Source organism: Varanus komodoensis, unplaced genomic scaffold (assembly GCF_004798865.1).
Source record: "Varanus komodoensis strain SLA01 unplaced genomic scaffold, ASM479886v1 scaffold4, whole genome shotgun sequence".
Lineage (NCBI taxonomy): Eukaryota > Metazoa > Chordata > Lepidosauria > Squamata > Varanidae > Varanus > Varanus komodoensis.
This window is the reverse complement of record NW_025335941.1, coordinates 19,537,477-19,609,565: the sequence shown is the minus strand read 5'-3', so window position 1 is coordinate 19,609,565 and position 72,089 is coordinate 19,537,477.

Sequence of the window (72,089 nt, the reverse complement as noted above, 5' to 3'; positions counted from 1 at the left end):
TTCGCCTGGCGCCGAAAAACAAATAACGACGGCGCCAGGCGGACCTCTCTGGGGAGCGCATTCCATAGATTGGGCACCACCGCAGAGAAAGCCCTCCTCCGAGTACCTACCCTCCTAATTTCTTTCATGGAGGGTTCCCGAAGAAGGGCCTCTCCCGCAGATCTCAAGGGGCGGGCGGCCGGGCTTATATGGAAGTAAGCGCTCCTTCAGGTAACCAGGACCCAAGCCGTTTAGGGATTTATAGGTCATCACCAACACCTTGAATTGGGCCCGGACTTCAATGGGAAGCCAGTGAAGCTGATGGAGGACTGAAGTCATGTGAACATAACACCCAGTCCACGTCAGCAGCATGGCAGCTCTATTTTGCACCAATTGAAATATTCATATATACTCTTTGAATCTTTGAAGGTATCTGCAGTCAATGGTTGTTGGGCAGTGTGAGAAGAATTAGGATCTAAATGTTCAACAACGGTACTTTTTATCATTCTTCAGGGCCTTTCAGACAGCTTAGCTTCTTTCAGTCCTAACGCTTGGTAAATGAAAAATTCAGCACTCGAGGGAACATATCAAGCTGTCTCAATTGATGTCATAAATGGTATCATTTGCAAAGCCCTGGATGAAGAATAATATCATTCGTGATACATTGTGACAACAGGATGAGGTGCAATAAGGACATAGTTTCACCCTAATTGAATTCCCTTGCTTATGTTGAATTAACTCAGACTTGTAATGTTACTTAACATAATTTATTGCCATTTAATACCTGTGAGTCAATCGACTTATGGCACATTTTCTGGTTTCTTTAAAAAAAATCAGTATGAGCAATTCTCGTCTTTTCATTATACATTATACATTCACCCATGGCTGACTTTAATTGAAAATGTCATGCTTGGTACTGTACAAGACTATAAAACAATTGTTTTATTCTCAGAAATTGAAATTGTACACTGGATCAAATTTTTACAACTTTGAATGAAATGATAATGAGAAGGGTTTGAGTGATAGGTACAGGGCTTTTCTGTTTGTTTTTTGTAAGCCAGAAAATGGAGGAACTGTTTATATGCAGAACACATGCACACACGTCCTCCCAAAATCTAGCAATATGCAGTCCACAGATTTGTATTGCTATGAAGGCTTTGCTGTACAAATTCTATTACTAGATGCTTGTTTTGACATGTTGTCCTAGGAGTTCCAGTGCACAAAAGGAACATAGGGTGCCATCCAGTTTTCAGAACTTGAAGTATTACAGTAAATTAATTAATTAATTAATTACAGGCAATTGATTGAGCATAAGAGGAATGTGAAGGCAAAAGGCATAGATGGGCAATACTGGGGCAGAAGGAAAATCACTTGAATATTGCTGCTCCTTCCACAGTGCTGCCTAGGAGATTCCCTCAGGCAAGTGAGAGGGGCAGCACAGGGCAAATCTGCTGAGTCTGAACTTCACTCATATACTTATGGAAGGGACATGGCTTCTTCCTGCAGCTTTGCTCAACTGATGCTCCTCCCTATTCTTGGAGTGTTGATTGAATACCTTCATTTCTGCTCACATGGTTCTCCCTAGAGCAGGAGGTGAAGAAGCCTGTCCAGCTCCTTGTCCTCTCTGCTGCACTTCAGTCCATGAGCTCTGGTTGCACAGCAGAGCCCTCTTGACTGCTGCAGTGAACTGAACTTGCAATGGCAGCTGGGAAGAGCCTTAGCCTTCCCTCAGTACCACCTAGAAAAACCACCTGGAGAACTGAGAGGAAAGAAAATGGTAGAAGGTTACCATGATAAGCTGGATCATCTTTCAGGCACATCCCTGCAAAAAATCTGCATGGTGCAAACTATGCAGGGTTGCTTGTCACAACATGTGAACTCAGTCAGTACATAGCTATGCTCTTGCACAGCTTTAGGTATGATGGTGGAAAGGAGATTCTGCTTTAGTATTTCATTCACCACAAATAGGATTAGGAATATTAGTACATAGTCTGGGTATATGTTAGAGAACACAAGTGATCATCCTCCCAGGCAGCGAATGTTAGAAACTTCATGAAAATATTTTGACTCAGTCCCTTACTAGGCTTCATGGTAGTGATGAACATCAAACTCCCTGAAGATACCTTAGGAGATGTGAATGGAAAGTGACAGGATCAAGGTATATACTGGTGCAGTCATCCTAAACACCAGTCTTCAATACACATAAATATGACAGGAGCATTGTAGCTCAGACAATATAGTATTATCCCTTTACTGAAAATTATATGTTGCACTGGTTTAACTTTGATTGGAAGAGGACATTTCTGCAGAGTTAGGGGAATGCAGGCTAAATGCCCAGAATTATACTTGTGCCACTGCAGTCTCCAGAAGCAAATCCAATGGTTTAAGGTGGTGTTGGAGACATATCCAATTTCCCATTTAGAATAAATAACTAGGTAGAAGTTGACTGATCAATAACAAAATCTTCATTGTGCCTGAAGGTCTTTTAAAGAATGTCACTTTCAGACTCAGAACTCTGATTCTGTTTAAAGCTATTAAAAGAGCTAATGTGGGGATTAAAAGTGAGGTAATGGTGCCATTAAGATAAATGATGGTCACAGAATAAATGATAATTTAGCAGGGATATAAATTACCCTGAGTTGATTAAGTTAATGAAGCCTGTAAGGAAAGAATCAGATAGAAATTCTCAATATCTGAATAAAGTTTTCGAAGAACTAGTATAAGAATAAATGTTTAGCTTGTCTTACACAATTGCACTTCCTCGTACTTCAAAATATGGTATTTCTATATCATGTTGTGTATTTAATTTGGCATTATAGCTATAAAGGAAGTGTCAGCTTCATCACGTAACACATCAATGCAATTTTCTAAAATGTTGGAAGAAACTAAGAAAAGCTTCTCAAGAGAATGGTAGGGGTCCCTTGAGGGTAAGTGGAGCTGCTTATTGACTTATAGTGTTAGGTCTTCCTGAGTTTGGTACTACAATATTCAACAATAGCACCTTCAATCTAAAAATCTGTTTATAAAATATTTGTTCTGATAAAATTGATGTCAGGCCACAGGTTGATTTAACATGGATAAAACTGTGTGTTTACATTAAGCTACCTGCATATTTATAGTGCTGAATGTTGACTTTCATATACGAGTAAAATGAAAAGCTGGTAGGTTCTCTCAAGAAAGAATCAATTAAAAGGCTTTATGTAGTAAGAATAGCTTAAAATGTGTATTCAGAATAACTTTGACACACAATTTGACATTTGTTGTCCTATATTTAATGTTGAAATAGTAACTAGCTCACTAAAGAATACTTTAGTTAACAGGATTCAGCATCATAGAGAATCAGCCTAATACAGGGTAGTTGTTGTGAGGATAAAATGAAAGAGGGAAAAACCTTGTGAGCCATTTTAGGTTCCTTAAGAGGAAGAGATGGGGGTATAAATACAATGATGATGATGGTATATTGCAGAGATCTTAGATTGCTAAGAAACAAGAACAGATGATGGATAACAATACATTGCACAATGGAGACCTTTTGCTTGTTTTTTAGTCTAGTCCACCATCAGGCACCAAGTTTCTTGGTGAGTGTTGGGCAATAGGTGTAGGACTCTGAGCTTGTAGACTAGTTCAGTCTCAAACAGCAAATGCAGTTACTTTTTCCATCATACCACTGAAGCACAAACCATTGCCCGGCAAATAAAACAGAACTTGACGGGCTTCTCAAATAGCATGCAGCAAAGCTTTTTGGAATCAGATGTACATCTTCTATAAAAACTGTTCCTAAAAATCAGTTGATATTAATAGTCAAACAAAGCTCAAAAGTCTGGCTATTTCATATCTATATGTCATCTATCTAGCTGACTTCACTAGTAACTGAGAGTCAGTCTACAATCTTTGGAAATGACTATCAGAAATTCAGGTCCCTGACTTTTTATTGTTTCTTCATCTTCCTCTCTCTAGCATTACATTGGAAATATGTTTTTAAAATACATTTTTTCAATATCACAGTTTTTCAGCCTATGTGAACAAATAACATTTTCAAAGGGTTACATTTAGGCTTCAAAGGCTTTAACACATGCTATACATCAGCTTTTCACAACTGGGTGCCCTATAGATGTATTGGATTACAGCTACAAACATCTCCAGGCTATGGTGATGGGATGTGTAGTCCAACATATCCGAAGGGCACCAAAATGCCAGAGACTTCTATATAGCTTTTTTAACATAAATAATCCAAGATTTTTTTCTCCCTACATAACTACAGTTGCAGAGAATAAGTACTCATAGTGCGATAACTACAAAAATACACTTAGGGGACATTATTTTAAATGGCTTTAAATGAGTAGGTTATGTGAAAGAGTAATCAAGAGGGTTTTTATGTGATTGCATATGAAGAAAATCATATGATGCTGGTAGCTGAGGAACCAAACGAACTCCTGTATTCCACATGGGACATTCATGGCGCAGCCTATGCATGTTTATTTAAAAACAAATTCCAGTATACCAGTGGGAGCCTTAAAAGCATATTTTGATTGCAGCCTTGCAATGCTCCATTACAGAATCATAATGGGTGTGGGGAAATGTTGCACACTCATCAGTGTTGCCCTTCCTCTGGTGTTTCACCATGGATTAGTCACAGTGATCAAGCAGCCTAGGAGGATATTATAGGCTATTATAGGCCTATACCTCTCTTTCTATGGAGCTCAACACGTTGCAAAAGAAATTCTTCACAGTATACACACAAGGTAAATTACACTCAGTTTGCATCATCACAGTACTCTGTCATGGCTTGCTTAAGACATGGTGTGTCTTGTCACAAGACTCTACTCTTTCCGGTACCAGGTAAAGACCTTTTCATTTACCCATCATTTTAATAATTTAATTAATAATTTTAATACGAAATTAATAACATTTGACAGTCGCATTTTCTTTTTCTTCTTTTTCTTTCTTTCTCTCCTTTTAATCCTGAACAATTGTTAATATCAAATGTTTAATGTTTATTATTGAATATTTTAATTGTATTTTATATGATTATTTAATTTTTGTAAGCCATCCTGAGACTATGCAAAGGATGGGATAGAAATGTTTTAAGTAAGCAAGCAAGCAAGCAAGCAAATAAATAAATAAATAAATAAAATGTCTGTCTGTTCTGGGCATATTTCTGAATATTCACACCATAGACATTCATAGACATGGTGTGTTATGTTGTCTGGACCTGGGCAGCAGAAGTTTTGCAAGGGCTAAATAACATTTACGCAACCCTAGAACACTCTAGGGCTACAGGAGGTTTTTTTAATCCTCATATAATGCCCTTTACCTGGGTTTGGATGGCACAAGGAGCTAGAGTTGAATAGTGGTTTAGCCAGTCTCATGACAGCCTAATTTTTGCATAGGAGGGTTTGTAGCTTGATAGAATTCAAGCATGTATCTCCTTGATCCACAGACTAGTGTCTACTGCTATTTTTCCCATCTATATACAAACAGGCAGAAAAACAGCATGTGCTAGATATGGGTGCTATGTGTCGCATAATAAGCAAATATTTTACATGAGCACATAAGATCTTGTCAAAATGTCCCATGGAAACTTAAGTAACCAATGGTGGTATATTGCAGATAGTTTTTTTTAAGTAGGCTTTTAAAAGATTATTTTACAACATAAATATAAACCATCATTCGTTCTATCCACTTTTCCACCCCACCAAGGCCTGTGGATATTAACAATAATTATTAAAATAGAAAAACTGTCATAGTAAAAGCACTTGCAAACAACATAAATGTATAATGAGCTTAAAAAAGAAGGGGTTAAAAAGGGGTGGGGATAACATAAACGAGAGAAACAGCAGTGAAATGGAGAGCAGCCAGTTAGCAGCTTGTTATCACTAGCACATGGAGAAAAATTCCCTCCCAATACCATTGTTTCCACTGGCAATTAGTGAAATAGCAGTGCTTATGTTTGGAAGCTGCTGCATGTGAACAACATAAATGTCATTTGTAATTTTATGAAAATGAGTTTCTCTGCTGAAATGGTTGAAGTTTCTTGGCTTAAAATAGAAAACCTTGACCTCAGTAGGAAAGCTGCATGTTTATGAGGATACTTATATGAAGCAACAGCAATTACTAGAATTTGCATACTTAAATTAACATAATTGTTTTAAATACTAATGACTTAAGATCTCAAGCGGGGTTTGACCTATAATCGTCATAACCATGGGTTATGAAAATAGACAACAATTCAGATTTTCCCTGATGAGCTATCCTGCTTTAAACCTAATTCAGAATGAGCACTTCATTATTTTTAAGAGCTTAGCCACATGTTTCACCAAGGTAAAAACAATGGCATTTGAGTAGAACATATTTTAAAGTTTCAAAAATTTAGTTCCTGTGTATTTTCCTTGACATGCAGCTCACTTGCAATATACAATTAATTTTCCTCATAACAGTTCTATTGACTGACTTAGTAATTAATGACTTATAAATTACAGGGTGAAACCACCCGCCCATTAATATGCAAGCTGTAATAGGCGGATGGCTCCAGGCTGATGCATTGGTTTTCTGTCTTAAGGTGATTATAAATAGAGCCATTATTTATAAAATCCTTTTATATATCCTTGCAAGGGCAGGTGGCCAGGGTTGGTCCTGCTGGTACACTGGCTTTCCAGTTTGGCAATGAGCAGGTATTCTAGGAGGACATTCATTAAAACTAACCTCTACTATTACAGGCAATCATGGTGGCAACCCTGTTTTGCACTTGTCTAACCACAACTTCCTATGCTTCTCTAGTCAGAAGGGAATCCCATCCAGTTCACTGGGACTTACCCTAAGGAACTAGGAACTGGTTTGCAGTCAGGCTTGGTTAGTCAGCAATCTTGCCTAGAAATAGTTCATTTTGTAATTAGTAGGACTTCTGAGCAGATATGGATAGATTTTTATTGTAAGATAAGAAGAAATATACTGAGGACTTCACGAAATGCTCCATACCTAGGTTGAAAGCTTACATTTTCACTGATATTTTGAATGGAAGCTTAGGAAATGCAGTTGCAAAGAGGACATGTTCATTTGTACTGTAATCCACACCATCAGTAGCATAAATGCTGACAAAGTGAACATGAGCACACATATGTTGCTTTGCTTCAGGCACTCATTGAGTACGAGGTAATCCAAAACTATTCTAACTAAATGAATAAACATTTATGTGTTGTGGGTAAGTAGGGCAGATAAAGCATGCTTTCAGAAGCCAGTAATAAACTGTGAGATGATTTGCTACTAAAGGGTTTGTTCAGAAGAAACACTTTTGTGTTAGCAATTGGTAATCTAGAAATAAATGTATTGGCTTGAATCTAAAGAATAGCACAACTGTATCAATATACTGAAAAGTGTGTGGCACAGCAATCCCTCATGGCAAACGAGGAGACTATCAGTGCAGGCTTCCAGATGAGCTGGCTATTTAACCTGCTGTTTAATAAATGTACAAAATCTCACTGATCTATCTAAAGCCTTGGGTGTACCTGAAGTAGCTGTTTGGAGGTGATTATAGTATTCTAAAGGAGAAATAGTCCACCTATTCTACTATTGATTTGGGATCCTTCCTTGAGTTGATTTGAGCCAAAGTATCCTATTGTGATAGACATATCATGAGCAGAGCTGGCTGGAGCCGGGAGTCAGACTAGATGGCCCAGGAGGCCCCTACTGACTCGCTCTGTTTGTTTCTATCTTTTTATGTGATACACATCAGAACATAAAATGATGACAACGATGCATTTAGCAAAAGTTGCATAAGCTAAGAACATTCTCAGGCATATTTCTCTTCCACAACCACCATCCCAGCTACGCCAATAGAAAGCAGCTTTGTAGGTATATGAAGCAAAGTGGCGTTCTATTGAAGGGAATGAGTGGGGAGCTGATGAACTCAGTATTTCCCTGTTACACTTAATTCTTGCTCCAGTGTTAGAATACAGAAAGATTGAGACTCCTGAGAATGCTGGAACTGCAGAACTGAATGTTTCATAAACAGCAGCTCTGCCAGAGGAATTGGATGTAGCTCTCATCTCAAGGAAAAGAAGTCTATAGTCAAAGCCAATTTCGTACTTTATTGATTTGGCTTCCCTAATCCCTGTACTGTTTTCTTACTTGGATATGGACAGATACCTAACAGAAAGCATTTTCAGACAGCTGCAAATTAAAATGAAGAGGAGAACCAAGACAGCCATATGTATTAGCTGTATAGGTGCCATTGGTGATGGTGACGTTTATGCTGCTGTAGTTAAAACAGCATCCAGTGTCAAACAAAACTGTTGCTGTTCTTGAGCTACTTTGTGTTGTCATCCAATGAACCTGAATTGCTCCAACAATGCCACAGAGGAACACTGTTCTTCCTAGATTTTAGGATGGGTTGCCAGAGAAGCCCTGCTCTGGCCTTCTAAGTTATGCAGTTTTAATAACATGGATTCCATGGCTCTGTGTCTGTGCCCCTATACCTCACAGTCTATACACTTAGGTTAAGGTCCGAAAATGCTCCCAACATGATTATTGACCTTGTACAATCATAGTTCAAAATCACCCAAGGAGCCTACTTGTATACTGCAATCTCCTCTCTTCAGATCTTCATCTCCAATGCATGAATGATAACAGACAAGCTGAAAAGGGACAGATGGGAGGATGAAGCAATTGAAATCCAGTCCAGGCTAGGGTCAAGTGTAGGCAAGCTCATGCACATGCTGAGGGTCTATATCTCAGCATGGGACCATTGGCAACAGCACCTCAGACTTGCTCGTCCTCTTCACCATTGCAGCCTGCTTCTCACTTGGCACTCTGCTTCTAACATGGTGGTGAGAAGGTGGAGCAGTATATGCTACTGCCTACTTGCTCTACTTCTTTACTGGCTCTTTATCTTTCAAGTAGTGAATGTTGGCAATAGCAGCAGGTGACAGTGAGAAGGTAGGCTGACTGAAGGAGGGATGTATTGAGGGGTCTCCAACATCTGGATCCAGCACTGAATTCACTACACGTGCAAAAGAAGGAAGAATATCAAAGGAATAAGCATGTTTGTGTGTTTGTTTGTTTTTCAATAGGCTTGGGGTTTAGGTTAAGGTCATTGAGGTGTGGATCCAGGTTCTAGTCTACACTTGGAAAGGAAGCTCACTGGCTGACTCACAAGCTCTGCACTTGTGTCTCAGAGAAAAGATAAATGCTAGGGAGAAGTATCACAAGTAACAGGCAGCAAGTCAGATCTTGAAACCAGACAGTGGTATGTCTGTCCAATCCTATAATCAAGCACTGAATGTTTGGTTGCAAAAGCAGTTCCAGGTTTATGGTAAATCATCGGTTTCTGACATTCTGGCTGCATCCATTTTATCATGGTTGTCCAGGAGTTACTTGCCTATGAATTGCTTGTCATAGGGGTTATAGTACAGATAGATCCACTTTATGTACATCACCAAGTTCATGGGGCTACAGATCTTGATAGTTTATCCTCTTGGACCTACCAGGCAACTGTATCACATGATGTAGCAATTTACATATTAAGGTTGAAGACTTAAAGCTCAGAGGGTTTCTTTATGGTGGATAAAGTCGTGGACATTATGTGGAGCCTTTCCAGGGACTCAGCCTAGATGCAAACCAGTCCCAGCTAGCTTCCTCCCTTACTTCTACTTCCCAGTTCCTATGCAGATGTCCAAGTTTAAATATCCCCCCCATCTTTTTGGTTTCTTTTCCTTTGAACTATCATTAGGAAACCTGAGTCCTTGGTGGTGAACCACAACATTTATGAACTCAGTTCCACAAGAATTAAGTCCCTACCAGGCTGTTGACATCTGGCCTGGACAACTTCTTTTTAAGCCTCTCTGCCTCTAATAGTTCTTTTTTCCTTAGATTGGTGCCTCAGCTCACCTAGCTGACTTTCATACTGTGGGGGTGGGGACTGAAGACAAGAGGCCATTGGAACCAGCAGATCCATGGCTTTTCCTTTGTTCTACCCATCACATTCACTGGAACATACACCCTTCCTGTTAATTATTTTTATGTAAGCAGAAGTCACATATTAAACCTCAATAAATGAGCCACTGCAGAGATTTCTATGATGGCTACATCATAGTTCTGTCTAAAGCCTTGTGTGGAGGAGCAGGATTCTCCATCACTGTGATATTTTAGACATTGTCTAGGGTCCATATGAATGTTCTGTAAAGTTTCAAAACAGGACTCTGATTGGGTTGATCAAGAAATTATCAAGGTAAATAGAGTGCTTTGAGAACTAGTTGCATTGTATGGTCCTTATACTGGTCACAAATTAAGAATATTGTGCTCTACCCTGGATTATCTGCCATTTCCAAACCATTCTTATCTTGGTTCATTGCTGGTGAACCAAGTGGTCTTGCATGCTTCCTGAACAGATAAAACAATATTTGCTGTAAACTGTCCCAAGACTTTTAAGTATGAGATGGTATAAAAAAGTTTTAAATTAATAAATATTGTGTATTTTCTTCACTTACACATTTTGTGTATTGAGAGTAGTGTACAATATAGTGAAGTTTCCCCGACCTGGTTCCTTCCAGATGTTCTGGAGCAGTTGGCCATGCTGGCTGGGACAAATGGGAGCTTTAGTCCAACACATCTGGATAGTGTCAGTTTGAAGAAGTGTAATTGAGTGTTGCTGTACTAAATGGGCCTCAGATTTTCTATAAGCCAGTTTTTCTATATGGGCTGAAAAGTACTGAAATGCTGACAGCATCTATTAGGTAAACTAAGCAAAGCAAGAAGTAATTTTACTAAATGGATATGTAGATGAAATTTTCCTGCTGACTAAATCTATATTGATCTAACATATTGCTCCATTTCTAGTAGTACATTTTATCGCACAAAGGGTATCATTGGAAGCCATTGGTTATGAACTAGCCGAAACAAACTATAATGTTTGTTCATGTTAATTCATGTTAATTAGTTTAATTATACCGTACTACCTCAGGCCAATCTCCTGGGAAGCATCACATTAATACATTGAAGGCAAATTGACTGTTTGTGATGCTGATACTTTTTTCTCAGGATGTAAGGAGAAGCGTTTACCAGATGCCAACAACTTTTACATAATACTATACAGACTTCAGAGATCCCACATGTTTGTATATTCTATTTTTTCTGTGCTTAAATAGTTATACTTGAATAGATTGTGTTCCTTACAGACCTTCTTTCAAGGCATATTTAATTTCTCATGCATATATACAAGTACATTACAAATGCAGGTATTGCTTAGAGCAATTTAGTCTCAAATGGGTGGTTGATGGCTTAAAAATTTGTGCTGCTACTATATCTTCTCATACTACTAGAGTACTTATTTATTTCCTGGTTGTACATATCTTATGATCAAAGGGAAAACAGTTTTAACCCAAAGAATGTTCACTTAACTGTTTTGATGATTGATCCACAGCATTCCTTCTTGATGGAACAACTCAATACTAAAAGAAGTGACAGATCTGTATCAGATGGCATCTCTACTGCAGCAATCTCTACTACTCAGTTTGATTTAATGAAGTTACAACAAAGCCACTGTTTGTGAATAGTATTGTACTGTAAGATATTTCTGTTTAGGAGTCAATAGAGTACTTAATTTGGCCACTACAGGGAAGAATGGTGCTAGGAATAAGTCATTTAACTGTAGGCTGTGAGGAGAGAGGCTTATATTCCATGATGCTGGAATGTAAACTGCTGTGCCTTGGTAGAGATAGCAGACACCTGTTGTTGTTGTTGCTGTAGTAGAAAGATTTATACAAAAGGACAAATGCTTCTCTTGAAGGAGCACATCAAGATATCTTTCAATATTGCATGGCAGCTAAACTTCAAAAGAAGTCTAATTTTTTCAGATGCCTGTTGGAGAATAAGGGAAGCTCTTTTCCTATATGTATGGTATATTTATAAGTATAGTACAGACAAAAACAGAGTAATTCAGTAATTATAGGACATAGACGCCTATTGATGCCAAACATATTTATTTGGGAAGTACTAAAGCATGAAATAGACATGTGGAATTGCTTCGGAATGGCTTAATTATAGAATCTTCTGTCCTAAAATTCTGAAATCAAGATACAACTCCAGATGATTAAAATGACTCACTAGGATAAATAACTGAGGACATATTGTTAAAAATAGATTTATATGAAAATGTATTAGTCTTCTTTTTAGAACATACTCAAATACAATTCTGTGCTTCAAGATTATGTTTTTGTAATGATCAAGATAAATATAAAGCACAAGCACATGCAAGCAACTGCTGCCCAGTTTCCTTTGACTTTTTCTCTTCTACTGCCTCATATCCAAAATCTTTTATGGACATTGGGAGGGGCATTTGAGCAATCATCCCTAGTCTTGTGCCCTGGGTTGGATTACAACTCCCATAATCCTTAGCCAACATGGACACTGACCATGATGGTATGGAATTATATGAGATGTTGTGCAACACATCTGGGAGACACCAGTTTTTGGACCGCGATGCTTTGGTAGATGCAAGGAGAGAGCGGGACATCTGTGTTCTGTGTGGGCTTCATTATATAAAAGCCATTAATTCCCCAATAGGCTCAACATTGTAATTGAGGGGATACTTGCGATTTATTTTAGTTCTAAATGATCATTCACAGAATAAGCATTTCAATAATGCATTGATGTCATGCTAAAGTACATGCTGAGCTGGGAAAGAGTTAAAACAGCTTTACATTAAACATCTCCAAGAGTAATATCAGCTTGTATAATTAAACAATATCATCTTGTATGTTAAAATTAGTCTCAATGAGGGTGTGTAAACTATTTGATCTCATGGCCCAAAACTATTTGCGAAGCTGGCTGATAGACACCTTGCTATGATCCCTAAGCCAAACTGATTGTTCAGTGCTAAGTGAATTGCAGCTTTTGTTACGTGGCTTGCTTTGGCCTTAAAGTTGAAAGTTGTGCTTGTGATCAATCACAGTATAATGCAGAAAGGTCACAATGATTAATTAGGAAACAAGACAACCTTGATTTTACAGAAAAAGCAGTTGGTGAATTAAATCTCTGTGTGTTTTGGATAGAGAATATGTGATGCAGTGAATTCTAGTATTAAGTGACAAAAAAGGACAGCAGAGAAAGAAAGAGAGACTTTTCTTCAAGGTGTTCAGAGCTACATTGGTTTTCTTTCTCCATTCCACTCCACTCCACTCATCCCATAGTATGTTGGGCAGAGAGAGAATGGCAGGGCAAGTCCTTAGTTTCAGTGACCCTACTGCAATATGTTGAGACTATTGATAGATCTACTAAGAGCTGGTCCTCATAAACATATATCCTAAGGCTTACAATGTCATATTCTGTGCAATGGAGAATATATCACAATGTATCACATAAGGAGAGCTGGTATTAAAACTTGCATTTAGCTATTTACAGTTACCTAAGAATTCAGGTGCAAAAACATCATGAGTTTAAATATATGTCTTCCCTTTATATGAATTTTCATTTTTACTTCAAATTAGTCACAGGAACCCCCACTCTGGATTGAGACCCAAGTGAGGGAAGGTCTGGAGGGTTTTTAAGATCTAAATCACTCTGCTGTGCCTACTTTGGAGCACAAATAAAGACATAGCTGCTAGAAATAGCTATAAATTAATATCTGCTTTAGACTGTAGTATTAGGCAATGCTTCATGTCAGCCTAATCATTGGTCTAAAGTCAAACAGCTCAATACAATGTAAAGCTGACATCCCTCTTTATTTATACTTTACGTATACATACTTTATGCGTATTTGGCTCCAATTTTGACAGGGACCACAGTGCACCAAAAGGGAAGAATTTCCCTACCATACAATTTGCTTCCCACTCCACCCCACCCCCGCAAGTGCAGTTTTAAAAGGGAGAAAAAAGGGAGAGGAGGTTGATTTTTTACACCTCCCCACAGAAATAGTCTTGGGAAATCTATGTAAGGAAGGTTTACTGTGTGGTGTAGTCCCATTCTTAATCAGGGCTATACAAACATGTGCTAGAGTATGAAACAAAAAGAACAGTTAGTTAAAGGCTAAGTAATTCATGAATGCATATTTGGAGTGCCAACTTCTGCAAAAAGAAAAAGAAGAAATGAAGGGAATATAAAAGAACATCTTACAAATCTCAAAGTTAAATTTGAATTTCAGTTTTACATGCTGAATAGAAAGAGTCAATTGCTATGTATCACCACCACTATATAGCTGGAAGCAAAATCATTCCATCTCACCTAACCAGTATGCCATTAATAGAAACAGTTTATAATATCTTTTTTTTTCAAAGTGCACTTAGATTTCTGCTTTATAATAGAATCTTTATAGCAAATCTGTATAACAAATCCAAAGGAACTAATATAGTTTCTCATAAGATCACCTAGTTGTCTTTGAGTTTAGCAATTTGCATATTTCAAGTTCTGTCTCACTTTGAAAGATGATATTGAGGAGAACAATGGGCTACTAATTATGACTCATTCTTGCTCTTTCCCTTTGTCTTTTCTTCAATCATACAATTGTGCTAGGCTCTGAAGCATACTATATCAAACTATACGTTGCTGAGTGACAATAGACACATCATTCTAATTTCTGTAATGGTTAATAACCTCTTGATTCATAGACATCTGCGATACTATACTTGGCAACCAATTCTTTTCCTTCAAAGACATACTCTTATGTTGCTTAAGAACTTTGCCATGTCGGTTTGCCTGGGTTTGGGATTTCCTGTCAAGTCTGCTTCTGTTATATTGATGACCACAGCCAGTCAAGCCAACATCTCATACATTCAGCTGTATTAAATTATTTCCCCAAAGGTTCTTTAAAATCTTCTATTTCTGCATATTTTAAATTAAAGACCATTCTAAAAGAGAGAAAAATAATTATTTTCTTCTAATATATCATTTGCATGATGCATTGATACCCAAAACCTATGCTTATTGACTTGGAAGAATATTACATTGTGTGTGCTAGGTCTAATTGCACAGGATTATAATTTCAAGGAGCAAAGTGCTTCACAATTACTAAACTGTATGAAATGAAGTCATTGCTTTTCTGTTACAAAATTTCATAGATAATGTTTTGCTACAGATATGGTAGTGATGAAGATATGAACTTTTATGTGATCCCTGCAGCCTCCAGAAAACTAGAGGGCCCCCAATAATAACAACAACAACAACAACAGAATGCCATCCAAAGCTGCTGTAGAGACCCCCACAGAATTAAATGCAGCTTGCAAATAAGCTTATTTTGACCCTTTGGGGTGGGAGAGGGGGCAGTAGCAGTTCCAGACCAGTTTATTTTAATTTATTTGTCTTTGTTCTCCCTATCTGGTTTCTTCACCTATGTGTTTATGGGGGGTGCAGCACACAGTGGGAAGTGGAGTGTCCAGGGAGGAACAGTTTCCCCCAAGCCTTACTTCTGACACAGAGACTGGGTTCAGACAACATAACAAGCCATGGTGAGATTTCTCATCATAAGAAACAATGGATTGTTCTATGATTTGTACATACTGCTATGGCTTATTGTACTGTCTGAATTCAGGATTGTGGTTTCCATGGTCTTGTTATGCAATGACCACAGAGTTTCCTTCACAGAATGGCAACTATATAAGCCACTCTAGCCTCTATGCATAGATCTGGGGGAGGAGATGAGTAATATAGGCAGGAACTGATTCATCCTGGGAGTGAATTTCAGGCAGAATGTCTTATGAGGTGTTTGCAAACAGTGTGAGGACTGAGTCGGTAGGACTGAGAACACAGCTTGATCATCTGTCAATTAAATCATGATAGATAATTGAGAACCATAGTAACCATGCAGGGTTGCTCATCATATTGTGTGAACTCATCCAGAGTCTCATCATGCAACTCTGTTAATGCTAATAGAATAGTGAAAGTATAACAGTGTGATAATACCAGAAACTTCATCTGAATTCCTCACATGGTTGTGGGAAGAAAAGTTAATAACATTTTGCAATACCCTCCCTCCCAAAAAAACCCCTTTCCTGCTCAAGGTCCTATCAAACACAGCTAGCCATACTACTTTGGCATCTCCAGCAGAAACATTTCCCCTTGGAGTAAAAGTGCAATAAAAATACATCAAGTACTGAATAACTTGCTAGCATTTGTTACACCCCAAATCAGCTGCCTGTCTCTCCCTAATAACAGGAATGGTCCCTGGGAAATGGAAACAACATGAGTAAAAAGATCTTTCCACCATCATACTAATTATGAAACTCTAGGTAAGGCCATTCTGTAATTTGAAGAGGACTGTTGGCTTAGTGTGGCTTTCACTTTCTGAACCTATAGAGAATCACAGAGGCCAATCACCATGAGAGTTCCAAGGTTACAACTCATCCCTGGTAGCTCAAACTGCACTGTAAGCATGTGCTGCTTCATCCACTAAATCACCAAGTTGGCAAAACATCTCATGAAAATGCAGCCTCCTTATAAATTAGATCTTTTACTCACAAAGTTATTGTCAACAAGATAAATGTTCAGTGTACTTGAGCTAATGTGACAAATTTATAAAATCCATTAATATACAGCTTACTCCAGCAATACAAAATATATTCTCTCTTCAGTACAACTCCCAGTTGATTTGGGTTTACTTAACTCACGCAACCACTTAGATAGAATGCTTAGAAATTCACTCCATCAAGACTTTTAAAAAGATTTACCTAATTTGCATCTCCCGAGCCTTTTAGTGAATCGAGAGAGCTCTGTTCAGAAATCTGCATTTTTATAATTTTCTGATGCAGGTCATCTCATGAAAATAATGTACACAAAAATCTACATATTAAGAAGTATGCACCAAATGTGTATATGAAGAAAAGAACATTCAAAAATGGTTTCAGAAATGTAAAGTTCTTAAAATAATGTGTACATTTAAATGCCAACATAATGGCCAACAAAAAATCTTGGACAGATTCTGCTGAAGCAGGAGAGAACAGCTTTGATATAAAACAACACAAAATTACAATTTCACTGAGACCAAGACTGACAAACCATCTATCTGTGCTTGGAGATGAAAATCATAATCATTTATTTTATATACCATTGCAAATAATGTAATGCAACAGCTAGCTCTTCTGCTTATTTGTTGCCCCCTTCTGGTGTTCCATATTATTCTTTAAATGTTTCAAGGGAAAAATGGGAATATGACTCAAGGCACAAAAGCATGCAGATAAGGCTTCCTATATGATCTTTTACCACTTAAATTGAAGGCTTCCCCATACGTAGAGTGAACAGCTGACCATGCAGAAGTTCAAAACCTGGTGCATGACAAGTTTGTGCTTGGCATATTTCTCAGCCTAAACAACAGCCATACATTATGATTGGGAACTCAAGAGCTTGCTTGATCTTTTATTATTATTATTATTATTATTATTATTATTATTATTATTATTATTATTATAACATTTCTATGCCGCCCCTTGCCGAAACCTCGGGGCGGCTTACAACATGATAAAATACATTGAAATACCTTGGTCTCTAGTAAAATGTCCCTATACCTTATGATCCTTCCTAGTGCCTTCATTGTTGCCCTTCAGGGTCACAGTTGGGTGCAGTCTCCCTTTGAATTAGCAAACAGATCTGAAACCATCCACGATTTTGATGTCTTCCTTATTAATGGTAAAGTTCTGCAATTGTTCTATGGACATGATTTTTGTTTACTAAACAATCAGCTGTGCTCCTGCTTGTGTACTTTCCTCTTTCACTTTTATGAGGAGCCATTTCAAGTCATTGGTGCTTTCTGCTAATAATGTAGTATCATCTGCATATCTTAAACGAGTAATGTTTCTTCCACCAATTTTCACTCCTTCCTCTGTTTCTCATCCAACTTTCTTTACAATATGTTCTGCATATACATAGAACAAATAGGGAAATAAAATAATTCCTTTGCCTATGGGAAATCATTGTGTTTCTCTGTATTCTGTCCTAACAGGTTATGCATCAGGACAATCAAATTTCTTTCAAGACCATCCAGAGCATCACATGAACCACACAGAAAAAGGCTTCCCTGTAGTCTCTAAAGCATAGACTGATCTTTTTCTGAGATTATTTGGTGCATTCTAATAGCTAATATATAATTGCAATATGATATTTAATGCTTCTTCCTTTTTGGAATACAGCTTGGATGACTGGCATTTCTTACTACATATAGGGTTGTGTCATTTGTTGCAAAATTTTGAGCATCAGTCTGCCTGCATGGGAGATTACTGCAATGGGCCTATGGTTGCTGCACTCTTTTGCATCTCCTTTCTTGAGAAATTGAATTTATTTATTCATTTATTTATTAAAACATTTCTATGCCGCCCCTTGCCGAAGCTTCGGGGTGGCTCACAGCACAAAATAAAATACAATAAAATACAAAAATAACAATATAAAATTAACAATATAAAATAAATAACAATATAAAAGAAGTCACCCTGGCCAGATAAATAAGCAAATATTGTTAACAATTAAAATGACGTTTAAATAAAAAGGTCTTCGCCTGGCGCCGAAAAACAAATAATGACAGCGCCAGGCGGACCTCTCTGGGGAGCGCATTCCATAGATTGGGCACCACTGCAGAGAAAGCCCTCCTCCGAGTACCTACCCTCCTAATTTCTTTCATGGAGGGTTCCTGGAGAAGGGCCTCTCCCGCAGATCTCAAGGGGCGGCTGGGCATATATGGATGTAAGCGCTCCTTCAGGTAACCAGGACCCAAGCCGTTTAGGGATTTATAGGTCATCACCAACACCTTGAATTGGGCCCGGACTTCAATGGGAAGCCAGTGAAGCTGACGGAGGACTGGAGTCATGTGAACATAACACCCAGTCCCCGTCAGCAGCCTGGCAGCTCTATTTTGAACCAACTGAAGTATCCGAACCGTCTTCAAGGGAAGCCCCACGTAAAGCACATTACAGAAGTCAAGGCGGAAAGTCACCAGCGCGTGTGTCACCGTCGCCAGGCAGTCGTACTCCAGGTAGGGGCGCAGCTGCTTAATCAGCCGAAGCTGAAGGAAAGCGCTCCTCGCTGCCGCTGTCACCTGAGCTTCCAATGAAAGCTCCGGGTCGAGGAGCACTCCTAAGCTGCGGACCTTGTCCCTAAGAAGGAGTGCAACCCCATTCAGGACCAGGGCAAATCCACCCTCTCCGAAGCCCGATCCGCCAACCAATAAGACCTCCGTCTTGTCTGGATTGAGCTTCAGTTTATTGGCCCTCATCCAGCCCATTACCTCGGCCAGGCACCGGTTCAGCACAGCCACTGCCTCACCTGGATTGGTGGAAAACGAGAGGTAGAGCTGGGTATCATCAGCGTACTGATGATTCCGCAGCCCACACCTCCTGATGACCTCTCCCAGCGGTTTCATGTAGATGTTGAACAGCAAAGGGGACAAAATGGACCCCTGTGGTACTCCACGGCATAGCTGCCATGGCGCAGAGCCATAGTCCCCCAGCACCACCTTCTGGAATCGGCCGGTGAGATAGGAGCAGAACCACTGCAAAGCAGTGCCTCCAACCCCCAATCCCGCTAGCCTATCCAGAAGGATACCATGGTTGATGGTATCGAAAGCCACTGAGAGGTCCAGGAGAACCAACAGGGACGCACTCCCCCTGTCCTTCTCCCTGCACAGGTCATCGTACAGGGCGACCAAGGCAGATTCAGTACCGCACCCGGGTCTGAAGCCGGACCAAAATGGGTCTAGATAATCAGTTTCATCCAAGAGTGTTTGGAGTTGTCCCGCCACCACCCGCTCTAACACCTTGCCCAGAAACGGGATGTTGGCCACAGGTCTATAGTTAGTGGCCATCTCTGGATCCAGTGACACTTTCTTCAGGACCGGTCGGACTACCGCCTCCTTTAAAGGGGCAGGCACCCGACCCTCCCTCAGAGAAGCGTTAACCACTTCCAAGATCCAGGTTCCAATCCTGTGCTTGGAATTATTTATTAACCAAGATGGGCAAGGGTCCAATAGGCAAGTGGTGGGACGTACTCGTCCAAGCACCTTGTCCACATCATCGGGCCGCAATAACTGAAATTCATCCAATAATGCTGGACCAGACGGCAGCATTGGCGTCTCCCCAGAAACCTCTGATTCATTAGTGGTGTCCAGCTTGTGACGAATCTGAGCGATTTTCTCCCTGAAATGCCTGGCAAAGTCATCACAGCGGGCCTTTGAGGGTGGAACCAGATCTTCCTTAGGACCCGGCCGAACCAGGCCTTGCACCACTCGAAAAAGCTCCACCGGATGGCATTGTGAGAAGGCAATGGAAGCAGAAAAAAACTTCTTTTTCGCCGCCCTCACCGCCACAGCATAGGCCCGATAGTGGGCTCTCAAGTGTGTTCGGTCAGATTCATCCCGTGATCTCCTCCACCTACTCTCTAGCCGTCTCCCAACCTGCTTCATCGCCCGCAATTCAGGTGTATGCGAAGGGGAAAAGTGGGTTCTGCCCGGTGGGAGAGGATGCTTAGGAGCGATCATGTCCACAGCCCTGGTCATCTCCCCGTTCCACAGTTTGACCAGAGCCTCGACAGGAGCACCAGTCTTGTCAGCCGGAAACTCCCCCAGAGCCTTCAGGAATCCATCCAGATCCATCCGGCTCTGGGGGCGGACCCACGCAATCGGGTCCGCACCCTTACAGAGGGAGAGGTCGCTCTCAAGCACAAACCTCACCAGGAAGTGATCTGACCATGACAGGGGAGTCAAACATAAATTCCTCACCCTCAGACCACCCTCTTCCTGCCCCGTCAAGAAAACCAGGTCCAGAGTGTGTCCACGTTCATGGGTCGGGCCAGAGACATGTTGAGACAGCCCCATGGCCATCATGGAGGCCATGAAGTCCTGAGCCGCCCCGGTCAGACCAGACTCGGCATGGAGATTGAAGTCCCCCAGGACCAACATCTTGGGCGTCCTCAACACCAGGTCCGAGACGGTCTCCGTCAGCTCAGGCAGGAAGACTGTTGGGCAGAAGGGTGCACGGTACACCAACAGAATCCCCAATCTGTCTCGGTCGCCCAACACCAAGTAGAGGCACTCCAGCCCTGGTCTCGAAGGGACCAGAAGTCCCGTGAGAGAGATGGAGGCTCGGTAAACCAAAGCAACCCCCCCTCCCCTCCCCTCTGGGCATGAACAGTGCTGAACCAGATACCCAGGCGGGCACAGTTGAGAGAGGGCAACATCCCCCCCCCTCCCGCCCAGGTCTCCATTATACAAGCCAGGTCGGCCCCCTCATCCACAATCAAGTCATGGATGAGGGTAGATTTATTATTGACCGACCTGGCATTGAGCAGCAGCACAATGTTTCCATATATATTTAATGTTTCCATTCTCTGGGCCATTGCTTTGTTTTCCATATTTGTCAACAATTTTTGTTAAGATTTGAGCTGATTCATTTTATGCAGCTTAAAATAGTTCTATTGGTATCATCTATCTCTAGGTGCTTTATGCTTCATGAGTGCTTTCAGAGCAGCTTTCACTTTGCTTTCTAATATTGCAGGCTCTTCCACATTGGATTCAGCTACAAAAAATTGTTCCATCTTTTCATCTCTTCTGTACAGTACTTCTACATATTCTTCCCAGTCTTCCTTTCTTGTTCCTGGTCAGATAGTATGTTCCATCATTTGTCATTTAGCATTCCCAATCTAGATTTGAATTTTCCCTTGATTTTTAGATCTTCTGGAAGAGATCTCTTCTTTTTACTGTTCTGTAGCTTGTTCTATTTTTTTGCACTGATCATCATAATACTTCCTTTTGTCTTCACATGGTATCTGCTGAAAAGTTGCTTTCAGGATTCTGACCCTATTTTTTCACCTTTTACTTTTATTTCTTGCCTGTCCCTTGCATCCCTATAGTCTTTTTCTTTTTTGTTGCTACAGGGCATTCTTCTCTAATTATGCCTCTGGTTTCAGTCCATAGTTCTTCTGACTAATGGCCAATTAAACTAAGCAACACAAATCTGCTCTTTACAGGGACTTTGAATTATTCAGGGATGTTACTTAAGTTATATTTTGGCACTATGTTTTTATTGGTGACCTCACTGAGCTTGACTCTGATTTTTGAAATTAGAGGCTGATGGTCACTGCCACAGACTGCTCCTGGTCTTGTTTTGGCAGCAACAAGATAGCTTCTCTACCTCCTTTTTCCAGTGCATAATCTATTTGATTTCTCTGTTGGTCATCTGATGAAGTCCGCATATACAATTGTCTGAGCATTTGCTTGAAGTATGTTTGCAATGAGCAGGTTGTTGTCTTCACAAAATTATGAGCGTTATTACCAGGCTTCACTTTTTACCTCTTGGTCAAATTTTCCTACAACACTTGATTCTGCTTTGTTCCCTGCTTTTGAATTCCAGTCACCTAGGATTAACAGCATATATTGTTTTGGTGTTGTATCAATTTCCTCTTGAGCATCTGCATAAAAGATTTTGATTTCTTTTTCTTCAGCAACTGTTGGAACATAGACTTGAATGATAGCTATGTTGATAGCTTTCCCCCTAATTCTGATTGATATTATTTGGTCAGATTTTGCATTACAACCTCTTACTGCCTGTGCTGCATCTTGCCCCAGCGCTAGGGCAAGTCTATTTCTTCTGAATTTGTCAATTCTGGAATAAAACACTTCGTGTTTGCATGATTGGAAATTCAGTCCACTTTAGGTTGCTCACCCCAAGTACTATGATGTGAATACTTTACATTTATTTACATTTTCTTTACATTTCTTATGATTTTCAGTTTGTCTTGATTCATTCTTCGCATGTTCTATGGTCCAATTGTATGTTTTGTGTAGCATCAGACTTTCTTTTCATCTCTGTGCACTAGACTTCCTCTCAGTTTTGATGTAGTAGCGTCATTAGTGGCAGCACTGCTAGTATTCTCCTTTGCCCTTCTCCATTATCTTGTAAAGTGCCTTCCAACTTTGGAGCCTCATCCTCTGGCACCATCTCGTTTCATTTTGTTTCATTGTAGGCTTTTTATGGTAAGAAAATTCAGAAGTGGATTGCCAAATCCTTCTTCTACACAGTATTAAACAGATTTGGCTTGAGCATCACTGACATTGTCTGTGAAAGATTGTCTGCCAGTGTCACCTTCAGCTACTGTTTCTGTCCAGTAGCTTACTTTCAGAAGTTCCTCCACCCCATCACTGTTTTTTTAAACTAGTAAGACATTACTTTTAAACTAATAAGACATAGCCCCACCTATGGAATGCGCGCCCCAGAGAGGTCCGCCTGGCACGATCGTTATTTGTTTTTTGGTGCCAGGCCAAGACCTTTTTATTTAAATGATATTTTAATTGTTAATTGTTGTTTTTATTTATTGGTTTTAAACTATTGCCGAGATGCTCCAAATTTTTAATGTTGTTTATCTTCTTTGTAAGCTGCCCCGAGGCTTTCTGCGATGGGGGCAGCATAAAAATGCTATGAATAAAATAAATAAATAAATAAATAAACAAATACTTATGCAGAGAGTGCGTGCATGTTAGTCTGGGGCTTCATTCTTATCCATCTTTCATACTTGTCAACTAATGTGTTAATTCCATGCCTGCCTGTACATCTCCAGAACTTTCCCTGGGCAAGCATGAATATGGCTGTGCTGGACTAAAGAAAGTTGTATGTAAAAGTAATGAAACTGGCAAGAATACTGGGGAGATAGGCCTCTGTAGGCTGCATTGCAGACAGGCAGACGTGTTTGTGTGCATTTGCAGATTGCAAAGACAATAAAATAAAATGAATAAAATAAAGTAAAAATTAATTAGATTAAATTTAAATGGGGGATTAAAACATTCTGATACCATTTGTGCAAATTCCAAGATTATTTATTTAAGGTACAAATTTCCAAAATTAATTTGTATTGGTTTAGAACAAGCCAATGTTGGTTGGGATGGGACTGCAAAGAGAAAACATAGTAAAATATGAAAGAATGAACTGGAAAACTGCATCAGATCTTTACACGCACACAGAGAGAAAGAATTCTTATGCATCCCTGTCTGGAGTTGGAGCAGTGCAGTAGCCATGTGATGTGTATACAACATCATATTAGCCAGGGTAGTAAAAACCAAAATAGATGGCAAAGTGCTCACAAAGGACCTCTGAAAACCAAATAATTGAGCAGCAAATAGTAAATGTGATTCGATAAAAGTATACAGTGCAATACAATAAGTCTGTTACAGAAAGGCAACCTGCCTTCTCCTCCTCACAAGATTTCTTATGGATTAGAACACCCTGAGAGATGCTCTGCTAGGAAAAAAATGTACCACTGAGTATTATTATTATTTAGATATATTATCCAATTTGCATATCTTGGACCCAAACACACTTTTTTTTTCAAATAGTAGCACTGATTATTCCTATGGTTTACTAATGCAAAATATAGCAGTTAGGAACATGTCCCAGCCACAATATTTGGTTCAGACCCTGATTTGGTTGTTCAGAAAGCAACCAAGTTCAATTCAGAATAATTTCCCACTACCTTGTATGGGAATTCCACATACAATTGTAAGATTAGAATATAAAGGATTGGTTGGTGTCAGAACTAGTAGGAAAAGTAGTAATTATGGCCTTCATCTTGTCAGAATGAGCAACAGGGATAACTGCCTTGAAGCTGCCTTCCCCAGTCATTTTGTAAAGAACATCTTTTGTTGTGAGAATGAGACTTTGCATTACAACAGCAGTTTCATTGTCCCCATGTCCATCTGGAAGTGTGGTTACAGCCTCTAGGTGCTGACAGCCTCTGAAGCAGCAGAAGAGTGGAACTTTATAAAATCCATGCCAAGAGGCAGCATCATTTATTCTCGGCTTGGAAAGAAGAATTGACATTTCACTCACCTGGGCAATCTTTCGAGGCCTATGGAGCATCTCCTGGCCTATTCAGGGAACAAATGCACACAGAGAAATGGGGACTGTAAGCGTTCCTTTTCTTATTTATATTCTGCATCCGTATTTCATCATTTTATTCAATAAACTGTTTATCATCTTTGACACAGGTGGTTTCATTTTTCTCAAGTATCCTCAAATCTAAAGTAAGGATACAAATGGAGCCTATAAACATAGCACAGTACCTAGAGAGCTGGTTTCCCAACTTTAGGTTAGGAAACCATTCATCTGATACCTGGCCTAGCAAATGGTATTAAATAAGAACCTACCAGATGTAGGCGGGGGATGAGAAATGTAAGCTTTGCTTTGCTCTCTCCATGAAAATGCATACTTTCAATAGAGAGCAATACTACTTACTATTCAATGTTGATATAAAAAGCCTTGCGTTTCCCCTAGAGAACATCATGCTCCCTTCAGTTTTATATAATGTTCTTAAAACCACTTTATCAGGATGCAGTAATTTGATCTCCCCCCCACAAAAAAAGATAACATTGCTATTGAGCTCTCTAAGTTTATTGCCCCCAAAATTGCTTTTAAGCTGTTAGTAACATCTCTGTTTATAATGCCAATAAATAATGACAATGGAGTAGAAAAGCCCTCATCTAAACAATGACATATTGTTCTTGATAAGAAAGCAAAATAATATCAAACAAAATTATACATAGTCAAAACCACTGTTATTTGTCTATGTAATTACTTTGCTAGTTGCAGTCATATACATGAGACAATCATAGTTTCTCTGTACCGCTCCTGGCAATTGATCTTCAAAATTTTACAGCAAAACCTTGGTCTTTCTGACACTGCATAAACAGGCTGCTGGTGTGTTATCATGGAATGGAAGAGATAAAGCAGTCACTAAGATGGAGGATGTTGGCTAAGAAAGGATTGAAACTGATTATGTTTTAAAGTGCTGTCAACAAGTAACAGCAGCTTTCAGCATTTAATCTAAATGTGCATTTATCTTTCTACCTTTAAAGAGATGGTGTTCAAAGACTAGGGCTCTGTGTTTAAATTAAGTCTCCATTACATTACTGTGTTTTTATTTACCCACCCTTAGAGAAAAATATAAACTTGTCCAGTTTTTATTATTCTGAGTAATATTAAGTTATCATATAATTAACAATAAATAGTAGCAAAATGATATTTGGAGCAGAATTACAAATTAGTGTATTTTAGGGAGCAGGGCACAAACATATAAAACTTTATAGAATTTCCAATAATATTGGATAGTTAGAAAAATCTAGCAGAACTGAATGCAATGGTCATTAAAGTATTAATACAAGCATTTAGCCATTTCAAATAGATAAGAGTTTTTTTCCTCCTTCTTCCTTGCATCTTCTAAGCCAACTTCAGATAAACCTTAGTGAGAATTTCAAAAATAGTGAATGCATTTCATTGGAAACTATACATGACAGTAGAAAATTAATCCAGATATATGCTGCTTTTGAGTTTTCTTTATTCTCTTAAGGTCAGTGTTTCTATCTTCTTTCTTTCATCCTACTTTCTTTTAAATGGTTTATATATTATATTTATATCTTGTCTTCATGTGAAGAACCCTCTCCATTTTTAATATTTTAACAATGCTATTTTTTTCAAACTCCCTATTAGTTGTTTTTGCTGTCATTTATTTAATTCATATCTATACCACTCAATAGCTGCGGATCTCAAGGTAGTTCAAAATTTAGTTCCTAAATCAGAATTATAAGGCAATAAAATACAATTTCTTTTTCTCAAAATACAAAATGTAAAAACAAGTAATAAGCAAAAATATGATCTGATACAAACTAAACCTGAAATGGGTGCACCCATCAAGTTATTAATGCCTCAGTTTAAAGGCTGTCAACTTGGTATCAGAACAGTGATAGAACTGGCACCAGGCAAGTCTCAGTGAAATCATTCCACATTGACGTGCGGAAAGTGCAGAAAGGGGCAATAAAAATGATGAAAGAACTGGATCAATTTCTCTATGAAGAACAGTTACAACTGGGATTGTTTGGCTCAGAGAAAAGATGAGTAAGGGGAGACATGAGAGAGGTGTTTAAAACTATGTATGGTTGGAAAAAGTAAAATCAGAGACAAAAGATTTTGAAATATCTAGCAATATATTACAACAGCCTTAGATAAATCTAGAATGTCTTTGAAGGCAGTATGTAATAGACCCCAGACTGCCCTAGATGACTGGCTGGAAAGAGAAGATTGAGTAGAGACAGGGAGAGTTTTTTTGTTTTTGTTTTTGGTGTCATCACTGCCCCTAAGTATGCTTGATTAAAGGAAGATACCAAAGTTTGACTGCATCTGCTATGGATTTTCTTCTATCTGCAATCAAGCTGTCTCCTGTTTTGTTTCATTGCTCTTGACCCTCTATTATCTTCTGACATACCTTCCCCAGTGATGGACTGCAGAGATCTTCACTGCCCAGTGACTGTGGAGAGTACTCAGGTCTAGGAATCTGAAGTTAAGACTACCCAAATGAAACCAATTGATCTATTATAGACTCGGGGCACAGGGAAGCTTGTGAATTAATGAAGCTCTTGGATGGTTGCCCTTTAATTTTTTTGTTATCTCATTGTTTGCCCTTCTCTGCCCTTGAATGGCTCTTCATCATCCCTGTCTCTTCTTCATCCTGGAATCAGTGAAGCAGCTGATTCCAGGGTCTAAAGTTGCCTGCAAATAGACAAGTATAAAAAGGGTTACAATAAAGGAAGAGCAGTGAGGATTTCTGACAAATAACACTAGGGGATTCCCTTTGCCTCCTCACTGTGAGGCCAGCATTTCACAATGTCTGACATAAGTGAATATAATTAGCTTTCACCTCTTCACCTATATTGCAACAGCAGACTCTCCAAGAAAAATTAATGTGAGCATAAGAGTATAGTACATTTTAGAGCTCAGACTGATGCTGTATAAGTAAGTTAGGTAAAATTTGCATCACTCTGTACCAAAGAAGAACCCCTCCCCTCAATACCATTTGTAATTAAGTAGATTTTTCCACCATAACATTATCCTCACTGTCACAAACCCTGGCCTGGGCATGCTTGTCATACTAGTGTTTCTGGTGTTATTGAGAACGGATAACATTCTCCTTAATAAGGGTTATCAGTTCTTGCAGTATAGTCTGCTGTTTCAACACATAGTTCATTATGTCCTCAGCTTTACCACTTATTATGATCTTCTTATCCATCATGGTCAATACCATGGAATTTCTAACTCATCTTCCAAATTAAAAACATATGGAATTGATCTAGAGGTCTCTTGTGAACATCTTGCTATGGTAATGACAGATCCTGCAGACTCATATGCCAATTGTCTGCTTATTCTACTACCACATAATTTCTCAATATTTTCCCCAGATTCTCCTAAGGTCCCTCTACTAGGCCAGTTTATACCCTGAACCACCCAAAACTCAGCTGTGTGAAGTAAAGACAGTGCTATCCCCTTCAGTGTTGTAGCTGTTCTTACATGAGGTTCAGAGCTGCTTGTACTCATATGGATATTTTATTGCTTTGTTCTTGATCTTTGTAATTATCCCAACATTCATTTTGTATAATGCTTTAAGTGTTGTACAGCCCAATCTTGGCTGTATATAATTTAATAAGTATATAAAATATTAGTTTCACTACACACAATGAATCCCCAAGTCAGCAAAATTCCTTGACAAAATCCTATTTTGCAGAAGATGCGAAGAAGGGCACTGATCACTATGGTAGCCTTCAAAGCAGGTAAAGCAACTTCCTCTAAATAGTGAGTTCCAAAGTACACTATACTCAAAAATATATTATTCCATTGTGTTTGGCCTTGGAAAATGGATTAATAATGACAGTGCTAAAAGTGGAAGATTGTGAAGGACTTCGAAAATAAGTTGAAGATGCTCTGGAGGCCAATATTGAGGCCAATATTATCATCCTTGTAGTCCTCTTCACGCAATTCTAGCACATGAAGAGTAAAACCTTGCTAAACACAAAATAAGTTGCATCACTCATCTGGATGGTCAATTGATTAACTGATTTTCCTTTCTTGTAAATGATGATAATAATGATATAAACTGGAAATTGAGTTGTGTAATTTTAGCAGTTAAAAAGTGCCATCTTAAAATGTTTGTCATTATTTATAACTTTGATTAAGGCTTTCTCTGAACCACTGGAAGCCTTTACCTGCACATGTGTATTTTCTATGAGTGCTTTTCTAACAGTGTGACTATTAAGCTGTGAAAGACTGGCATTTGGAAAATATTCGGAGGAGTTTCTTTTTTTAGCCCTGGTACTAAAAAGAGATGTCCTGGGTGAACTAAAACCCTTCAGTATTGACCCTCTGCATCTTTCCTATGAGAACTGCACTAATTCTATTGTGTGTGGCTTCTCACAATATTATGACACTGTGCTGGGAAAAATGAAATTTGATTAAAAATTCTTTCCATATTGACAAAAACAGGTCTCCCTTCTTCCCCAACCTCCCCCACCTTTTTTCTTCCCAGAAGATCAAGATGAGAGACTTCTAACTACAGACATTTATTGAGTTAGAGTGGGCCAAGCCGAACTAGCTTTGTAATACAAACTGTATAATGTAAAGGTTGTTATCAAAAAGCATCTGCCAATTGAACCAGCCAATTTGGAATTCTTTTCTGATCATGTTAGGAGCTGGTCCAAACTCCTCCCTTCCTCATCAACCAGAGTTAGTTCCACAGCTTTTGGACCAAATGGAAGGAACGTCAGAAGTCAATTAATTGGCTGAGTCTTTTGACCTTACATCAAACAGTGGAACTAATTAAGTTGCACCTTTCCCATCAGGCCCTCTCAGTTCTTCAATGCCCCCCTTTTACCACAACCAGAGGCCTTGGATTTGAGGTAAGAATTCTGAGCCTTTATTCTAGTTCAGACTAATAATGCTTTATTTTGGGGAAAGCAATCCCAGTCCCCAAACATATCCTAAAGGTATAGGAATTACTGCAGAATCTGAACTTTACAGGGTTGCTATGGCTGTTGAACAATGGTAACAGACCCTGCAGTGTCTACCTAAGTTGACCAAGTAGAATTCCCAGTAATGATGCTTATCCAAAGCCATTGACTTGCAAGCTTCATAAGTAGTGGGGATGCCAAAGACTGGAAATATTTCATTAGGGTTGTTTTAGGGAATAAGAATGAGCACTGTGGTACTCAAAGTGATTGATTAAAGTATTACAAATAGTTCTGAAGAACAATAGCTAAGACAGAGTTGAAGATGGCAGTAAAATAACCTTTTGCTTTCAAGTGTTCATGCTATAAGAAACATATTGATGAACTAGAGTGAGCTTAGGGAGGAATAACAAACATGATTAATGGTTTGATGGAATGAATTTGCATTTTTTTAGGATTTGCTACACAGAGCTTAGCAACAAATAAAGAAATGTGCAAAGAGGGAATATGAGAAAGTATTGTTTATTATCTTCCTTTGAAGGATTACACAAGTACCTGGAAACATATTCTATCCTTGAACATGGACCTGAATCTGCTCATTCGGCTGTTTATTTGTTTCAGATTAACATATAACAGCATTTTTGTTCTGGATATTTTCTTTTCCTACTTCCCCATTCTTTTCAGACTGTCCTGTCTGCCTTCCATCTGTTCCTCTTATCTTGGACCACAGACTTCTCTTGAACCTTTGCCTTCATAGTCAGCCTTGTTCTTACTTCCCTCAGTCAAATGGTCTTCTAGCTGTCTCTGTATTAACAGTCTGAGCTAGCTCTTCCTTGGATCAGATCTATTTGACTACTGGCAGCCAGAGACTCTTCTACTCCTCTGATAATGGAACAGCTCATCCAATCACTTGCCAAAGGCTTCATCACCACACAACAACAAAAACAACTCATGTCACATTATAAGTTACATAATATGCTGTATTAAATATAATACCTAGCCTTTCTCATAAATCCCCTAAGAATATTATTTCTATACTGATGTAGACCATGATAATTGTATTCAGCACCAGGGAATTAAATACTAAATCAAATAGCCACAATGAGTTAGGTTTCAATATTGTGGACATTTAAATGGAAGTAAACTCTTGTGAAATTAATGGGATATTTCTGTTTAGGATCTGAGTGCCAAAATGATATCTCTCTTTTTTGGCCGCTGTCTAAAACACTTCATTAATAATTTTCTCCAAATAATCAATGCAAAATTCATTTCACCCCTATTGTGACAACAATTTTAGAATCAATTGTACATGCTATGTGGATTTTAAGTCACAATGACATTTTTCTTTCTCTGAAAATGATGTTGCCAAATTAACTACGGATTGGAGAATGTCATCCTGGTATATTAAAATAATTTTTCATTTTCCCCCAAAGAGATTCAGATGGGAGAAATAGAACAAGACAGCATGAAGTAGTTCTATGAGCACACATAAACAGTTGTAATTCATAGCAATATGTGTGGGAGAGATCAAATGGCTTTTCATATTAATACATGACTGTACCCAGGGTTCAATCTGTCAATTAAAATTTCTAGTTATGAAGCACCCTATATAAGATGTAATCTCTTTGTGATTAATGTCTTCATAGCATTCATGGTTATAGGTATTACTTCCTAGTAGTGATTTATATGAGTACATTGATACATTTTTGAGGCATACCTTTAAATGTATTCTTAATAGAATAATATCCAGTGCTTCGATAATAATACATTATACACCTAGCACATTTTTTTAAAAAAATAATAAAAAAATAAGCATGGATATTTAAACCACAGAATTTACTTCCACTGCAGAGCAGTTCCTTTGGACATTGTATATGAAGATAATTTAAACTCCTAGCTCATGTCAACATAGATCATAGGAAGTTAATTATACAAAACTGTCATATCATTAGTGCATCTATCACCTTATGGTCAAAACAGACTAATAGAAGGTCTTCAGGCTTCAGACAGGGATCTTTCATAGTTACTGGAAAGGGTGGACACTGGACAGGGGAGCTTCCACATGCACAGCACTTGCTTGACCACTGAACTACAGCTATGCGTATTTCCCCAAGAGCTATGTATGTACCATCTAGCAACTAAAGATGCAGTATACCTTGTGACTAGACCTGTGATGATCCTCCCCGGAATCTTGCTCTCTTCTGTTCATCAGATTTCTTGGCTCTAGCTTAGGAAGTGAATTGAACCTAGAGGAAGTCTGCAAATACTTGTGGGACTCTGATTGTGCAACCTGCAACCTTCGTCTGCAGTACACACAGCACAAACAAAGAGCACAAATCACAAGCATGGAAGAGGGAAACTGTTTGTGCAGGCTTGCTTCCTGGTGAGCACCTGTGTAAATGTTTGCTGCACTGGTACCAAATTGGGCCCATGGGCATGAGGAAGCAGGGCAGAGTCCAGGGATACAAGCCAAGAGAATCCAAAGAATTCCAACCCCCAATCATACAGCCCTGCTTTTGGCCATATAAGAAAAAAGTGCAAGGGGATTTATTCAAGCTCCTTCTCACCACTTAAAATGCTATTCCAGTTGGTCCTCTATTCCAACCTTGGAACCCACATATAGGCAGGAAGTAGAGGAGGGTATAAACAATTGTGATATCATATTCATTTGTTTAGATAATGGAGAAGCTGGATAGCTTCAAGGTAAAGTGCTAACTATATTGCTTATAATCCTAACATCACCACACAAAACAACACAAAGAGGATTACTGTCAGAAAGCAAGCTTATAGATTATAGGTCTCAGGCACATAGAGAGGCTATTGCTGAATGCTGCAGTTCTGCTGAAGTACTATGATAACTCTTTGTATTCAACTCCTTCTCCTTCTCAATTTTGTACAATCTCCACCTATGTTATCCATGGAGCCAGGAGAATAACAAAGTGAAAACAGGTACACTCATCAAGAGACAGTCAAAAATTGACTCTTGACACCTTCCAATTGATTTTTATTTAAAAGATTAGAGGCACGGTAATATAATCTAGTTCATCTTCTCCCTCTGTGCACATGCACTTAGATTTCAAAAATGGTGATGAATCATTGCCTTGAAAAAGGCATAGTACCTTTGTACAGGCTGGAAGGAAAGGAACATTAGAAGATGGATTTCAGTGATTTGAGATGATTTAATAAGGGATTTCTTTATACTTGAGAATCCAATTAGGGCCACAGTGGAGTAGCTGACCACAAGATTTGTATGTAGAAGGTTCTAAGTTCAGTGCCCACCATCTCCATGTAAGGCTGAAAAATGAATCAGGTGTCAGTAAATGCTGACATTATGGCACCTCAATGGACCACTGTCATCTATACCAGGCTGGTACAAGGGTGCTCCCTGTGTTCATCTATGAAAAAGACAGGGCTGCTGCATCATCAAAATGTTGGCACATGAAGTGGAATATAACAACAACTATGATAAGTTGTTTTGAATGAGTAAAATATTTATGCCGTTTGCCACCTTGCCCCATCCCCATGTTTCTTCACAGTGAATGAGATATAAGGGCACAATTGGTTGCTGATAATAGCAACAAGTGAATAACAACCCTTCTGGAGAAAAGTGCAGGCATGCTGAAGGGTTGGAGGCATGGAGTAGGTCTGTCTCTGTATCCAGCAGGAGAATACCAGTCTAACTCACTGCATTGATCAAGACCTACTGATGCCTGAGGATCATTTCCTCCAGGCCAAAATAAGTGGTCCCAGGCTGCTTGACTCCATACTCCTGGGTAGCAATGGGAAAAGTTTCCATGGAAGAACTGGAGAAGAACTGTCTGCGGCTCATACACACTCAAGCTGGTGGCAGTTGGTTAGGCTGAGGAACACCCCTACTTCCTTCAGGTGCCTAAAGGTGATCACCTTCTTAACCTACTCTCCTTCATTCCTGACAGCACAACCTTCTAATTGCGACCAAAAAGAGGACATATTAGTCAAGTAGCCAAATTTTAACAGTGCCCAAACTGTGTGCCAATGGACTGGAGTAAGTGAAAAAAGAAGAGCCCATAAGGCCAAAATGCCTGTTTATCTTCCCAGAGATGGACAGCTCATCCCTGATGTACGGTCCATCTTCTACTGGCCATGTTATCTCAAGGAACTGATACTTTATGTATCCATTAATTCATATTGTAAAATTATTCCTATTTAATCTGTCGGTGATAGGGAATGATGGAGGATGGACACGTCAATCTTGGTCATGCCAAGATTTTTTGAGGTTAAGCTCAAATCCATGTGATACTATTCATCCCCAGTGAAGCCCAGGATAGAGCTACGTGGGTTGCAGCTGTGTTGATATTGCCAATTTGCCCATTAGTTATATTTTATTATGTACAGTTTATTTATATTTTTAAAATAAATGACAAAACTCAATATTCAATTTTAATTTTAAATACTGCACATTGAATTCCTATTGCTAAAACTTAAGGCAAAAAGCTATCAATATCTCACTCTATGATGGAGTCCTAAATAATGTGTACTTAGCATAATTTATACTTAACATAAGCAATGCTTATTTTATATAAGGCTTTCTCTATTAACTTTCAGTAATTCATTATACCATTGCTGATTTAGGCTACTAAGTGATGCTTCCCGAGGGTACCATACTCAAACAAGTAGCTGATGACGTCCAAGGCCCTGTTTCAATCAATTCTATATCTCCCCATATTCTTTGTTAGTCCGGCACTCTGCATCTCATACCTGGGAATCCAGGGCCTTGTGGAACAACTGCAAAGAACGATCACTTTATGACAGCAGTGGAGGGGAGTGGATGGCTTGCCTATGCCTTTTCTCTTTCATCACTCCCCTCCTGCTACTGTCATCAGACCATAAACTGGGAGTATTTTGCTGAGCTGCTGAAGAGAGATGTTTATGGCAGAGAAGTTCAACATTCTTAGAAACCTCTCTGTTTATGGGGATTTCATTTGATAGGGTTCTTACTTGTAAGGTAGTATTCTATTATTTTTGACAGGACAGATATTTAATAAATGGATGTCAAGGTACTGGGCTCAATACACACAGATGAAATAGATAAATTTCATGTATTGTTGTGACTTATGAAGTCACAGTAGTAAAGTTTTTAACCTGTAAAATAATTTAAAAAATCTTAAATACTAGAGCTCAATATTACCCTATTTAACATGAGTTTCTTATCAGCAACCCAGCAAATTCATTTTGATAAGGAAAGACCACTAATGTCTTATTTTGAGCAATTATACTGTGATTGGGACTATTTGAAGAGGTATCTTCCCTGGATTTTCAATAATGTTATTGTTTTATTTTGTATATGTTGTTTCCCTGCTTTTTGTTTATACGTTTTATTACTTGAAGAAGCATCTCCCCTGTATTTGGAATAATGAGATTAATCCCAAAATATACTATAAGACCTTAGGAATAATTCTGGTTTACTTTTAGCAGGCATTTTTGATACTGATATTAGAACCAATTCTACAAGCACTTATATGCTTGAGTACCTACTAAATAATTTCCATTCAAACATTTTATTTTATAAAAAGTTGAGGTTGTTACAAAAATATTTCAAAGCCATATTTATCTGATGAATTCAAGCTTATATTGCAAAAATAACAAAGGAGCAGAAAAAAAGCACCTGCAATGTCAAATCACAATAAAGGAAAGTTAAAATGGAGTATGTAGAGCACCTAGTGTAAACAGTTGTGTGTTTCACTGTGGGGTAGTATAAAAATGAAATTACTAATAATGGGGGTGGTGATGTTGATGCAACCTGCATGTGTATCACATATTGCTGAAAATATCATTACACAGATCATTCAGTTATTAATAAGTTTATTAGTAATTTGTTACCCTTCTATTGCAAGTTATTTGCAGAGCTGCTCACAAGGTTTAAAACAGAGTATGATAACATAGCAAAACAAATCACAGCAGTACAACCACAGGAATGATTTAGAAACAGCAGTGAGTTTTGAAAGGCAGTAGGAGTCAGACTCTAAAAAATGCTTTCAACGACCCCCTAAAAAACCTTCATCCCAGAATGCAGGACACAGAATGATGGACTCATGTTACAGAAAGCCAGATTATCAGGAAAAACTGATGCAACCATTTTTTCAATATGACAATTACCTAGAGAGATAATGGGCTCTCCCACACTGTAGGCCTTCAAGATGCAGCTGGATAACCATCTGTTAGAGAACCTTTAACATAGAGTTAAAGTCCATGGTGTCATCAACCCCTTCGACCTCTGCTATTCAGGCTGAGTACTCTGGAGCTGGGAAATATCCTATTATTAGTAGTTTTATGAGAAAGTCTGTTCTTATCTCTAATAGTAATAGGAAAAAATAGCTAATTAAATGTTATTAATTTAATTAATTTAATTTAATAAAGCCCTGCTTTTAAATACTTTTAAAAGGAAGATTGTTTCTGTTGGTTTTGCAAAAAGGAGTGGAAATCTGAGTATTGGTTTTTAAAGTCCAGGTGCTTTGAACCATACAGATTTGAACTATGCTTTAAATGCCTGAAAACTGTTGCACTGGAGCTTAGAAGTAAGCTCCAGAGTAGATAGGCAAAGGTTTGCGCTGCACTTTTTATGCCTGATGAAAAATACTCACATTCCCATGGATACTATTTGCTGGTGTGCACAAGTATTTGTAACACCTTAAGGACTCCTTTAAGGATGACTGCCTGTATTGGGATTAAAGGTGAGCAACCCTACTCCTGGACAGAAACCATGAATACCAACTTGAATCTGGCCAGGCATAACCTCAGCAGGGAAGCCTTTCTTCCTCTCCACTACCCAGGCTACAAGGCTTTGTATGCTTTGTGATCAGGGATCAAATATGACTTTGTGTGTCATATTTGGAAGTAATGCTCATTTCCCCACAAACTCTGTCAACAACCTATTTAACAACACCAGATTCTAAACTCTATCTATGAAAAGTACGTATAAAATTTGTTCCCCACACAAGTCAAACAGGAGGTAGGTTAAAAAATGTTTCCCTAAAAACCCAGTCCCATCCAGGAAGAAAGTGCAGTTGACAGTCACAGCAGAGATGAGTGGGAGAGAGTAAGTGGTGTGGGTAAATGCCACTCAGATCCTTCCTAAAGGTGTACACAAAGCATCTCTCCTTGTCAATCCCATTTTTCCCAAGTCACTGTACTAGAATCTGCACTGCACTGAAATCAGTGTTGTGGTCAAAGTGCATCACTATTCCACAGTATAAAACAACCCCATCCAGTTTTTTCCATTCTCATCTTTCTTGTCTCTGATGAGAAAAATAATAAGGGGCTATGCCACATCAATAAAAGTCATACTGAAGAATACATTTTAAATTTAAATGAACCCTCCTTCCATTTTAATGGATTAGCAATTGATTTGAAACTGCAGTTCTGGCTTCAAGATGTTATTGAAGCAATCACAACAAACTACTAAACATTAATTATGATTAATTTTATTCAGAACCCAAATTTGCTTATAAAAGATAAATTTATGTAAATTAAGATATGTGTAAATTAGCAATCAAGAATTTATTAAAATGTATTTTGTGAACAGGACATTTGCAAGATCAAAACAATATGTTTATATCACCTATGTACCATTAATAGTTTGCAGTTTGAAAGAGAACTACACTGACTTAATGCAAAGGCTCATTTTTCAATTGTTTCTGCAGAGTATCCTCATCATAATAGTCTAGACTAGAAAAATTGCACTCAACACACAAGGATGAAGTTCTCGAACAAAATCTACTCCATTTTATTCTTCCTATTAAAATTGTGCACTCCTGCATATATTATACCCATAAACAGGTTAATCTATGTAAGCCAATCCAACAATGAAACTATTTCCAAACAAGAATCTAAAACAAGTGTAACTATACTTGCAAGAAACCATTGTCTAACATCATATACCAGAGCTGACCTGAAAATCAAGAAGTCCACTTTTAGCAGAATCGTATACCTGTTTAGGCAGGGAAAAAAGGCCTACAACTCCCAGCATGCCTCAGCCAGCATAATTGCCCCCCCCCCCCGAAATATGCACTGAACTGTGCCCTTAACTAGATACTAGAAGTTCCTGATGCTTGGTTTCATTTGGATAAGGGAGGATTTTTGATATCAATGCAATGTTGGCAGCATTTCCAGATATTTTCAGGGAGAATCTAACTGGAACAAACAAACAGCCAGCGCCTCATAGCTTGAGATTTCAGATATTCAAAGAAAACTGCATGCTTGAGGTATTTACAGCTTTCACCCAATATGTGAACATCAGTAAGTGGATAGAGAGGATAATTGCAGCTCCCAGGTGAGCCACAACCCCAATATTCTAATCCTACTTTCTTTTTTAAGATTAAACAACTATTTAGCTGCTTCAGAACCCAAGCCATGAGATAAAGACCCAGCTTGCACAGTCAAACAAGCCATAACCACACCTGGGACCACACTAACTTAGGGAGTGCCTTACTCCATACATTCCTGCCCATTGCTTAAGATCATCAATGGAGGCCCTCCTATAAGTTCCTTTCCCTAGTGAAGATAAGGGAGAGGTTGCAAGGAGAAGTGCCATTTACGTGGAATGCCTTGCCATTGGAGATTTGTCAGGAGCCTAGCTTACTGAGTTTTAGGCACCTGATGAAAATTTTTCTTTTTCAATGCACCTATATTGCACTTTCTATATTGATGGCACTGGTTTTAATTTAATCTCATTTAATCATGTTATTAATTTACATTTTGTCTGATTGTATATATTATGCTTTATCTTGTTTATGTATTATAATATTTTAGCTGTATTATTTTGTTAATGTAATTAATAATATCTTTAATGTAATGGCCACCCAGAGGGCATACTGCTAACAGGCAGTTTTTATACAAATTCAATAAATAATAATAATAATGAACATTGCTAATTAAATTATGCAAAGTGGTTCAAAATGTGCAGTCACCATTCTGACCATTCATTTTGAGAAAACCATGCCTGACCCAGACTTCTGGTGTTTTTCACTACTGAACTGGCTTTGAAACTTGAAGGTGGGTAGCTTCAGTGAAGCTAACAGGGTTACAGCCATCTAATCCTCTTCCAAGGACATCTCCGACAACAATCTTATCCACAATCTGGACTGCCATCAAATGAATGGCAAATACTTAAAGATATCTATATCTGTGTAGCACCACCAGTCTTCAGGTGATGTTGCAGAAATATTATTCTGACACCTTAGGGATATATATCAGGGGGAAAAATAATGTTCGGTCAAGTTAGCAGTGAATGTCTAACCACGTGTGTTCCTTGGTCTGATATATAAACTTAATCTCTTTATGTCTCCCCTGCCACACACACACACACACACACGTATCTTCATACTATCTACAGGGCCTGGAACTAACCTTCACAATAGCAATAAACTGTATACTAATATGGTGAAGTTCTGCAGCATTCTGAAAACTGTGAATGTTAGTTTTCCAGTAATCGCATGATCCTTAGAACACTTCACTATTATCTGCCATTCAGCTGTGTATGAGCAAAGTTATTCATTTGTCATTTACAGGACTTTGCATGCAATTGTACATAAAACAAGAGAACACACTTTATGAATTATTTTTCAAATAGATTTAGAACTACTAAACTGCAGTTATAATATTGTCACTGAACCCATATAATTCCATTCATGAAAATGTAGGTTCATATACAACTGAATAGGAAAGTATTATTAACTGTACAATATAGCCAAGCTACTTGAACAATGTATAGACTAACTCTGTGGAATAGAAGTCCGTGGAGAATTATGACTTTTTTGGTTAATCTAATTATAAAAAATTATGTAAATGTAGTAACTTTCTTGAATTGTACTACTGGTGCTTATAAGTAGGTAATACTCCAAGGAGAAATGATCATCTCTAACTTGAGCCTATTAGTTTCGACCTCCACAGCCTCTAAAAGCCAAACAAGTATTACTTTATATCTATATGTAGAAGCTACAGGAAGCCAATTCAAATTTGGATCTCAGGACTGGAGGATAGGGACTTGTTTAACATCCAGAATGCCCTCCCACTACACTTACTCTACAGTAGAATGAAAAGAGATACCACTGTTGGACACAGCTTGAAAGTCTCGGTACTAACATTCACTTAAATGTCTCACTTAAAATTGTTACATGCCTAACATCTTTCATAGTTAGATATGTCCGCTTGAATACTAGACTGGAACATCCCTACTTTGGATAAGACAGCTAAGTATTCTAATGGTTCATATAGGCTCACAATTATAGACCAATGGCAATATGGAGATCTTGAATATCATTAGCTAGAGGATCTTGACAGACTATATGATAGCATTGTCTAAAGGTGCTTGAATGAATAATGGTGTACCTGAACATGTACAAATTTGTACCATGTATCTAGGGGAGAATATTTGGTAACAAAGCATTATTGGCCACTAGGTCATTAATTAGAGAAGGGAACTTAAATAAAATACAACTGCATCCTTAAAGAAACTTTTTAAGCTTACTGATATTATGTAGAATGTACTTTATTTACCATATTACTATCATACCTGTTTTCCCATGAGGAACCCAAGATATACTCTTCCTTTCTATTCTATCTTCACAACAACCCTATCAGGTAGGTTAGGCTAAGAGTCAGTGACCCTGCGAGAATCAGGGCAGAATGGGAACTAAACCCAGAACTCCTAGCCCAACACTAATCACTAAGCACTCACTGTTCATCATTTGTAAACAAAGTTTTAATAACTATAATCACAGTTGCTTTAAATAAGTCCTATTACTATTTATCCCATACCTATAGTCTAATACCATACTACTCCATTACTGATGGGGTATTAAGAGGGTACAGCTTTATTAGAATACTGATGGTTTATTTATTCATAAATAAACTAGATCCCTTTAATTTGCGCTAGACACCACATCATTCAGTATACAGCAGAACAATACTAAGGATCTTCATATGGACCACACCAAACTGGTTAAGCAAGCAACACTGCAAATTAGACTGATAATTTTAAAGGGGCAAGTTTATACATAACAAACCAAAACTGAAACCAATTGACTGAGCTTCAGATATGCATTGATGAGAAAAACATTGTCCAGTATTTTTTTAAAAAATGCATTAATATCCCACCTTTATTCCTCTTGCAAAGACTCCCAGGGAATTTGCAAGGTTCCACTGCCCTCCATTTTATTGTCAAAGCAGCAACAACAACCCTCTAGAGTAGGTTAGATTGAGAAGCAGTAACAGGTCCAGAGACACCCAATGGTCTTCATGGCTGACTGGGGACTACCATCCAGATCCTCTGAGTTCCCAGCACTCTTAACAAGCAAAGTATGTTGGCTCCAAAGTGATTACTGCAATCATGCAGAAAACATAGAGAAAAGTCCTGTCAGTTTTGCTTCAGTAGCTGAAAATAATTTAGGTACTAATTATAAAGGGAAATTATTATAAAGATAAATTAAAAGAAAGCAACTGATATCACAGTGTTATTGTATAAATGTCATCTTCAGACATTTGCTAAAAGGGGATTAAATACAAACAGGAGAGAAGCTGTGGACATTCTTCTTGATCCTGCCTTTCCACTTCAGAACTCGTTGCATCCATGGGAAAGGTCTCTTGAATCCTGTTAGGAAACCTGATCAGTTGCCAGATTGCATAGATTCAGCTGAATGTGCTTCTGGTGCTCTTACAGACCTTCCTTGTCAACAAGGCAGGTAAGGAATGCAGGAGACATACCTTGAATGTGCAGCTCAGCTTCTTCCATGATTACAGTTAGCACCTCTTTAGCAAAAAAATGAACAGGGCCGAAGCAATCTAAAACATTGTTCATGGTTCTGGTCACTTTATCTCAATAAGTTTATAATTGAATTAGAAAACGTACATGGCTAGAGTTTACAAAGGTAAACAAAAGGGGGATAACAGTGATTTGGCAAAGTATAGAGAAAATTATGAAAGAGTCAAGACACTGGTAGTAGACATTTTATATTTCTGGCTGTAGGAAAAGACAGGGTCAAAACTGACTACAGAAGTATCAGGGAAGACGGAAGTATGCATGTTTGAAAATGTATTATAGAGTTCGTAACCATAATGTGATGATGAGCACTAGGTTTGCTGATTTTAAAACCAATTAGAGAAATTCATGCAAGATTGGAATTTTATTAACATCTGTTAACTTTAATAGATCATGAAATGTTCATTTCAGACGTATATAACTGTAAGATTGTAATACTCCAGTCAAGAAAAGGGAATAATGTCCACTAGTGGGACTGAACTTCAAAAGGTATATAATATAAATAGTCATCATATGCCAATAAATAAGGATCCAAACTTATACTTAGAGTAGACCCATTGAAATGGATGATATAAGTTGCCCCAACATGCTGATATCTACTCTAAATATGATTTAGTCTGAGACCCTGCCTACAATCTTTTAATTCAATTAAGAAAACAGAACTTTATGAAAATTTCCATTTGTTCATTAAACGTACTCATTTTTATGCTACTTGCAATCTTTACAGCTACAGTCTTCAAGCCATGTGGCTTAGATTAGTCTAAGTAATTCCAGTGGGTCTAACTCAGCAGTAATACCATGGTTGCAGTTAGAGAAGCTTAAGCCATGCACCATTGAATCCTACTGGTTTCAGAAAGATAAGAGTGGAAAAAAAGCAACATAATTTTAAAAATCATTATTCAAATAATTCAGGGGCAAGTGCTTTCTATCTGTTTGGTCCACATACTATGTATAGAAATTATTTCCCACATTTCCCTTAAAAGTAGGATAGTGTTTGATGAAGCACTATGTGAACATAACCTAAGCTTCCACATGCTTCCTAGGGTGAGAACAGACAGTTCAGTTTGCCAGTCAATTTGGAGATAGTTGACATTTATTCCAAACTGAATTCTTACTAGTTATGTTATTCGTGAAGCCATGCCGGACTCATTGAGACCTCATAGACAACATTCCTCCAGGTTCTCCTATCCTCCACCATCCCAAAGAGTCCACCTAAGCTCACACCAACTGTTTCAGTGACTCCATCTAGCCACCTCATCCTCTGCCATCCCCTTCTTTTGCTGTCAATTGTTCCCAGCATTAGGGTCTGGGAACCTGAGTCCTTCCTTCTCATTAGATGGCCAAAGTATTTGAATTTCATCTTCAGTATCTGGCCTTCTAAAGAGCAGTCAGGATTGATGTCTTCTAAGACTGACTGGTTTGATCTCCTGGCAGTCCAAGGGACTCGTAGGAGTCTTCTCCAGCACCACTTTTCAAAGGCCTCAATTCCTCGGCGCTCAGTCTTTCTTATGGTCCAATTTTCACAGCCATTCATTGCAACTGGGAAAACCATAGCCTTGACTATATGAACTTTTATCAGCGGGTGATGTCTCTGCTTTTTAGTATGCTGTCTAGATTTACCATAACTCTCTTCCCAAGGAGCAAGAGTCCTTGAATTTCTTGGCTGCAGGCCCCATCTGCGGTGGTCTTGGAGTCCAGGAAAATAAAATCTGTCAATACCTCCATTTCTTCCCCATCTATTTGCTAGGAAGTGATAGGACCAGATGCCATGATCTTAATGAAAATTAAGAAAAATTTTCTTAATTGTTGAGTTTCAAGCCAGCTTTTGTGCTCTCCTCCTTCACCCCATCAAGAGGATCTTTAGTTAACTTTCTGCCATTAGAGTGGTGTCATCTGAATATCTGAGGTTGTTGATATTTATCTCAGCAATCTAATTACAACTTCTGATTCATCTAGCCCTGCCTTTTGCATGATGTGCTCTGCATATAAGTTAAATAAGCAGGGAGACAGTATGCATCCATGTCATACTCCTTTCCCAGTTTTGAAGCAATCAGTGGTTCCGTGTCCAGTTCTCACTGTTGCTTCTTGACCCACATACAGGTTTTTAAAGAGACCAATAAGATGGTCTAGTACTGCCATCTTTAAGAACTTGCCACAATCTGTTGTGATCCACACAATCAAAGGCTTTAGCATTGTCAATGAAGCAGAAGTAGATGTTTTTCTGGAACTCCCTAGCTTTCTCCATGATTCAGCGTATGTTGACAATTTGATCTCTAGTTCCTCTCCCTCTTCGAAATCCTGCCTGTACTTCTGGTAGTTCTCGGTCCACATACTGCTGGAGCCTAGCTTGGAGGATTTTGAGCATAACTTTGCTAGCATGTGAAATGAATGCAATGGTGCTATAGTTTGAACAATCTTTGGCATTGCCCTTCTTTGGGATTGGAATGTAACCTGACCTTTTCCAATCCTGTGGCCACTGTTGAGTTTTCCAAATTTGCTGGCATATTGGGTGCAGCACTTTTACTGAATCATCTTTTAGGATTTTGAATAGCTTGGCTGGAATACTGTCTCCTCCACTAGCTTTGTTGTTGCTAAGATTTCCTAAGGCCCAATTGACTTCACATTCCAGGATGTCTGGCTCAAGGTCAGTGACCACCCCATCGTGGTTATCAGGGATGTTAAGCTCTTTCTTGTATAGTCCTTCCATGTAATCTTGCCACCTCTTCTTAATCTCTTCTGCCTCTGTTAGGTCCCTGCCATTTTGGTCCTTTATCATGCCCAACTTTGCATGAAACGTTCCCTTCATATCTCCAATTTTCTTGAAGAGATCTCTGGTCCTCCTGATTCTATTGTTTTCTTATATTTCTTTACACTGTTCATTTAAGAAGGCATTCTTATCTCTTCTAGCTATTCTCTGGAATTCTGCATTCAGTTTGGTGTATCTTTCCCTTTCTCCCTGACCTTTCACTTCACTTCTTTCCTCAGCTATTTGTACAGCTTCCTCAGACAGCCATTTTGCTTTCTTGCATTTCTTTGGGATGGTTTTAGACGTGACCTCTTGTACAATGTTGCGAACCTCCATCCATAGTTCAGACACTCTGTCTATCAGATCTAATTCCTTAAATCTGTTTGTCACCTGTACTGTATATTCATCAGGAATATGATTTAGGTCATACCTGAGTGGTCTAGTACTTTCCCCTACTTTCTTCAACTTAAACCTAAATTTTGCAACCAGAAGCTCATGATCTGAGCCACAGTCAGCTCCTGGTCTTGTTTTTACTGACTGCATAGAGCTTCTCCATCTTTGGCTGAAGAGCACATAGTCAATCTGATTTCTGTGTTGACCATCTGGTGATGTCCATTCGTAGAGTCGTGCCTTGGGTTGTTGGAAAAGAGTGTTTCCTATGATCAATGTATTCTCTTGACAAAATTCTGCCAGCCTTTGCCCTGCTTCATTTTGTACTCCAAAGCCAAATTTGCCTGTTACTCTGGTTATGTTTTGGCTTCCTACTTTAGCATTCCAGTGCCCCATGATGATAAGGACATCACTTTGGTATTATTTCTAGAAGGTGTTGTAGGCCTTCATAGAACTGATCAACTTCAGCATCGTCAGCTCTTCCCCAGTAGCACATTGGACACCTTCCGTCCTGAGGGGCTCATCTTCTGGCGTCATATCTCTTTGCCTGTTGATACTGTCCATGGGGTTTTCATGGAACGGATACTGGAGTGAGTTGGCAGTGATCCACAAAGGGGAAATTCTTACTAGAGCTGTGTGCAAAAGGCCTTCTGGAATTCTCACTGTATTTCTGGATAGAAAAACAGGGTAGGGGAAATTCTCAGGCAGTTTTTCAGAGCTGAGTTCATTATCATTGGTGGTTATGGATAATTTTCTCCCCCACCCCCATTTCTTTTGTGCTGCCTTTGCAACTGGCAACATCAGCTAATAGCCGTATTTTTCACCTTGCACCATGTCTTATACTTAGTGTCATTCCTGAATAAGGTGTGAGTGGTGGGGAGGCTACCATACAAACGGTGGATAATATTAATGGTTCTCTCTGTATTTTTTCTGTCCATTGTGTATCCTTTCTTTTTCATTTGCTGAACTTCCTGATCGAAAAAACCCCTGGGAAGAATTACTTCATGATTGTTTCATTGGTCCTTAAGTGATGTAAAGGGACTCTAGAATAGCAAAAGTCTGACTAGACATTAAAAGACAGGACACTCACAGATGCCTTGGCCACCGCATAAGGAAGTGGAGGAAGTGTAAGAACTAAAACCTATTCATGGGAATTTCTCTGAATTTTTTTCTAATCTTTGAATTTCTTTTTGAAAATAAATTATCAGATTTAATGAGAATGGTCAAAAAACTATAGAAAAATATTTCAGTACAGTGCTAGTTCAGGGAGAAGGATTTTACTTTTTTCTCATGAACAGTACTAAATTTATCATGCAGTACTGGAATGTAGATGAGTTTTGAACCTGCTAATCATAAAATGCATATTATACATACTTCAGGAAACAAATGACCATTCTTCTGGAGAACTGTGAAATTTGTCCTATGCTGTGAAATTTGTCCTATGTAGGTGAGGGAGAAGAGATAATTTGATCTTCCTTTCAGATAGTAGTTTGCCAATCTTGTCTCAGTTTAAGTAGGAAATAATTTTCTTACCTATATATTCACAAATGAATTAGGCAAAAGGCAGACCAAAACTGGCCATTTCTTAAAAATAGATTGATTTCAGAAGACATCTGAAGAAATATCATATGAATGACAGCTTTATTAACTATCTGAAGATGGTTAGGTTTATAATACAGCTGGAATGGTTCCAGATACACTTCACACACTTTGCATAATGGTCTATTTCTAGAGTACACTTTCTTCTGCTTGTCATGACTAGACCATTGGGCTTAGAATTTTCCTTTGAAATTAAGAGAAAATTGAGCATAAGAACAAAAGAAGAGTTACGATGGACTAACTGAGAGGTCCATGTTATCAAGTATTGCTACTTCCTTGGATTTTTATATGGTTCCCCTGCATTGTGGTTTAGATGGATGCGGTTTAGATGTGGTTTTGACATTTTTAAGTATTTTATTAGGTTTGCCCATCTTTCCATGAACTGAAAAGCAGAGTTTAAGCCAAATCTATAGATAAAATGTATGATTAAAGTTGTGACCTTTTGTAGGTTCAGAGGAGGGGATCCCAGAATTACCCACCCAGCATGTTCCATATAAGCATGCATAGGATTGTCCCTTAATGGAACTAATGGGAATACCCGAGAAAGATGGAGCAGAGGCCCATAGGGAAATGGTTGATCCAAATGAACTTCACCAGGCATTGTCATAGCTGTGTTGTAAAATAAAAAGTTTGACTCTGAATCATCTGGGAATAGACAGCTCAGGGCTGTCTCACTGTCATACTTACCAGGGGCCAGGCAGCTTCTATAACAAGCTCTTATCTTAGCAGAACTTCTGTGAGCAGCTTACTCTTCTATTCTGTTTCTCCATCTGTAGTCTGATAAAATAAAGATAATGACAGTTACCTCCCTTTGTATAATGCCTTAGTAGTCTTCAGAGAAGACAAACAAAACTTTACATGTTGATTGGGAATCAGGTACACATTTGTAAATAATTATTACTCTTGGACAATTTGAATAAAGAGCAGCATCCATTAGCATACATGTGTACAGCTGATTGTTCCACTGTAATGCCTTTTTAAATGGTTTAAAGGAAATTCTAAAGAGTCTGACAAAGTATAATTAAACTTTTGAAATCCTGCCTGTCATTTTTTGAATTCACAGTACAGAAAGATAACTCCTGACAGGTTTCAACAAGAAAGGGAATCTGTTTTCTGCTCTATAGCTCCAGGAGAACATATTTTGATCACCTACATTCAATCCCTAACCATGGGGTTCCCTTGCTTTCTCATGAACTGTAATTTAAATCCTACAGAAATGTGCTGAAAAGAGGGTGAAGGCATATTTCTTCTTTAAAATATCATACAATACAGAGTACTAGAAATGCATTTTATACCCTTGCCATTCACATAATCCCACTTGACATCAAAATCTTGTCATAACTATAACTAAACCATACAAAATGGCAAAACAACTCTGGCTTATTTTTTGGGATTCTTATAACTAGAAGGAGATACTGCTCAGCTGCTGTCACACAAAGAAAAGGAAAACAAGGATTCTAACATATGTATGATTTCTATCATTTGAACTATATATCACACTTCAATGCCCCAGTTTTTTGGTCTCCTGGTATTGTTTGGGGGCCAAACAGTGTAATCATCACCGTTGTTGTCATCATCATCATCATCAGCAGCAGCAGCATCACCACCACCACCATCACTGCATGCATGGATTCCAACCATTTTGTGAAAAAAAATATTCCAAACAATTCAGCTGTTATGCTTCATTGATATACTTTCCATACCTTTAAAGGGGACCAAAATAATTATGATGAATAAGCTGCTTACATTTATATACACTGATGTTCCTAGCAAGAACAAAAATAAAAGGAAAACAAATCTACATATACTTTGCCTATGAACATGGTTTATGAAATCAACTTAGATTGACTCTCTGCACATGGGAGCTGCCAAGAAAACATCAGTCAAGCATCAGTGTTTTAGCAAGTCAACCATGCTCCATAATGAAGTCACTTTCTTTAAAACAAGAAGCCAGTTTCAAATGGAGGTATTGGAATAAAAGGTGAGCCAATCATATATTTAATAAATATAATATTGTTCCAATTTATTATCACTTTAACCCCATATAGCATCCTTTGTTCGCCCTCATAACCTTTGCTTATATTTTCTATGGGTGTAATCTAGATGGTGTCTAGATGGCCACTGAAATATGTGAAACCCATCTCTGAGCTTGGAAAAGTGCTCTGAGGTTCAAGCTCAAAATTCAGACACCCCCCCCCCCCCGCTTCTTCCTCACGGCCAATGTGGTTTTTGCCACACTGACTGTGGCTCCAAGTCTCAAGTGCAACTTTGGATCTGGTGCTGGCGAAAGCATTACGAGGGATAAGAAGGGGAAGAATGAGGCTCTATTAAGATATGCCAGCAGTGACTTAGCCCTGTCCTCACAAACAGGAGTAAAATACTTAGATGGCAGAAATCAGTCAGCCAGGTGTTTAGGAAGGCAGGAGGAACCCAATATGACCCTTGCCTATGCGCTCTCCCCACCTCCCACGGGAGCATGACTCATATTAGATAGTTCTGCCTATACTGGGTTGTCCTATGTCCCTTTTGTGATCATCAGCAAGTGGTTATTAAATTGCATGATAGTCTCAGACTTCTTATCAGTAAGGTTGGGAGGAGACAGAAATATTTTTGGGGTTATAATAAAAAATGAAAAGGGGACCCTTATAGTTAACAGGGCAGGACAAAAATCCAATAAATACACAGAAGAAAAATTAACAGGAGCTCCTTTCTCATGGACTTCTTGACTTTTAGACTTTACCACATGACAATATCTTTGTGGCAAAGTGAACCACCATCATTTTAAAATTAATTTACCATGAAAGATTTTGTTTCTTATCCTTAAAGCTTTTCTTTGATACCTGAATTTACTAGTCACAGTCCAGTATTTTTCTTACAAACCTAAGGGTATAGTTTGAACTCTGGCATTCTTTGTTTTTTCTATCTCCAAGTGTGGATTTAGCAAGACTGAAAATGGATTCTGTAAAAAATGCAGGCAGTTATATTTTCTGTTATGGTGCCTATGAGCATTATAATGAATAAGAAATGACAACAATGTGGTAAGAGGTGTTGCCTGCAGCATACAAACAATGTGTCAGAGCATAGTCACATCAAGTTGCAGCAAAAGACTCTTTCACTGTAAGAAAATCTATAGGCTTGGATGAGCAGGTGGTTTTACTATTAGTATTTTCCCCTTTTTTCTTTACCTCAGACATATTAATATTAAATTCCTAAAGTCTAAAATAATTTTGCTGCCATGTATAAAGATTTCATCATAGAACTATCAGATCATTGAATGATCCTTTTGGTTAGCAAATGTACTGGTGTGTTAAAAATAATAAAGTAGGTTTGTGAATGTTACTTTAGGTGAGAAAACCAGTAAAGATGTTATTTGTGCATTTCTCAGGTGCAATATTTACAATTTTAAAATGTGTATGTGTGTGTGTTTATGCTCCACTGTATAGAAAAACATAGCCTACCTGCATAAACTAACATAACAATTAAACTTGACTCAAAGAAATAGTATTTCTGAGAGATCACAGAAGTGCTTTTTCTCAAGCTATTCTAAACAGCCATCGTGGTTAGTTTGATAAGCATTGGCAGAGGTGCATTTTGTAAGCTAATCCCTGATTAACAGTGTTTGGATTGAGTGATCTGTCTTTATGGTAGCCTATCAACAAGCCCCTCAGAACTATCAGGAAAAATACCTACACTTCTCCTTTAAAATGTATTGCCTCTGATTCTTGAAGATTTTAACATTTATTTAGGGATATTTATTTAGTTCTTATTTTTTACCATTTTTCTGGGTCTCTAACTTCAAGGTTTATTTAAAAGTATAACAATAAAATCCTATTTTGTTATATATTAGGAAAAAAGAAAACACGCTTACATGACATTGACTTATTGTTGAAGCAGATCTTTTCTGTGAGGACATATGAGCCTTAACCTCAACAAATTTATTTTAAAAATAGATAGGGAGATGTCAAATTACCTACATGTGACCAGTTGAGTGAAGGAAAATACTGTTTATGGTTGCTTTTCATTTATAAGTCAATTATGTGTTTGACTTAATAATGTTCTTTTTGTCAGTTTATCTTTGTGAGGACTTCATACATCTGGATGTCTGTGTATGTCTCTCGGTGTATAATATATTCATCCTTGTAATTTCCATCTTTTAACTATCCTCAAATTGTTACTTTTAAAAAATCTGCAGAGCCCTATTTTTTTATCTTCTTTCTACAGATTAGAAAATATTTAAGAACACACACTATATCAGTATAATATCTATGGTAGTTTCCAATGGTGCTTGCTTGCTTGCTTGCTTGCTTGCTTGCTTGCTTCCTTCCTTCCTTCCTTCCTTCCTTCCTTCCTTCCTTCCTATTTCATTTCTATATATCCCACAGCTGAAACTCTCTGGGTGGTTTACAGGAAAGTATAAAAACAAGAAAATGAAATGGATAAACCCATAAGAATTAAATAGATATGTATATTAAAATAACATAGAGCATTAAAAGACAATAAAAAGACCTAGTCAAGAGTAAATACAGGCACCTGGATAATCATGTCAGGCCACTAAATAACCAGGGAGGTCTTTAAAGTCTTCTGCAAAGAGATTTGTCTTAATCTGGTGCTGAAAATATGGTACATTTGATGCCGGGTGGACTTCAGCAGGGAGATTGTTCATCCAGACACCTGAGCAGGATGATTTCACTTGGTGGCCTGCACTGAGCAACAAGTTGTACCCAATGGCCTTCTTGTCCCTTCCAACTCTACTATTCTTTGATTCTATGAAACTGTGACTAGAAGCATGCAGACAGCTAATGAATGTGAGTCAGAACAGGTCTCATGTGTTTGGACCTTTGGGTCCTTGTTATTAATCTGGCTACGCATTTTACACCTGTACAGCTTCTGAACCATCTTCAAGGTCATCCCCACTTACATTTCATTGCAGTGATCTAATTTAGAGATTACCAGAGCATGTATCACTGAAACCAGGATAATCTGGTCCAGGTGGGGTGCAGCTGGGCAACCAGTCAAAGCCACCAATGCTACCTGAGCCTCAGGTGGCAAAGGTAGATCAAAGAGTACTGCCAAGATAAAACCTACTTCTGCAGGAGGACTTCAACCCCATCTAGAACAGGTTGAACATACACTGTTTGGTTAAAGAAATCACCCACCAACAGCATCTGTCTTGTCTGGATTGAGTTTCAGTTTGTTAGCTCTCATCCAGTCCATTATTGTAGCCAACTGAGCACATCCACAGCCTCACCTGCTGAAGTTGAAGAGGAGAAATAGAACTGTGTTTCATCACCATACTGATGGCAATGCACTCCAAAATGCAAGTTGACCTTACTCATTGTTTTCATATAGGGGTTGAATACTATGGGGAACAGAAAAGACACCTGCAGAACTCCATGGTGCTGAACAATATTCCCCAAGTTCCACCTTCTGGAGACTGCCCTCCAAGTAGGAGAGGAGCCACTGCAATGCAGAGCCCACCATTCTCATTTCAGCCAGCTGCTCCAGAGAAATACCATGGCTGATGCTATTAAAAGCCTCCAAGAGGTCCCACAGTCAATAGGATCACACTCCCCTGTCTCACTCCTGGCATAGCTCACCATACAGGCACCCACGGCTTTTTCCGTGCCAAAACCAAACCTGAACTCTGACTGAAATGGATTCAGATAATCCATTTCATCAAAGAGTGCCTGGAGCTGGTTGGCAACCACTCTTTCTAGAACCTTGGCCAGGAAAGGAATATTTGCTATCAGCCTGTAGTTGTTCAAAATTTTTTGGTCAATGTCCACCACCACCTCTTTAAGACAACATGGGACTACAACCTCTCACAAACAGGAATTGATGACCTCCCTGGCCCAGCCAGTTATCCTTTCCTTGCTGGCTTTTATAAGCCAGGAGAGGCAAGGTTTTGGTACATAGATGGTTGCTCCAACCTGTCCAAGCAGCTTTGCTACATCCTTGAGCCGTACTGAGTGAAACTCATCCTAAAAACTGGACCAGACTGCTCTGGGTGGCTCCAACGATTCAACGGCTGTAACTCTGGATTTCAAATCTTGAAGGATGAAACTATCCTCACGCCCCCATACCTGAAGAGCCCATTGAGTAAGTTATAGTGCACCAAAGGTGTTTCTAAGGTATCCCTGGGGCCAATGTGTAGTAAGACAACCTTGAAAAGCTCCCCTGGGTGGCAAGGAGAGAATTGAACAGACATTGAAGTGTTCTTTCTTTGCTACCCTCACTGCCTTAAAGGATACTCCACTGTAGGCACATGCCAGGTTTCTCTTACATTTACTGGGAATTCTTCTGCATATGCACACCAGCTGTCTCTTAAGTTGTTTCTTTGCTCTCAGCCCCAGGGTATACCACAGAGCTGTATGAGCTCTACAACGAAGAAGCACTTAGGACTAATCATATCAATCACCTGGGTCATTTCTGCATTCCACAGAAGCACTAGGCTTCGACACGACTGCCAGCTATGTCAACTGGGAAAAAATTATCATTAATATGATTTGTATGAAATGTGTAGGTGAAGGATATTTTGCTTTGAATTAGGAGCTTTTACTTGATGCCAACTAAACAGGTTTCAACCATAATTTTGGCTTGTCTCGCTCGGGATATAACAGCCCTTTGACGGCTGGTCTGCAAGGACACAGTATCTGATGAAAGCACAAATAGATATACTGGTGGCACAACTCAACTTGCTTTATGTTGAATTTTGATAGAACACAAGATAACTGATAAATTAAAATACAGAATAGCTGCTGCTGCTGGTGGTAAAAAGATATTTGTATTACCATGGCAGATAAAAGGAGCAGCAGCTTCAGAACAAATACTTTTTCCCTTTCAGGAGGTACAATTTGAAACATGAGAATATGTGTTCCTTCTTAATTAAAGAACAGTGTAGTAAGCCAATACCACAGGCGATTATTAAAGTCCTTTGGATCATTTTCAGCAACAAGACTATAGGTTGGATTTACGCTTAATCATATGTATAATAAGTTAATTAAAATCAATGGAACTCCACTGACAATGCCATTAACCAGTCCAATGGGAATAAGCTGAAATGACAGCAGACACAACAGTACAGCTAAACACCTCTCAGGCTGATGAAGGGATGCAAAGTTATTTATCTCTGCTGGTCAGAAGATGTTCAGTATTGCATTGTATGTGCTTCCTTTTCCTCCCTAAAGTAGATTAGTGATACTGGTGTCAGGAGAGAAAAAAAGGACATGGGAATAGCCAAGGAAATGCTGCCAAGTTATACACTTGGAATGTATCAATACACTAATTTTCTTGCACATTTAATAACAGTGAAACACAGATTTCCATATTGTATGCTTTTTTCCAATCTAGGTTTTAAAATCAGCAGAGAAAGACTGGCTTGCATAGCAACTCAATATCAGACTTCATTATAGTTCATTGGTAAAAGATGAAGGCCACAATCTGCCATTCCTTTTCCCCAACCCACAACCCTGAATGCAATGAATAGAAAAGCACAAGGGCATAACAATGCCCATTAAGCATAGAAACATTAATTCAGAAGTCTGGAACAGTTCCTGATGCATTTCAAGTTGATACATCTAGGGAATATTCTGTAGGGAAATGGATTCTTGGAGTGCCTGAAAGTGACAAGACATATGGCAATATAACGCTTAGAACATTTCACCCCCTTTTAAAGTGGTTGGCAATATGTTTGAAACTTGGCAAGACTGATGCAAGCCTATGCATGTTTAGGCAGAAAAGAATCTTACAACTCCCAGCATGCCACATAAATGAGAAAATAGCAAATGGAAACTGAAATGAACAGAGCCACAAGAAATTAATGAAAAACAAAATGGATTTCTTTCCCCCAAAAATCCCATTCTTCGCAATGGTTTCAACTTCTGGGAAAAAGACCCCACCCCCCAGCCTTCTGATTTTTTTCTCCATTCACCTTTCCATTCCAGCTTCCCCTAGAACTTGGAGCATGTTTTAACAAGTTTTTCCTATAATGTTAACCTCTTGGCTTAAGAATTAAGTTGAAACAGATAATGGCTAGTATCGAACAGCTTTTCTGTTTAGAGTAGGCCTACTGAAATGAATGGGACTTAAGTTAAACTAATGTTGAATAGAACCCATTTGTTCCTATTTATTTTACAATGCACAGATTCAGGGTTTTAGTATCAAACTTTGCTTTAATTTCCCGTCTGATTTATTTTGAAAAATACTAAAAATAGACATGCATAAATTCAACAAAGACTCTTCAAAAGTAGGTGATCCATTTTATTAGTCATCACTATTTAGAGCCCAAAAGGCATTTTGATTAAATGGTAAGCATAAGCCTACCTTAATCTTTATAATATAACCAGGCAAATTCAAACAGATAAGTGACTTTATCATCACTTCCCGGGAATGTCTGTCAAAATGAAGAAAATAATTTCATCTTACATAAGCATAAGATTCATTTTAAATGTGATACTAATGTAGCTGCTTCAAGAATGCTAGATACAACACTCTGATTATGATAGAAAGTTTAACTTTTAATAATAAAGAGAAAAGTTCTCATTCAACAAAGAATCCATTGCTAGAATGGTATAATGATGTTTTCTGGCACTTAAACATTAGATTCGTTATTATGGCTGCAAATTAATATAATGATTCTAGGGGATTTAAAGGAACCTCCTTCTAGAGATAGAATGAAGGAGAATGAGAAAGAATGCTTAGTATGTGTTTTGAATGGTTATGGATTCTTCTGTGGATGTTTCATGATAGAGTCACCAAGTAAACAGAGTCTATTTTGTGCCTCATTACTTTTAATAACTCTTTAACTGAGCAAACAAATATAACAATTCTTTCAATGAGGCAAACAAAAGAATTGTGTTAACCTATGCAATAATTTTTGAAATTCTGGTTTTCCTAACAGAAAATGAAAGCCTCCAAAAAGACTTGAAAATATATGGTTTTCTATAGAATTTCATATTATCTGAAGATTTCTCCTTTCAAGACTTGCTGAAGACCTTCATATTGTATTACAACTCTCTTGCACTGAACTTCTGTTGCGCTTTTAACAGACATGTATGATTGTGTTTTTTAAAGCAATTATCTCAAGCTTTTATGACGTGACATTTTAATGTATATCCTACAGTCATCAAATTTTATTGGGATAGATGACATATATTCATGCCTCTATCTATCTATCTATCTATCTATCTATCTATCTATCTATCTATCTATCTATCCTGTGTGTGTGTGTGTCAACTCCTTCTTCTGCTACCCACATTTTACTGTTTACTAATAGCATTGACGATAACTGCTATGAATTAATATAGTTTCTTGTCATGTTCTTTGTTTTAATTGTTTTGTTTCTTTTTACAGTTTTTAAAAAATAAAACAAAAGCAACTTAGTATGCTAAGCATAAATCTAGTCATTCACAGCTCTGAAATAATTTTAATTAAACTATTAATAAGATGTAAGTTTTAGATACCTACAAAACAAAATTAGAGAACTAGAAAAGAGTGATCCAATCAGGAAAAAAGATATCACAATATAAATTAGCATTAAATGTTCCTGCACAAAAATGTCAGAATTCCTTGCAAATTCTATCATTCTCTTGGTTGTCATTTTTTCAGTAATATTCTATAGATAAGTGTGTACATGCACTTTTTGTCAGATTTATTATCTGCTTTGCAATCCTTCCTAAAACAGTATTCCAAAGACTTACCAATATAAAAAAGGGTCTTTCACTCTAGCAGTGCCCAGGATTTGGACAAGGTACCTTACGTGGGCAAGGTAACTTACTGAGATCTCCCCTTCAACAAATCAACCTTCTCACCACCATTGTCACCAGCTGATGTTGCTCTTCCTTCTCTTTGTCACCATTGCTACCTCTTGCTTCTTTTACAAGCAGAAAGTCAGTAAGTAAGTAAACAGTGGCAATGACTGTTCCTCCATCTTACCACCACCATTGTCTGGGCCATAGTGAGAGGCAGATGAACAAGCAGATCCTAATAGTAAACTGGAGGACCAGATCCAGTGTGGCTGTTGCCACTGAGCCTCTGCTTCAGTATGATTCCAAAGCAGGTATCCAAGGAATACCTGCCTTCCCTTGATGTTGACCTTGCTTTCCAAGACTTGCCCGTCCTTCCAAGACTTCCAAGACTTGCCCGTCCTTGGAAGGATAGCTGTAGAGGTAGCAATGTTAATTAGTTGTGTGGACTAGTGTGGAGAAAAGATGGATAACAACACATAACTATCAGGATAGAAACAATTGCATGTTTTGTGTTCTATATGGGAGGATTGTTAACAAACGTACTGGAAATTGCAGCTCTAGTAAATCACTCTGCCTCACACTGAAGTGATTTTGTGGCTGGCTTTTCCTTTTTCTAAAAATGCAGAATGAGTTGAATGTCTTCTGGCAAACATTTCAAATGAGATAAAAAGTCTTAGTGAGTTAATACTGAACATGTTTCAGACAATACTCCGAAAAACACACTTTTTGTCCTCATTTCATGCAATGCTTTTTATGGTGCCAAGTTGCTATAGCTGCAGAACTATTTTCTGTGTGAAAAATGCCTTTTCTTACTCATAATAGTCAGGTTTGGCTTTGTCATGATGTCTTCACATCATGCATACTTTGTGCTCAGTGATATTAGCAGCTGAATAAGTTTGATTGGCTGTATGATCCCATCACTATTACAAGAAACAAATCCTATATTTCAAACAAGTATGATGCTACAGATTTGGGCAACCATGACTGTGAAAAGACTTGTAATGTTTGTGATAGATTCATTCCTTGATCAAAGCCAGTGTAGTCCACCCCAGGGCTTCTACTGGCAGGCACAGATGATTCTGGAAGGAAGAACAGCAGTCTGTCTCTGGCTTTATGTAAGTATTTCTGTCATTTAACTCCACATCTAATAAGCTTTACCTTCTTTCCAAGAGCCCTGGGTATCTTGGAACACAACACAATGGAGCATTGTGGCAGCCCCATGGGATACATGAATATCTTGGGATGACCTGCCTAGCCTCTGCTGTACTATCTTCCAAAAACTCACCTAACATTGTTCCTCTTGTCATAGAAAAATGAGATGTCAGTTTCATAGGGAGAAGCTCTTCAACAATGTACCTTCTGCCTTTCTACTAGCACTACCTAAAAGTATGTTCAACAAACCATTTTCTCTATACTTGTACATTTGAACCTGCACAGATTTTAAATACATTTCAAAGTAAGTAACTGCCTGCATTTGTTTCAGTTAACATGCACTTTTAATACCTTTTTCTTGTTCTAAAACTGCACATCTTTCTGCACACAAATACCAGAAGGAAGCATTTAAAAAATATCCTTTGTGACAAAAAACAAAAACAAGCTACTTTCTGTTATTTCATCAAATTTATCCATGGAGTAACCATACATTTTGTTTTTAACGGCTAAACCCAAATACAGCTGCTTTTCCCTGAGAAAGTAAGTGTGACGTGCCTTGGGAGAATTTTGTGTCAGCATCATGCATTCAGTCTTGCATAAAAAACCTGTGCAGCTAAATCCTTAAGTAGAATTATTGAGGAAGACTTGGCACCAGCAAAATGACTGTTCTCCCTGCTAATGCTACATTTATTTTCTGTACTTGCTTTCCCTTTTTAGCAACAATGTTACAGACAATTAAGTGAGTGATAAATGAAATCAAAGTTTTCCTGAAGTATAAAACAAACTACACAAACTCCAAAAAAACAAACAAACATGGAGTATGAAAGATGAGTCCATACTGAGCAGTTTGCATTTCAATTGACCTTGAAGAGGCTCATAGGCACAGGCTATAAACTTTTCAGTATAATAGTTGATTCTATGCATATCATGATTCTCTAGTGAACTGAACTGAAAATAAGAGTGCTGTGAACTTAGAACTTACTTTGTTTACTGAGCATTCAAACTGCTGCAGTCTTATAGACGCAAAGGAGCATGGAATGCATTGGAAGTAATACTAGAGACAATGCCAAAACATATGCAATGTTTTAAGTGTGGGAGATCACACTTGATCATATGCCAAGGTATTTGCTTTCAGATACCTAATGCAGATAAGTTAGATCTGATGTGGGGCTTTTTTTTCTGGTCTAAACCCACCACTTCCAGTACTTCCCACATCCAGTGTGCTATGATAGTTAAGAGTGTTGGACTGGGAATCAGGAAACCCAGGTTCTAGTGTTTCACCCTATTCTGACACTCATGGGGTGACTTTGGGCCAGACACAGACTGTCTGCTTTGCCTACTTCACAATCCTGTTTTGAGAAAATGGAGAAAAGGAAGATCATGTGTCACAAATATAATTCTGACACAGCTCAGGTTGTAGAATAGCCACACAGGCTTGTTTTCCTAGTGTTTTTCATTCCATTGTCTGAAGATAAGATGCTCTTTCCACGTTTGCACAGTATACTGTGACAATTGATATAGTTCATATTTTGTCTCTCACAGTAAGGAAGAATATGTTCATTTTTACTGAGAGAAGGCTCATCTATAAAACAATCCAGAAAGAGATCAATACATTTTGATCATGGTTTTCACATCTGAATTTTTTACTGAATTTAATAGGTCAAGGTTGTCACCTGGACTAGCAAAAATATATGACTAAAGGAAATGAGAAAACTAGTTAAGCATTTGAATTTAGAAATTCCATTTTTGCCCCATCTGTTTAGATTTTTTAAGAAGTTGTTTTGTCCCCATTCCTCTCTATGAGGAGGGAGCAAAACTGATTTTGTACCTCACATCACTGATATGGACTTGCCTGCAGGCTATGCCCCTAGCATGCATGCATCCTGGTAAATGTGTGAAAAGGGCCTTCCACACTCTTGCGCGCTTTTATGCAATTTGAAAGTGCATAATGTGCAAGGACTCTGGTGGAAGTTGTCACAGCAGTATGAGCACTGCCTTGCAAGGGTGTCCCATGCTCTGGTAACTTCCCAATTGGATTGCTGTAACACACTCTATGTGGGCTGCCCTTGATTACAGTTTTGTTACTTCAGTTGGTCCAGAATAGAGCTTTTCGGATAGCAACAGGGACTGGCAGGTACTCACAAATAATGCAGGCCCTCTCATATAACGCAGGTCCTCTATCAATTACACTGGCTGCCAATTGAAGTCCAGGCCCAATCTAAGGTGCTGGTGATGACCTATAAAGCCCTAAAAGGCTTGGGTCCTGGGTACCTGAAGGATCACCTTCTTCCCCATGTGCCCTCCCACCCCTTGAGATCTGAAGTGGAGGTCCTGCTCCAGCAGCCCTCCTTGAAGGAGATTAGGAGAGTAGCTACCCAGAGAAGGGCCATCCCTGCTGAAGGTGTCCCATATGTGGAATACGCTCTCCAGAGAGGTTCTCCTGGTGCTGACACTTTATTCTTTTCGGCATCAGTTGAAAACCTTTTTATCTTCCCACTATTTTAATGTTTAGTTTGTTTTAACTTGGGTTTTTATCTTCATTGCTGGATGCTGTGTTGTTTTGCTATTTTATTGTTCTTTGTTGTAAGCCATTCCAAGATGTCAAAGTAGTGGATGGGGTATAAAAGTTTTAAATAAACAAATAAAGCCCACTTTCAGGCATCCAGATGGATGTGCACAGGTCAGTGTGCATGTGTCCTGAGGTCATTGCCCTGCTCCTCACTTGCACATCGAGTGAGTATACAAAGAAAGCAAGGGAAAAGGCTAGGCAGAATAGATTCAAAGAGCTACTGCATTTACGCTTAAGGTGCTCTTTTCATACAGATATTACCTTTTCAAACACTTCATAGATCACAAGATGAAGAATAAAAGGTCAACAAATATCTTGAAAATATATTAGATGAAAGGCTGTTGTGTCATATTTTGTTTATATTAAAACTTGATTGAAAAAAACAATATCCTGTTCTTGGTTTCTATTTCACATGTAAGTTTCATTTCAAAATATGCAATTATTTGTGTTTTATGGTCTTTATATAATAGAAATAAAAACATGCAATTATTGGTATAGACATATTAATATTTTATATACATTCAAAATGATTTTGCCTAATTTTCTTTATTTGTGAACTATCTCTTAAATTTGGTATTATAAAAGATAGCTGGGCATTAACCACTTTTCAAGATCATAAAATAAACATTAAGAAAAGATTTAACAAATGAAGACATGAAGATTTAACAGATGAAGACATGAAGACAACATCAATAATTTGATGTTGGACAAGATACCTTGGCTCTGGACAAGGTATATTTAGGGATTAAGGAATGCTGGGAGTTATTTATTTATGGTTGAAGTATGCATAGCATTGCACCCTCAACTGATTTTCAGTAGTGTTTTATGCACTGAATTTCAAGTCATTTTCTTCAGCTATAAATTTCTTATTAAGAGAGAAAATTTAGGTACTTACCTGGTTTAGTCCCATCAGTTTCATGATCGTACATCATGAATATAAATGGAATGTCCCTGATGGAGGGAGGAGCATTGTGTTGTATGGTTTAGGCCATCGACTACTAATCCATGCATTCACAGATTATGTCACACAGAATGTGCTCCCCTTATTATCCTTGAATGATTACAATGAATTTCAATTACATTTACTCTTTTTTGAACAGTAAATGCATGATACTTTTAAAAATGATGATAATGCAGTTCTAAAGGATTACTCTTAAGATATCAATTGTGATATATCAACATATTTTAACATAATTTATTATTTTGATGCTCACCAAAATGTAATTAATCAAGGAGGCCTCCATGGAAAAAGGATTCATTTTTCTCTTTTGCCATACACATCAGACACATTGTTCTAATGGACTAAATAGGTCAATGATCATCCATTGGAGTTGTTCTCACAATGTGACAGCCACCATTTTACCTATGTGTGCCCACATCTTTGAATAAGCAATCCATTGCATGTTGAACTCCCGCTCAGGGATTGCCAGTCTCACAAACCCAAGAAACATAGGTTATGTGCAGTTTTAATATTACATAATACACATTCCCCAGGTTTGCATCATGGGTCAGCATGAGTTTCATTACCCATGCTAAGCAGCTTTGTGTTGCCTGAACCTCTTCAGTATGTAAAAGGCATGGGTTGCTCTGAATTTAGGTGCCAGTCATACAGCAAAAGCTTGGTATTAAAGCCTGGCACTTTAGAGGATCTGGGCAAATTATGTACCTTTCACAAACCCTTCCAAAGTTCGATCTCAAATTGTAACTAGTCTGGACCATGAACAGGGATGGATGGAAATTTCATCTAAGTGCTTACCATATCTGATCAAAAATGTGCTGGAAAGGAAAAAGTGAAAAGGATCTGTTCTTATTCTTGACCCAATATCAGTTTTTCCCCCATTGTTGAGGTTACTCCTTCCTTTTAATACTTAATTGGCAGCAATAAACACTGAAAAGGGCTCTTTTGTGGCCTAAGGACTAAAAAAGACACCAAGACCCTGAAGGAACTGATTATTTCCTTCCTACATTGATTTAATGCTTAATCAAAGCTGCTGCAGCGTCGCTTATCACCACTGCCAACACAAAAATGTTTTGAGTAGGAGCATCTAAAGATTTATGACAGAGCAGGTAGTGGGATTTATACTCAGGTGAAGCAGGGTCATTAGAGGTGTAATTCAGATTTTTCTATATTTCCATATAGAATTCCAATTCCATATAGTTTTAAAAGGATTAATTTGTGTCAGGATTCAAATTGACTCTTTTAAATTAACCTTATTCTGGAACTAAACTGTAAGAGTTCACATTGTCACAACCGAGTTGTGAACTAACCAAAGTTCTTTCTTCATTTTCATGAAGTGTGTTGTTTTTGCCAGGATTAAGAATTTCCATAAGAACTTATAATGTCTTTCTTATATTGTATCCAGCTGATTCATTGCACTGTAATTGCTCAATTCTTTGTAATTATATTTCTTCGGCAATTTTTACTTAAGAAAAATCTTGAATGTGGTCAGTGCTTATTTGAGCAGAATTAAGTTTTCTTGTTTCCTCTTTGTATATCAGTTCTGATCATGTAGAAAACTAGGCTTGTGATTGCCTGACATAATGCTTTGTAATTATATTTTAGAAACCATTATTGGGTGATTTCTAGTGATTTTGCTAGATGTGTTCAGGAATATTTTAGAATTCTAGACTGATCCATTACGACATTTCTTATTTTCTTATGATTAGGTGTGCCCCAAAATGGAGACTTCTCATAGGATAATAACAAAATTCAGACTGGGGTAAATCCATATACATTGTGGGGCACAATTTAAGCAAATATGAATTAACATAGGAAATATGTTAATTTATTGTGAAATGTTGGTATTTTTAAAAAACACAAACAAGCAACAAGAATAGGTAAGTGCTGCCTATTCTGGACTAATTTCAATGCCGTGCTCATACTACAATTATAACAATTGCACGTAGTTAGAGCTTGAATGTGGTCCTAGAGCAATTCTATTTGTAGCACTCCCAAATTGCCCTTGATCAACCATTTCTTGCTTTGTGAAGTGGGGAAAAAAACCTTTCTACTGCATATAACTTCCTGCAGTCAACCAGTTTAAACACACGGAAATGGCCATTTTTAGAATATTTGTTTTAAGAGGTTGAATATTTTCTATTGATATCCTTTCTGAACAGTCCTGGCAAAGATTTTTCCCCCTAATGCACCGTTGCACCCTTCATTATTTTAATAAGACTGGTTATGAAGTTAAGTAACCTTTTTACTGTCAAAGCTTCTCCGTTCAAGATACTCTTAACAGATTGCTGCCATGAATGGCCATTTCCCTTTAAAACCATCCAAATTAATGTCCATCACTACTTCCTGTTGCACAGAATTCCATAGAAGTACTTTCTTTCATCCAACCCACCCCTCCCACCAGTCAGACTAATGGGATGTCCCTGTGTTCTAATATTAAGGGAAAAGGAGAAAACAACAACAACAACAACAACAACAACAACAAACATCAAAATTAGTATCCCATGACTTTTTTAATAAACCCATAGTACTGAAATCTTGCTTGCCCGAAGGTTTCAATTTGTTGACAGTTTTGCTTTGTATTTTGTTTTGCTGACATTGTTATTATCTAGGATTGTGTATGGAATATTGTTTCTTTACTGCAACTCTATGAACCAGGTTCCCATTAGGGTAGCTGCTGTGAATTTCAAAGGAAAACATAAAACTTCCTAATCCCTGCCTCCTTCAAAAGATTATACCAAAGTGCTAGGTTCAAACACCTGGTGCACATCAAATGTTGGCAGATGAGCAAAGAAGGAAAGAGTTTCTGTCTGGATGATCCAATCTTCTGTCCACAGATATGTTTCCCCTTTGGCTTCTTTTTCACCTTCACAGTCTCTTGCTATTCAGAAGATACATCTCTTAAACTCATGTGCACTTGCACTGCAGCTTCAGGAAATATTTTTTGTCCTGGAAGACCCCAATTTTTTTTTCCTAAACTTATAAGTATACAGAAGCCATCTTTTATTTACTAGTTATAAGTCTGCCAAAACTGTGTGCCACAGGGATTTTGTTATTAAAACAAAAAACAAAACTGAATCTTTATACAGTGGTGCTAACTTTCCTTAAACAACAATTCAGTAATACATATTAAAATATGGGAATCACATTATTTCTTTGCTGGAATAAATGTATTCATATTTTTAAAACATATGATAAAATATCTTTATGTGAAGTCTTGCACTTCTGTATGGTAGGCCAAGTCTATGTCTACTTTAAAGTCGTAGTTAGCAGCTAAACTTATTCTTCATCCATTTTCATTTTAATATGCAGTAGAAATTGAGATTCCAACCTGGACTGGGAACTTCAGTCAGCATCCCTATTGCATGCCTGGAATTTGTACTGCAAAATAGTGATCCATAAAGCAAACAGATTACTATTTTTGCAATAGAAATTGGATATGCAGTCCCCTAAATTTATACTGAGCCCACAGTGAGCTTGTGGTGGGAATTGCCCACCACCACTATTCCAGTGTCCAAATCTGTAGTGCCTAGTCTACAGAAAAAATGTAGACTAGGTAATGGTAAATGTAATGGCTTTCCCAGGCATGTCATTAAAATAATTCCTTGATTTTCATATTTCTTCCTTTCTTTTTTAATTCATTTTCTTATTTTTGGTTTCAAGTTTCCCTCATCAAAAAGTTTTAAACATAGTCTAAGGCTTTAGAAAATCTACAAGGAGGACATGATCACAGTAGCCTCCTCCCTGTCATACTTTCCACGAACTGGTATATCCAGGTGCAGTGCCCATGATACTGGTGCTAGCATGTAGATGTCAATCCCTAGTAGCTACTAATAACCTCATCCACCATGAATTAGTCCAGTCTCATTTTAAAGACATCCAAGTTGGTGGCCGTTACTATATCTTGCGGTAGGATGGTAATTTAACTATGTGGTTTGTGAAGTACTTTCTTTTATCCTATCAGTTCTCTTCATGGAATGATCCTGGAGTCTACTCTTGTGACCCAGAGAGAAAAATGTTTCCTTACTCACTTAAAATATGTATTATTTAGAAAACATGGATACTTAAGGTCTTCTAGGCGGTGGTTAGTTTCAGCTTCAATACTCTATTAGAATGGGATGGAAGTCAACTGCAGAGTGGTGGACCTATGTGCCAGATTTGTCTGTTCATTGGAATAGACGCATACAGCTAGCATGGAATTGAAGCAACTATACCACATTACTGGAGTCCAACTGGCAACCAATACCATCCACATAGAATTAAAGTGTGGAATAGTCTTTGAAGGTAATCTTCTTGTGATGGGAAAAGTGAGATCCAGAAAGGTGTGAGGTGACAGTGACTGGCAACTTTTAGAAGACCACAGGAAGAGAACAGCAAAAGGGGGTCTGGCATAGTATTTTGCCTGTTTCATCTCTTATGAAACAGGGTGTTGTCTGTCAATGATGGCACAATCAGACCATATGTCTCCACTCCCCACCCCCATGCATGAAGACTTTTCATTAACATAAAATACGGATGGGGGCTTCAAATAGGTTTTTACCCATTAATGTACTTTGGAGTTAGTATTAATTTCTAGCTACAGTAAAACTCATCAGGACTGCTGTATTTCATGTTGTCCAAAAAAGCTGTACAAGTTATACTCTGTTAACATGAAAATCGGAATATATTTATTCATAGTATTGTAATACACAACTAAGTATATGCACATCAATCTATTTGTAATTTATGTCCAAGCTGTCTGAGAGTGCAAGCTGATATTCATAATGTAGACACACTGTGTGTGTGTTTTTTTTTTTTTTAATCTTATAACTTATTTTTACCCACAGCAGGAGTGAAATAAGGACATATTCTCTGTTAGACTGATGGATCTGGTCACACTTTCTCAGTGTAATGTTTTCCTCCAGGCAAAGAGAGGTAGATAATGCAAAGTGAAAGGAATTGTCTCACTCTGTCTGCAAGAACACTAAAAAGCAGCCTTAGGTAATTGCCAAGAAATTAATATTGAAGCATTAAATTGAAACATTGGACACATTATATTTGATCTCTTTTCACAATATATTTCCAATTATTTATTGAAAGGGCCATATATTTTTCTTTCTATGAGTCTTTATCCTATAATTGCCTCAAGGCTCTCTGACAAGATAGGACTTTCTGTTACCAAAATGCTTAGACTATTGCACATTCAGACATATACCAGAAAATTACTATTGCTGCTTTATGAAATTCAGTTCATAGGATTTTTTTACAGGAAATGGAAAGCATTTACTGCTGTGTATAGTATCTAGTAGAATACCTTTTGAGTAAAATGTATTGATTAAAACATTTATACTACTTTCATATTATACAAACAAGACAATATACAAAATGTAGTAAAATAGATTACAGTGTGTACCATAAAAACAATAAAGCAACAAGAACATCTTCAATAGTAAAGGCAACAATAAATTGAATACAAAGACTGTATCAACCATTTAAAGACAAATCAAGTGCTGATCAATTAAACAAGATTTGTGCTGGCACAGGAATGAATGTTAGTGCCAGCTGCACCTCTATGAGGAAGGTGTTCTATAGTTGGGATCCCACAACTATGTTGTCCTGTAGTGTACCAATTGTGCTTGGAGTCTATCCTAAAGATCTGAAGACACAGGAAAGCTGATGCGTCTTATATTGTAACATGAAACATCTGGAGGAATTGCAGTCCTGTTTCCTGAAAGCACCCAAACTCACAAGCTTCCAACAGTCCTATACCATACTGGGTTGAAACTGGCAGAAGTAGAAAGAGTGTGGATAACATGGGGAGAAGGACTTGAGTTCCTTGCAAGAGGAAGAAAGAGGAGGTATGAATGCTAGTTTATAAAATCTATAAACACCATAAATTTAAATTACATCATTCGTAAACATTTATAAGCAAATGTTAGATTTGTTTTTTCAGTCCATCTAGACAGGATGTTTTGGAGGGGAAGTGATGAAGATGGCTTGGGATAAATTTTACTGCCTCCAGTCCCCTCCCTCTCTATGCACTGAAATATTTTTTCTCTCTCTTCTGAGGGCCATTTTGTGACCTTGGAGAGGGGTTAAGGGTCTGACTCCCCACCTTTCCATGATTAAACACAATTCTCAGCCATCTGATCAGTACACTCTTTTCCCTCTTAGAATTCCAAGGGCCTGCCACATGATAAAGGGCTACAATTCAGGGAGGAGAACAAAGGTAAAAACACTTTCTGTTCCTTTCCTCCTTTTGTTCCTTGATTTGCAGCCCTACCTTTTTACAGGGGAAAATGGCACTCAAGGAACATTTCAGTCAAAAATAAAACTTATTTAAAACAGTAATAGAACATATTCAAATACAACAAATGTAAAATACAAAAAAGACAATGACAATAAAATTTAAAAAGCACAACTCAGCAGACCCACTTAGATGCTTAGTGTGTTTGCTGTTGTTATATTTACTCTTTACATATTGTGTTTGTATTTTACTCTTTTTATTTGTTTATTTTTTTACTGAAAATTGTCAAGTGGCCTTGGTAACATATAGCTAGTATAAATCAATCCAAATAGTAATGTCATGCTTCAAGCAGAATCTGTCCTACAGGGGAATGACTTGGAAATTAGCAATCAAGAGCATCCTGTAGTCATACTGATGGCCTTTGCTATTGCGTAAGAACATTTTCCTTGGAAAGAATGATCTTCTCCTAAGCACTGGTAGCTGTATTGAATTATTGTAACATTACCTATGAGGCATATATATGGCTAATCATGGACAGCATACTAATGTTTCAATAAACAAATAAAATATTTGTTGAGTTTGGTTCCACCAGACCTAATCTTTATGGCTTTCTTTAGACTTCACTTCGATTCTATCTGTGTAGACTCAGATAAATCTAAATATATGTAATTTAGTTTCTTTTCTTAAATGATTTTTATTTTAAAGATAGAAATAAAAATATAAAAATCATATAATAAAAAATACAATACACAAAATCATATTAAAGAAAAAATCATGCTTAGTGCACCCCTCCACCTGGAGCACGACTGCCTTGTTTGTTTGCTTTTTCTTTCGTTTTCCCACTCTTTCCAAACTACCCTCTTCCATCCAAAACTGCAGTGCATCCATTGGAGGTTTAGTATCTCCCTTTTTATTGATACATTTTCAATAAACAAACCCCATATATTTTTAAAATCTTTCTTCTTTAATAATACTTTTTTCACCTTTATCTAACATGTCAACTTATCATTAACTGCTAGTGAATAAATGTAGTCTCAGTAACATCAGTACAAATGTCCAAGCAAAGGTACCAGTGAATTTAAAAAACAAAAAAACAAAAAACACCCCTTTTCTCTTTTTAATTCCCATTAAATTGCTGGGATTATTTCAGGATTAATCTAAATTAAATGGTGAAAGGATTACAACAGTTCCAAAGCTGATTTTCCAAGAGCAAAAATGCCTGAAGTATAATTCCATTGCCTTAAGCAATATCTGGTACTCTGTAATCAAATGCAAGTCCATGCTCTTGCAAAGATCACTTAATAAGTACCATTATAATCAGAAATTCACAATGTAAATACAATGATAAACATGACATATGACACCATAATCTAATATAGTGATACACATTGGGACATGACAATAGAATTCATCAGTATGGTGCATATTTTAATTTCCCCATTAACTAATGGATTATTTAGTCATTGAAAAGAATAAAGGAAAGAATTTTGTGCAGTGACCAGGAAACAAATGTGAGGTTATCATCTTTTAGAGAGAATAATACTGGTTAAAGCAAATGATCTATATATAATTTAAGGGGGAACAGTATAGAAAACCAAAGTTAGCAATCAGTAATATTATCCACAAGGTTATAATTTCCACTATTCCATCTTTTTGAAATGACCTTTCCTGATCAAAAGAGCTCAGCATGTATGAGGTTACAAGGAGCCCCCTGTGTCTTTGCAGTTTCTAAAGGGAAATAAATACTAACTCTATATGATGATTGGATAAGGTGCATTCTCTTAGAAATTTCCACTGAATGGTTCTCTGAAAAAGTGGGTTAGGATTAGGATTAGAACTAGGGTTGCAAGGGATACAAGGTAGCCTTGTTCAGCTCTTGTAAAATTCAATGCTGTTTATTCCTTAATGGAGGTAATCCATTTCATATTTAGTATTCCTTTTCTTCTTCTGCCTTTGACTTTCCCTAGCATAATTAAGGAGATTTGCCTTCTTATAATGTGTTATCATTTTTGTCATTTTTGCTTCTAGGGAAAGCTTGGTTTGATCAAGGGCCCATTTCTCGTGTTTCTCTTAGTCTACAGTATTTATTTATTACATTTATATGCTACCCCATAGCCCAAAGGGCTCTCTGGGCTGCTTAAAATAAAACAACAATTAAAATAGTAAAATCTATTAAAACAACACATGATCTGGCATACAGGCAAAAAGTCACAACAAAGCATGCAATGATAAAAGTTAAATGAATGTTCAAAACAGTTCAGCTCCTAAAACACCAATTAAGTAAAAAAAAAAAAAAGTATTTACCTGTTGCCAGAAAGAGAGCAGTGATAGACCCAGGGGGGCCTCTTGTGGAGCATATTCCATAAGTGCAGTGCAGAGAAGGTCTTCTCCTAGCCAATTCCCCCCCACTTAATTGTAGAGCAGCTCTCAGAGAAGGTGAAGCTCTCATCCAGCACCATGTTTCAAATGCATCAATTTTCTTCTTGTCAGCTTTCTTCAGTGCCCAGCTTTCACGCCCATATAAATTGACTGGGAATGCAGTATTGTAGATGATTTTGCCCATGGTCTTCTGTGAAATGTCCTTGCATGTTATCTTTTCCAGTTCCTTCATCGTTGCCCTTCCAAGTCTTAGCCTTCTTTGATTTCTTGACTGCAGCCTTCATTTGCATTTATGATTGAGCAAGGTATGTAAGATCTTTCAGTTTCAAGTTCTCCAATGTTGATGGTAGAGTTCTGTAATTCTTCAGTAGTCATGATTTAGTTTTCTTAATATTCAGCTGCAATCCTACTTTTGTGCTTTCTTCTTTCACTTTCAACCTGTGTCATTTTGAAATATTACAGCTTTCTGTTAGTAATATGGTGCATAAATTGAGCAGATAGGGAGATAAAACACACTATTGTGAGATGCTTTTGCCTAAACTCTATTTCTCCATAAGAGTAGCTTCTTGTCCATGACACAGATCATGCACATGGATAATCAAATGTTGAGGCACACCCATTTCTTTCATAACCATTCATAGCTTCTCATGATCTACACAATTAAAGACTTTGCTGAAGTCTGTAAGTATAGATCAATCTTTTTCTGAAATTCTTTGGTGTGTTCCAGTAGCCAATATATATTTGCAACATGAGGTCAAGTGGCTCCTCCTTTTTTGGAATTTAGCTTGAATGCCAGGTATCTTGAGCATCGCTTTGCTTACGTGAGAAATTAGTAACAATAGTCCTATGGCTGCTCCATTCTTTTGCATTTCCTTGTTTTGGAGGGATTGGAATGCATGTGGAACCTTTCCTGTCTGTGGCTCATAGTTTTCTTTTCTGTATTCTTGTAAGAATTTGGGCTGATTCAGTCTCTGTGACTTGGAACAGTTTTATTGGTATTCCATGTGTTCTGGGCTACTTGTTCCTTCCAGTTGCTTTTGGAGTAGCTTCACTTCAGTTTCTAATTTTGCAGGCTCTTACTCTTAGGCGTCTTCTTTGAAGGACTATGTCATGCTTTCCTTGCCTCTCTATAGTTCTGTTTATGCATTCCATCTTCTCTTTATTTTCTCCTGGTCAGGTAGTGTGCCCTCACTTGTCTTTTAGCATTCCCAATCTTGGTTTCAATTTCCCTTTGATTTCCTGAAACTTCTGGATGACATCTCTTTTTCTCCATTCCTGTTCTCTTCTGTTTCTTTGTACTGGTCATTGTAGTATTCTTTTGTCTCTATGTGATAGTTGCTGAAAAGTTTCATTCAGGACTTTGACCCTATTTCTGTCAACCTTTGCTTTTACTTCCCACCTGTCCTTTGCAATTGTGAGTGTGTGGGTGTTTGATCCAGCTAGGCACTATTTCTTGTGGGCTGAGGGTGCAGTTACTGGAATAATCTTTTTCTTCCTTAACAATGACTCTGGTTCTAGTCCACAGTTCTTCTTGCTCATAGTCAAGTAAGTGTTGTGTATTGTAACTCTTTTCTTTGTGTGAACATTAACATCCTTGGAAATGTTATTTAAGCTGTATTTTGAAAATATGTTAGTGATCTTTTTTAGCTTGACTTTGATTTTCAATATTAAAAATTCCTTGCGCAATACTACAATCTTCTCCTGGTCTTGTTTTGGCTGCTGGAATACAGCTTCTCTGTCTTTTGCATCCAGTTACAAAATTTATTTGGTTTCCTCACAGTCCATTTGGTGACATTCATGTATACAGTTGCTTGAAGCATGTATTTGTGATGAGCAAGTTGTTGGCTACTACACTAACCACAACTCTACACTTATCTGGCTATTCCCTTTATTTCAGCAAACCACAGCTCATACTGTCCTAGTTCTGCATGCAAGATTTTGGTACAGGGTTCACTCACTACCCTTGAGCTGTATTTTTGTGTGCACTATACTTATTTGGGGTGTGTGTGTGTGTGTGTGTGGTGGGGGAGTTAGCCTGAAGGATAGTGTGGCATTCCAGGGATGGGTGGGCTCAAAGGCAAGGGGATGGAACTAAAGAATAGTCTTTCATAGCTTAACCTGCTACTGTCAGTAAGTAATCCTTGGGAGAGGCATTCAACCTTATAGAATGTGTTGGGCAAACAAAATTAAATCCAGTAGTCCACCAAATGACTAGTCTGTGGAAAGGAGAGGAGGCTGGGGGAAAGGGGAACAGAACTATAGAATTAACAGAGATATGGATTGGGATCCCTGGAAGGATGGAATTGTCTCTCAGGTCTGAAGTACTTCACCCCTTTTCAACTATCTAATTTTTTTTAACTTTCAGAAAAGGAGGAGGGGGAGAAGGAGCCATTCTGAATCTATGTAGCCAGTTCTTTACAAGCATAATAGTGTAAACTTCTAAATGATGCACATACTCATATCAGACCCCGTTTGTAGTGAAAATCTTACTGATGTGAGTGTATCTTCATGTCTCTCTATATGTGAATGCTATAGTTTTCCTTGAAATCTTTCTATGACATTACACATTTCTCTAAATATTGGTAATATCTGAACTTTCCCAGGGCATTTACTGAGTTAACTTCAGGCTGTTATTTAGCATAATGCTCAAAATGGGATGAGAGAGAATATACTTTTTCTTCTTAGGAGCATCAAGGAATTCAGTTTTTTTTAGATAAGTCTCATTGATTAATTTTCTAATCTAAGAATCCCTGTCCTAATTCTATATGAACAAGGAGATGAAAATCCACATTGGGCATGATGAACATGTAATAATAAAACATTAACGTATTTCAA